The following is a 72089-nucleotide window of genomic DNA, read 5'->3' as shown; positions in this document are numbered from 1 at the left end:
TTAGTAGATCTTATTTAGCCATATTTGTGATAATATGTGAACACATATTGAGTTATAGTTATGATTACCACATACTTAAGATCTAGACTTACATACTATTACACGAGCACACACTGTATTTAGCTGTGATTCTTATGTATTATTGAGAGTGATGACTATAAGGAAGATTAAAGTTGCAACTAGGAGATTAGAGGATAACTATTAAAAAATCAGCTCATAAGTATGCGAAAGCTTCGGTAAATCCTTGGGAAATATGACCCCAAAACAGATCCAAGCTACACTGAACCTATGGAAAGAAAAAAATCATCTAGAGCCCGAAACCTGGCTCAGGAACCAGAAATAAGAAAACTCCAGAGAAACCCACGGTTCTGTCTTGGATCGAATCGAAAAGAATATGAAAAGGCCGACCGATGACGCCTAGGATGAAATTAGATGGGCCTCTCTTCGGGACTGGATCCGGAAGGAAGAAGAGGCTAAAGCCAAGGCAATTATTGAAAAGAGAATTTAGGAAGAATAAGATACATTGAAGAAAAAAGGCCACCGAATTCATGTCTCTACGGACTCCGAGCCTAAAAAGGAGTCGAAACAAGAATAGATGGCCCGGGCCCTTCGGAATTTTAAAAGAAAAGTTGAAGGTGACATGGAAGTAGGTGCAGCTGCCACCCCCTTCACCAGGAAGTTGGAGTCCACTCCCTAGGAATACGGGCTTAAACACTTTAAATTTGATTCTTTTGATGGGTTGGCCGACCCCGAGGAGCATCTAAACTACTTCGAATAAATTTCGAACATCTATGATTATGGTGACCTTACAAGGTGCCGCTTATTTGCATCAACATTGAAAGGGGGAGCTCAAAAGTGGTTCAGCCGGATCCCAACCCGGAGCATGGATTCTTGAAAAGACTTCCGGGAAATATTCTTGAAAAGATTTCGGGCCAAATGTATCAATGAATTACAAATGTGCCATTTGGAAATAATCCAACAACAGAGCAAAGAATCCCTCCCCGAATTCATCAAAAGATTCCAAGAGGCAATTAATCAACTCTCCAACCTGGAAGAGAAGTGTTGGGTTTCGAGCACATAAACGCAACGGAAACAGTAATTAAAAACGTGAAAAATCAGAATTTTCGAAACCCACCGGAGGATCCATGCGAAAAATAGATATTTAATTCATATATCAGATTGTTTACCTTAAGATGCTTTAAAAATTGGTTAACTAATGGAGATCCAAAACTTGTTCAATCACCACGCATCCCGCTCTCGTGATATACGCTCTATCGGTATCCACACGAATGCTTGAACGCAAGGATTGAATGTGTACTAGCAAAAACTCGTTTCTTCTTGCTCTCTCCATATTCGCCCTTGGTGGCTAAGGTTTTAATAAAAGTCTTGCATGCAAAATCAGCCACACAAGAGATATTATATAGAGAGTAGAAAAAGATGTATAACTCTTAGCTAATTAGGAGTTATTATTAATTCAAAATTTCTATTTGTATAATAATTAAGTCACACTTAATTATTTAATAATTGAATTTCATAATTAATATTAGTAAATTCGAATATCAATATCTATCTAATTAATTAAGGCATGAGATATTATATAGAGAGTACAAAAAGAATTATAACTCTTAACTAATTAGGAGTTATTATTAATTCAAAATTCCTATTTGTATAATAATTAAGTCACACTTAATTATTTAACAAATGAATTTAATAATTAATATTAGTAAATTCGAATATCAATATTTATCTAATTAATTAAGTCATATTTAATTAATATTATACATAATTGAATTACTTTAATATAATTTAAATCCAATTTAAATTAAATCCTTCAAGCATTCTTTGTGTGTGACGCTATAGGTTATTATTACGTTGGCAACAAATTTTAAATCTAATTTAAAATCGTAAATAATGAGCGGCATCTAGTAATACATCATTGCTACCCAAGTAATAATAATTGAATCGGTGATCGATTAAACCTTTCGTAAATAATGTATAATGTAATATAATCCCTTTAACCAAATATTATAGATTAAACTAGAGGCATGTAATGTATCATCCTCATCAATATTTAATCCAGTTTTCTTTTATCAATGAGTACACTATCATATCAAATCAATATTTGAGCATGGCCACTGTTAGGAATATGTTGTGAACTTGATGATAAATTAAACAAAACACCTTAGTAGATTTAACTTAGTGAATTTTATAGCACTCGACGAATGATCAAATATAGTCGCGGCGGATGATTTAATATAGTCTCGACAGATGATGATTTGACATCCATCGGGTGAGTAGCTTATGTAACAAATAATTATTGTAGCACATTTCTGCATACAACTTTGTGTGGAATCTGTAGGAGCATATGAGTCATGTTGACTACTAGTGGATATGCAGAATAGGTTGATTAATTGTAAATATGAGATGTCTTATAATTCTGTATAAATGAAATGGAGTCAAGTGACATATAGCTACCCGACAGATGATCAACAAAGCTACCCGACGGATGATCAACGAAGCTACCCGATGGATGACAAGCATGTACCCGAAGGATGATTAAATTCAAATATCTGTTGATAGTGACAACACAGTCACATGCGTTGGGTGTTAGCAAAAGGAATGTGGTTGCCTATTAAGCAGGAATTTGATAACAAAGAAGCATTACCATTTCCATGCTATTATGAAGATATTCACAAATGCTGGAATAGAGTAGTGAAGTAGCATGGAGTTAGACTAGACATGTTTTGTTTTACTATCTTGTCTTATTGTCATGTAAACTTGGTGATATATAAACCAAGTGTAGTTAGTAGAACAATAAACTAAGCACACACATTTTCAGAGAAACATTTTCAAGCTATATTCTGTAGCATTTCTCTGTAAGTTTAATTGTTCTACTTGTAAGCAGCTGTAAGCTATTCAAGCTTCACAGGGTTCTCATTCGATATATATATATATACATCTGGTGGATACTTTCAAATCCACCAGAAAGTTTTAAAAGCTTGTGTTTTTATTACTTTGTGTTTTGATTCATATAAATCATTCATTCCGCACTATGTAAATCAAACACTTATATATTATCAAGTAAGAACGGTTTTAAAATCTTGAAAAAGTAGCTAGAATTATATTCAACTCCCCTTTTGTAATTCTTGTTGTATTGTTAGGGAATAACAGCCACACATTTCATAGTCTAGCTCACACAAGTGGCCAATAATATCACTCCTAAAATAGGAGGGTTAAATTCCATCTAGATCATTCATATTTCTCATATAATTCATAATATACCCAATATCCACTTTTAGGTCTAAGCACCATTACATCATTATCATTGTGAGAATTACTTATGACACAACAAACATGTAGAATCTCACATCGGGTCTGTCCAGCACCAATGACATTTACATCTGCCTGTGTTTTTGACTTTAGTATCACTATACATATGATCAATGAGATGTGATCATCAGTCAACAAACACACCAGTCTCAATGCATTATTATTCTCCCTTAATAATAATAATACTCGACTAGGGACCTTTAGGAATATTGATACTATTCTTATAATCTCATTTCTAAGTCACATACTTAGAGATATATAATTCATATAATATTTCAAGGACATTTATTAATCTAACATTTATATCACAGTAAATTAAGAATTAATAAATTATAAAGGGAATAATCGATAGAACATAAACATTAATCATCCAAATATCTTAAACTAAAACATTCTAGTGTTGTCTCTAAGGCATAAACACTAACAATCTCCCACTTGTACTAGATCCAATCACCCATGTATCTAATACTCATGGAATTAGTATGACCATCGTGCTTCTATTGCGACAAAACCTTGGTCAGTGGGTCTGCAACACTATCATTACTATGTGCTTTACATTTATATCTTCTTGATCATTAATCTCATTAATAAGGTGATATCACTTAAGGATATGCCTAAACAGTCTCTTTGGCTATTTAAAAAACATCAATATATTCGGTTTGCATTATATAAAACACACAAACCAAACCTATACACATAATCATCATTGTATGTCCAAAAATTAGGTTTAGAAACTAGCATCTGTGTAACCCTTTACAACTAGTTCCCTATCTTCTCCATACACCAAAAATAAATCTTTAGTCCTTTTTAAGTACTTATGAATATTCTTGAAAACTATCCAGTGACGCTCACCTGGATTAGACTAGTATCTGATCGTCATGCTCAAAGCATACGTAACATCTGGATAAATACATATCATTGTACACATTATAGATCCAATTGCTGACGCAGCTGGAACTTTCTCAAACGGCCATTATCATCTAATGATTTAGGGGGCAATTATCTTTTGAGATCATTATCCCATGCGACATCGAAACATATCCTTTCTTTGACTCTTGCATCATAAAATTATGTAATACTTTATCAATGTATGTACTCCGACTAGGTCGATTGATCTCTTCAATCTATCTCTATAGATCTTGATCCCTAATATATAGGTAGCATCGCCTAAGTCTTTCATTGAGAAACTATTTCTCAACCAAGTCTTAACATTCTGTAGAGAAGGTATATCATTCCATATCTGTTATATGTCATCTACATATAATATTAGGAATGTCACATGGCTCTCACTAACCTTTTTGAAAACACATGGTTCATCTCCGTTTTGAATAAAGCCAAACTCTTTGACCGTTTCATCAAAATGAATATTCATTCTCCTTGCGGCTTGCTTCAATCAATAAATAGATAGAAGCAACTTACAAACTATCTTAGCAACCTTTGGATCGACAAAACCCTCAGGTTGTATCATATATACATCCTCTTCAAGGCTCCCATGTAAGAAAGCAGTTTTGACATCCATTTGCCAAATCTCATAGTCAAAGTAAGCAACTATTGCTAACAAAAACCTGATGGACTTGACCATAGCAACTGGTGAAAAAGTCTCATCATAGTATATACTATAAATTTGTTTAAAACCTTTTTCCACTAGTCACACCTTATAGGTCTGTACTTTACCATCCATGTCAGTTTTATTCTTGAAAACCCACTTGCACCCTATAGGTTTTACCCCTTCGAGTGGATCAACTAAAGTCAATACTTTATTTTGATACATGTATTCCATCTCGGATTTCATGGCATTCGGCCATCTCTCGGAATCTAGACGATTCATAGCATCTTGGTAGCTGAGAGGTTTTATCATTATCTGTAACGTCTGGGAAATTTATGTAATTATTTTTATCAATAAATAATTATTATGTGATTTTTATATGAATTTTGGTGAATTATTTGATGATGGATAATAATATTTGGATGTTTATTTCTGATAAAATTTAGATATTTTAATTTCTAATTATCCAAAATTAAATCTAGATAATTTTGGTATTTTTCTGGTAATTTTTGGATTATTATATGATTTTATGAGGATTTATAGGATTAATAATGATTACTTTTACATAAATATAAAATTACTTTATAGAATCTGAAATCATTTCACTTCAATCGTTTTTGCATTTTTACAACCCGAAACTCTTCCGAAAACTCTTTCCTAACCAAATGTGATAATTCTGAACACTTTTCATGTTTTGACTTTTTCGATCAGGGGTACGGTTTGACCTGTACGAGTCCCGGTGTGAAATTTTCGATACGCAAATTATTTTATATATCGATAAGAATCCATATTCTCAAAAGGTGAGACATTATCACCTTAATTTCGTATAAAGTATTTTATAGGAAGCTCTGTTTTGATAATTATCCAATTCTAGTATTAAAATTGTATCGTCTTTTTAGTTACTTAGCAGCTAGGTAACCTATTTTCGGAACCGATCTGTAAATGTAATTATCAAATTATTAACTAAATAAAATATGTGATGGGTCTGTCGGCTATGTGTTGTTGTGGTATTAATTGTTTGTGATTTTTTGATGTGGAGATTAATTTTGTAATTAATTGTCAAGCTGTATGCATTTAATTCATTTTAAAATGATTTTATTGTATATATGTTCTCATAAATGCTAAAATTTCTCCTAAAATTATTTTTGTTGCTCTATAATTTTATTTCTTATATTTAGGAGTTTATAAAATTTAGAAATCAATATTTTATTGATTATTTATCTCTATATGATTTTCTGATTGCATTTAATTGTAAAATCAGTATTTAATTCCAGAATGATTCAAAAATCATGAAAATTTTATTTTATTAAGTTTGGAATATTTTAGGAATTTTAAAATTATTCTGGAAATTTTCTGGCTGTTATGAACTCGCAAGTTCATTCGTTAAATCCGTAATTGCGGACATATTACGTATCCCAAAAATATTTTAAAAATTATGAAATTGATGTTTTATTTGATTCGAAATATTTGTAAAATTTAAAAACTGTTTTAAACGATAGTTTGAGTTATTTCTACTCGCAAATTATATCGTGATATCGTTATACATGGAATAAATTAGAAAAGAAAAATATACATAAAATACACCCTGCACCCCCCCCCCACCGCCTCTCTTCCCTCAATCTTCTCTCCTGATTTCTTTTTCTCTCTCGGGCAATCTCTCTACCCTCTGTCTCTCCAATCTCTCTCTATCTCTCTCTTCAATCCTCTCTCTCTCTCTCAACATCAATCTCTTCAACCCCTCTGTTCTTTCCCCGTTTTCTGGTTGAGCCGCCACGATTATTTCCAGTCGCCGCCTCTGTTTCCGACCGTCTGTTTCCGGTTGGTTTCGCCTGTGTGCTTTGCTTTGCTCCTGTTTATTCAATATATAAACGTATGTTTATATATGTGTGTGTATCATTTGTGAGATGTTATCTTGGGTCCAGTTCTTAATTTTCTGATTTGTTGCCGCCGGATTCGGTGGTTTTCCGGCCATGTTTCTTTTCCTGTTCTGCTTACGTTATGTGTTGTTGCAGCGCGTGAGGCGCGTGTGCTGCTTAATATTTTTGTTCGAATATTTATGTAGTTTACTGATTAAACTTATAATTTTGCAGAAAAATGTTGATTAATGTTTCGTGATATAATGAATTGTACAGGATTATAATAATTAATCGGTGAAATCCGTGTCGGACGCCCGTTAGAAACGGGAACCGACGAATTTTACCGCCGTCATCGATGAGCCTCGACGAGCCGACGGTGGGCGATGATGATTTTTATCTGAGTCCTACGTTTATAAATAAAATAAAATTAATTCGTGAAATTAAGTTCGAAACGAAAATTACGAATTAAAATATAGAATTGCGAATAACCAGGATAAATAATTGAGATTACATTGGTATTTGGGAATTATGAATTGTAGTTGCGGGTGATTGGTTGTTGTTGTGTGATTGAATTATTATTGTTATTGACGTCGAAATGATTCGACGGGTAGGCCGATAAATAGAGGAAACGTTGCCCGATTTTCGGGAAAATAAATTCCGAAAATACGGCAACGTAACCTGTAATTGTCGGTAACGTCGAACGAGGATATAATTGAACTTTATGAAACCTATTTACGTGACGTGACAAGATATTTTGTGAATAATCGATTACCCTATTTTTCAAAATGACAAATATACGTATTTTCCGAAATTAAATACCGAACCGATTTTTTTAGATGTGAACCATAATTGCTATGTGTATTTCGATAATACATATAAATATGAATTCGGTCATGAAATCGTATGGGTAGAATAGGATAGCGATTTGATGTTAAGCTTAAGCGGTTATCTGAATTAGGGTATTTCAACCCTGTAGGTTTTAGACGGAAGACCCGAGACGTGACATCGGACTAGGAACGATCTAGTGATTAGACGTCGAGATCAATGAAGTTCCAACTGAAGGGTCTGAATGTTGGGATCGTATCCAGAATAGGATAGTAGTTTGACGATAAAGCCACATGTTCAAGGAAATCCAAAAGTCAACCGATAATAGTGGTTAAAGCTTATTGAGGCAAATATTCCTGATTTTCTGCAATTATTTAATCGATCCTATTCTAAGTTCAGAATAGTTAAATGTTTGATATTTCGCTGTAATTACTCTGATTATGCATGTTCTTTTACTCTTGTTCCTGTAATTCGATTGCTCTCGTGAGGAAATACCCATTCTTTCGGGTTATTTGCAAACCCTGAATTGGGATGCTTTCAATTCAAAAGGATTTGACATCAAAATACTCCATGGGCTGGATAATGATGATGTTTTGGGGATTAAGTGCGTCTTAATCCTAAGGACCGGGATAGAACTGGTGCCTCGAAATGGGCCGTAGTGCCTAGGTACCTGAATGGACCTATACAGTTGGGTATAGATCCGCACTGTATCTTGACTGATCAGCAGGATATAGTGCATATGTTGGTTTTAGTGTCCAGTCTAATTTGTTATTGATCGCCATTAACGACATTCTCTCTTAAAAGGTTTTATGATTCCAAAACCGGAAAAAACCCTGATTCAGGAGATGAGTCGGGGAATCGCTCATCATTTTTGGATTTTAGTTAAAGGCTGGTGACAGCCAACGTGTATTTGCTCACCCAAATAAATAGAATTGCTTAAGATTGTTTTAATATTTTGTCCGAAAGTCTTTCTTTTGATATTAATGTTGAAACTCAAATTATATACTTGCTGGGCATTTTTGGCTCACTCTTGCTTTGTAAATTCTTAACTCTGCCAGAAACAGATAAGGATAAAAGTGAATAGCTTTGATAGACAGCCGAAGTTAGAGAAATCTCTGCTGCGAGAGGATGAAGAAGTTAGAAGAATATGACAAAAGTGTTAGGACAAAGGTATTCTCATTTGTATTTTAGTTATTGTAAATTGTAGAAGCTTAGATTCTTGTTTCATACCATAACCTGTAAACGATCCGGATTCAAGGGGTTAATTGAATATTCTTTTATTTTATGTAAAGATTATTTAGTGACACCAAATCTTGACTCCGGATTTGGGTTGTTACAAGTTGGCATCAGAGTTGCAGGTTATTGGTCACTGAAATAAGAATAGGTGAGAGTAAGATATGAATGATAGGTCGTACAGGATAGGAAATACCCTAGGCATACCCAGTTGAGTTGAGTATGAATTAGGGTTGGCAAATTCGATATAGAGTTGGTAAGATAGGATTACTGAGAAAGTATAAGGCGAATGTCGCAATGCTATAGGTATATTGAATTCTTAGACCCTACAATAATGAGGAATCGACGGATTGACGGAGACTGGGTATGTTACCCTACTTTACATGTGGCTTTGAAGAATATGCGATCGATTCTTGTGAGAATTTGTGTAAGAGAAGCTACAATTTAACTTAGAATTAGGTAGTAGGACGTGCTTCACACCGGAGGCAACCAGTTGATGGAAGCTGATGAAGAACCAATGTTGCACATTTCGAAGGCATCATCGTTGCAAGAAGATTCTTACCACATACCAGGCGCTGCGCGAGGAATGATATCTACCTTTCTAGATATAGGTAAGACTAGCAAGAAGATGCGACCCTATCTACAGACAGAACATCGAATCGCATGCGTGGTTGTAAGCATAACGTCAAGGACGACGACGAGAATATGAAGGACAATGGTAGGCATTAGCATTGGATTTGAGTTAGGAATAAAACGATATACGACGGTAAATGAAGTTTCGTCAATTAATAAGTGCGAGCAGAATCGAAGGAAAAGTGGAAGGGGTACCAAACTGGAGAGACCCTTATCTGGGCATTCTTTCAATTAGACAGTTCATGGGTAAATCATAAAAATAGCAAGTAACTTATATAGTAATGACGACCAAATATTTGATTTCTAAAACTTTAAAATGAGATGTCGGAAGAGATTTTCTTAATCAACTTTCAGAAGATTTTTGGCATGAAATGAGTTTTACAAATTAGTTGTCGAATTACTATTTATGTTCTTGTTATTACCAACAGAAAATGACCTAAAAAGATAATGGATTTAGACTCAGTGTTGTTAGTTCGGGGGACCAAGTAGACCCATTGGCAGGAAGAAAGGTTTAAAGTTTTCTGTGAAAAATAAAAGTAAACGTTGTTTAATAAAATCAATAATTGAATCAATATATTAAAATATTAATTACCCAATTTATAAAATTATTAAAATTTAACAAGACTCGTGATTCAAACGGACGGAGGATGATTGAAGGAAATGAAAGAATCTTCCAGATGATTAGAGAAGAAATATATTTCTATTGACGGAATTGAGGCGTTGCGTGATTGATGGATATTTTACGCGACATGGATGAAATCTGAAGCCGTGATTTTAAATTTTGGAACGACGCGATTAAGATCAAATTATTGAAGCATTTGGTGTGAAGGCATTTCCAGACATCATTTCGAAGCAATGATGTGACTTAAATCATAAACCTGTATCCGGACGATCCTGAAGGCAGATGTAGGCGAAGCATGGAAGGTGATCAATACTGACATCCTTTCTTCTAATACGATAGTGTACGTTTTTCTTGATTCTTGAATGCGACTGGAAGCAATGATTATAAATTTTGTAAGGATGCGATATGATCGAATTATTAAAGCTTTGAATATGGAGGCATTTCCAGAAGACATTACGAAGTTATAATGTAACCTAAACGGTGAATCTCTCATCCAAATAGTCCCTGGAGGCATACGTAAATGGAGCATGGACGGTGACCAATGGTGATCTACAATGTTATTCTTTTACAAATACGATAGCATATGTTCTTCTCGGGTTTTGAATACGTATGAGCTTCTTCTGTTGATTAATTATATGAGGCGAAAACGAAAGAAAATTTATTGTATTCTTTTTGAACTATTTCTCTTCTCAAATTATTGATTCTTGATTGAGACAACAGTGTTATGATATGACAGTTTGTCGAAATGACGAAGAGTCGGGTGGGACGCCACCTAATCGTGTGCTGTATGCCATATAGTATGAAAGTCTGGCCATCTTGAGTATGAATATGGTTGTCTCATTCTTCACTCATTTTTCTTCCTTCAATTTTCTGATTTACAAATTCTTCCAATCGGTTGTTGCATTGTTATTCCTTATTCCGTTTTTCAATCAAAATTATGTTCACAAACTCTCCTCTTGTGTAGAGTCTGTTCTATGATGATTTCAAAAGAAATGAAATAGTGTGATACGTGGAATCATACAACGAACATAAGTACGACTGCAAATCGATAAATGGTGGACATCTGCGAGCAAGGAATATTGGATGCACCGACAAATATGGACATGGCGGAGATATCAAGTCAGACAATTGTTCTTGCTACAGGGATCACATCAGAACGGTAGATTACGTTAACGCGATGCACTTCGAATTGAAAGATTTCGATGAGAAATGAATCGTTAGTAAACCGTAATAATTAGATCAATTACAAAAATAAGGAAATATAGTCGTGTGCGTCAGACGGAGTAAACGAGTGTCGGGAGGATGATCAAAGATCAAGGAAATTCTGAACAATGACTCAGACATGCAATTACTACGTGAAACATCCCTTTGTCACAAGAAGATATTTGTCGGGAAGATTCAAGATGGAAGAAATCTTAAATGTAATCAAACTTCGAACATGCTCTTCAAGAAATTGTGAAGTTCTCTAACTTGCGTAAATATGTGATGGTGAATTCAATGTTCATACATGGGTCAGTGATGTAAGTTTGATGAGGAACCATAAGTGGAGATGAAACAATGGTGACTCGACTGTGAAACCTTTTAAGAAATAACGATATAACGATTAAGTTTCCATCAGATTACGATGATAATAATAAAAACCATGCATGGTTATTAACGGATAAATAGATTAGTTAATGAAATTGAATGTGTATCGTAGATAATTGTTGTGACTGGTTGAAGGATTCGGCATAATTTTTAAAAGTAACTGTACACAATTGGTAATGACAAGAAATAAGTTAAAAGAATCGCGAAATAGAATCCTTGAAAAACAACGAGATAAATTCATTAATGACAATTCATAATATTCTAAAAGAATTGAGAAATGTATGATTATATTAATTATTGTGGGTTTTAGACCCAATCTCAATTAAAAAGATATAGGCTATGCCAGTCAGATGCTGATCAAAGGTGAATTATGGAAATTGATGATTTTGGATGATGGATGTGGGTGGATATAATTGTGGATGATTTGGTTGATTGATGGTGTCGGCTTGAGTCCGACTGGTAGTCAATGGTGTAGGGGAAGTGCTGCCCAAATTTTCAGAAATTTCCTACGTTCAATAATAAAGAAGTATATTATCATTTTCATCAGTACTCCAAATGATTGCGATCTCGGTTCTTGAGAAAGAATGTTATGATCAAACCAACTTTATGTAATTGATCTTTGATTCCAGTTAGCTAGTCTTCATTTGGTTTAATTGATCAATTAAAAAAGTTAATTGATTAACTTTGCCAACTAATGGTTAGTTAAATGGAGGTCGATTCCAATTAGATTAAATCAAGCTCTAACATGATTTTCAAATCCGAAATCAAAGTAATTAGCAATTTGGAGGAAGTAATGGCATCAGCAGAAGTAGAAATTTAGTAAAAGTAGTGTGATGTTGCTGCAAGCCTGTGCGAGATTTTATCTAGATGAATACGCCTTTTCAATAGACAAAAGGAACAGCAAGTTATTGGTTCATGCTAGTGAGAAGAATATTTTCAAGAACTGAAGGTACGAGATAAAATAAAGGAATATTACCTTTTATTATAATACTCCATGAAGAACGTAAATGTACATCTTTATCGAATTATGATTGAATAAAGGTTGCTGTGAAATACTGGAAAACTCCCAAATACAATTATCCGACGTAAGATAGAGACGAACGAAGTCTGCATGTGAACTTAGCGAAAAAAGATGTTGACCACTGAGGAAAAGTCAAATACGCGATTCGTGATGAGTAAGCAAGGCTAAGAGAATAGCTATCGATGAATTTCGATAATTCTGTCTATAAAGATTTAAGTATTATAAATAAAAAGCCTTCATTCCAGTATGAACCCCAGAAATTATCTATCCAATAATAAACAGATTAATATTACTAAGAAAAAGAAATTTGTTATGTTTAAAAGAAATAATGAATAATGAGAATGGAGAAATAATGAAGAAAATAAGTGGAATCAAAAGAATGATACATAAATTTTATAAAATAATTCAAGATATATGCAAGTTATGAATGTCGGTTGTGCCAGAACTGATAGGAGAATGAGGTGAAACGCCGATAATCGGAGATAGGAATTCGTTCTAAGAAGGTGTGTATACTGGAAAGATTAAACAAAGGTATTAGTGGCGCGTTACAATGAATCTCAAGATGGAATTCTTTAGAACTAAAGTGAAGTCCCAAAGGTTCGAACAAATGATTTACCAAGGTTACCTCAAAACATACGGTGAAATTCTCATTGGTTACTGCACAGAGTCGAGCTGGTGTCAAAAGCCCTGTATGGTATGATCCAGTAGGAATGAAGTAATAAATGAAGGAAATTTCAGGGGTGTGGAATGAAAGAATAATGAAATAAAGAGTGTTTTGTGCTATGCACAAAAGAGGTCATGTGAAAAAGAGAATGGAGGTATGAAGTTACGCATCGATTATCAGAAATTGTATGTCTGAAGATTAAATGAACATAATGTACCAGGAGTATTGAGATAGTGTAATTATATTTATTGATAACATCCTCGCCCATTCAAGGATGAAGGAAGACCAAGTGGAATGCCTGAAGATATGCATGTGAAGGGTTGAAAAGTAGCAAATGCATTCTCAGCCACAAAGGTATGGATTCTGGTTGTAATTGATTATAAGCTCCAGTTGTGTGGTTAACTACCAAACAGGAAAGGTCCATTTAAGGACAAATGTTTTGAGTAGAAAAGAAAGAGTGAATATCATTAGGATTACCGGGGAATGAGTAAAGGAATTTGAAAAGTTAGAAATTGAAGAACAAGTTTTGATCCGGCTTCTAGATTATGTTGATACTTACTTTGTTGTTAGATATCAAAGGTGGTATTAATATAGATGATTGATGTTGACTTAAGTATGGAATGTTGTGAGCATCAAAGTTTGTATTGATATCTAATTTGATATGACAACAAAATGAGTATTAGTACCAAGAAACCGGGTTTTGAATAAAGTTCTAATTCATTCCGTTCCAAATTGATATATTTCCTTTTAGATAGTAATAGATTCTCGCACAATGAATATACTTGATGGTGATTGAAAAGAAATTGAAGTATACCACAAAGTGGTAAGTTAAATGCAATTGTCGAGATTTTCCTTTACTTTTAGTTTTTTCAATAAATGTAGAATATTCCGAAGCATCGGGCGTCATGAACTCAAGATATCGGGCGCAGGCGAATAGAAAATTCAAGAGATCGATTAAAGATTCTCGAATACGATTGAAAACGATCATGGGTCAGGCTAATCGAAGAGAAAGAGGCCTGAAAAATAAAGTAGAACAGTCAGTGAAAATAGAAATTTTATGAACACAAACTATTAGAATTAGAAAGAAAAGAAGGTTAGTGTATATTAAGTTAGTCCTTTGAAATAGTGAGATAGATAGAACGATTGGGAATGAGTTGGTCTTGTTATCACAGGTATAACGAGTCCATAAGATATTCATGTGCGTATGACTGCGAAGAGTAATTTAGCTCCAAATGTATGAAGTAAAGATTAAGTTAGGGACTGCATGAGCAACTGATAGATTTTATGACGGTAAAAGGCCGTTGAATTGTGATTAAGGTGATGAGGACTAAGAAATTATAAGAAAGATACTTGGAAAATATCATGGTTTGTTCCTTAGCATGATTTTGAGGACATAATCCTTTTAAGGGGGGGAGGATGTAACATCTGGGAAATTTATGTAATTATTTTTTATCAATAAATAATTATTATGTGATTTTTATATGAATTTTGGTGAATTATTTGATGATGGATAATAATATTTGGATGTTTATTTCTAATAAAATTTAGATATTTTAATTTCCAATTATCCAGAATTAAATCTAGATAATTTAGGTATTTTTCTGGTAATTTTTGGATTATTATATGATTTTATGAGGATTTATAGGATTAATAATGATTATTTTTACATAAATATAAAATTACTTTATAGAATCAGAAATCATTCCATTTCAATCGTTTTTGCATTTTTACAACCCGAAACTCTTCCGAAAACTCATTCCTAACCTAATCTGATAATTCTGAACACTTTTCATGTTTTGACTTTTTCGATCCGGGGTACGGTTTGACCTGTACGAGTCCCGGTGTAAAATTTTCGATACGCAAATCATTTTATATATCGATAAGAATCCATATTCTCAAAAGGCGAGACATTATCACCTTAATTTCGTATAAAGTATTTTATAGGAAGCTCTGTTGTGATAATTATCCAATTCTGGTATTAAAATTGTATCGTCTTTTTAGTTACTTAGCGGCTAAGTAACCTATTTTCGGAACCGATCTGTAAATGTAGTTATCAACTTATTAACTAAATAAAATATGTGATGGGTATATCGGCTATGTGTTGTTGTGGTATTAATTGTTTGTGATTGTTTGATGTGGAGATTAATTTTGTAATTAATTGTCAAGCTGTATGCATTTAATTCATTTTAAAATGATTTTATTGAATATATGTTCTCATAAATGCTAAAATTTCTCCTAAAATTATTTTTGTTGCTCTATAATTTTATTTCTTATATTTAGGAGTTTATAAAATTTAGAAATCAATATTTTATTGATTATTTATCTCTATATGATTTTCTGATTGCATTTAATTGTAAAATCAGTATTTAATTCCAGAATGATTCAAAAATCATGAAAATTTTATTTTATCAAGTTTGGAATATTTCAAGAATTTTAAAATTATTCGGGAAATTTTCTAGCTGTTATGCACTCGCAAGTTCATTCGTTAAATCCGTAATTGCGGACATATTACGTATCCCAAAAATATTTTAAAAATTATGAAATTGATGTTTTATTTGATTCGGAATATTTGTAAAATTTAAAAACTATTTTAAACGATAGTTTGAGTTATTGCTACTCGCAAATTATATCGTGATATCGTTATATATGGAATAAATCAGAAAAGAAAAATATATATAAAATACACCCTGCACCCCCCCCCACCGCCTCTCTTCCCTCAATCTTCTCTCCTGATTTCTTTTTCTCTCTCGGGCAATCTCTCTACCCTCTGTCTCTCCAATCTCTCTCTATCTCTCTCTTCAATCCTCTCTCTCTCTCTCTAAACATCAATCCGTTCAACCCCTCCGTTCTTTCCCCATTTTTTGGTTGAGCCGCCGCGATTATTTCCAGTCGCCGCCTCTGTTTCCGGCCGTCTGTTTCCGGTTGGTTTCGCCTGTGTGCTTTGTTTTGCTCCTGTTTATTCAATATATAAACGTATGTTTATATATGTGTGTGTATCAATTGTGAGGTGTTATGTTGGGTCCAGTTCTTAATTTTCTGATTTGTTGCCGCCGGATTCGGTGGTTTTCCGGCCATGTTTCTTTTCCTGTTCTGCTTACGTGATGTGTTGTTGCAGCGCGTGAGGCGCGTGTGCTGCTTTATATTTTTGTTCGAATATTTATGTAGTTTACTGATTAAACTTATAATTTTACAGAAAAATGTTAATTAATGTTTCGTGATATAATGAATTGTACGGGATTATAATAATTAATCGGTGAAATCCGTGTCGGACGCCCGTTAGAAACGGGAACCCATAAATTTAACCGCCGTCGGCGATGAGCCTCGGCGAGCCAACGGTGGGCGATGATGATTTTTATCTGAGTCCTATGTTTATAAATAAAATAAAATTAATTCGTGAAATTAAATTTGAAATGAAAATTATGAATTAAAATATAGAAATGCGAATAACCAGGATAAATAATTGAGATTACATTGGTGTTTGGGAATTATGAATTGTAGTTGCGGGTGATTGGTTGTTGTTGTGTGATTGAATTGTTGTTGTGATTGACGTCGAAATGATTCGACGGGTAGGCCGATAAATAAAGGAAACGTTGCCCAATTTTCGGGAAAATAAATTCCGAAAATACGGCAACGTAACCTGTAATTGTCGGTAACGTCGAACGAGGATATAATTGAACTTTATGAAACCTATTTACGCGACGTGACAAGATATTTTGTGAATAATCAATTACCCTATTTTTCAAAACGACAAATATACGTATTTTCTGAAATTAAATACCGAACCGATTTTCGAAGATGTGAACCATAATTGCTATGTGTATTTCGATAATACATATAAATATAAATTCGGTTATGAAATCGTATGGGTAGAATATGATAGCGATTTGATGTTAAGCTTAAGCGGTTATCTGAATTAGGGTATTTCAACCCTGTAGGTTTTAGACGGAAGACCCGAGACGTGACATCGGACTAGGAACGATCTAGTGATTAGACGTCGAGATCAATGAAGTTCTAACTGAAGGGTCTGAATGTTGGGATCATATCCAGAATAGGATAGTAGTTTGACGATAAAGCCACATGTTCAAGGAAATCCAAAAGTCAACCGATAATAACGGTTAAAGCTTATTAAGGCAAGTATTCCTGATTTTCTGTAATTATTTAATCGATCCTATTCTAAGTTCAGAATAGTTAAATGTTTGACATTTCCCTGCAATTACTCTGATTATGCATGTTCTTTTATCCTTGTTCCTGTAATTCGATTGCTCTCATGAGCAAATACCCATTCTTTCCGGTTATTTGCGAACCCTGAATTGGGATGCTTTCAATTCAAAAGGATTTGACATCAAAATACTCCATGGGCTGGATAATGATGATGTTTTGGGGATTAAGTGTGTCCTAATCCTGAGGACCGGGATATGACTGGTGCCTCGAAATGGGCCATAATGCCTAGGTACCTGAATGGACCTATACAGTTGGGTATAGATCCGCACTGTATCTTGACTGATCAGCAGGATATAGCGCATATGTTAGTTTTAGTGTCCAGTCTAATTTGTTATTGATTGCCATTAACGGCATTCTCTCTTAAAAGGTTTTATGATTCCAAAACCGGACAAAACCCTGATTCAGGAGATGAGTCGGGGAATCACTCATCATTTTTGGATTTTAGTTAAAGGCCGGTGACAGCCAACGTGAATTTGCTCACCCAAATAAATAGAATTGCTTAAGATTGTTTTAAGATTTTGTCCAGAAATCTTTCTTTTGATATTAATGTTGAAACTCAAATTATATACTTGCCGGGCATTTTTGGCTCACTCTTGCTTTGTAAATTCTTAACTCTGCCAGAAACAGATAAGGATAAAAGTGAATAGCTTTGATAGACAGCAGAAGTTAGAGAAATCTCCGTTGCGAGAGGATGAAGAAGTTAGAACAATATGACAAGAGCGTTAGGACAAAGGTATTCTCATTTGTATTTTAGTTATTGTAAATTGTAGAAGCTTAAATTCTTGTTTCATACCATAACCTGTAAAAGATCCGGATTCAAGGGGTTAATTGAATATTCTTTTATTTTATGTAAAGATTGTTTAGTGACACCAAATCTTAACCCCCGATTTGGGTTGTTACATTATCCGTAAACATCACATCACCATTTTGAGTCAAAAGAAATCCATAATTTCTCCCGAACTTATGGTGAATCATACTACATCTACGAGTAACCTGTGTTTCCTTAACATAATTACTTTGAACATTTTGATGTACATCCTGATCTTATTCCAACTATGGTTCAATATTATCATGTGGTTCTCGATCTTCATCGAGATGTATTGTCCTCCCATTGATTTTCTTAGAAACTAGTTCTCCCTCAAGAAATACAGCGGCCCGAGAAAAAAACACTTTATTCTCGGAAGGATTATAAAAACTATACCCTAGTCTCACTTGGGTATCCCGCAAAATAGCATCTTTCTAATTTTGGTCCAAGCTTGTCAGAGGCTAAACGTTTTACAAATGTGGCGCCCTCCAAACCCGGGTCAGAAGGTTGGGGTCCACAACACATACACAATATATGAACATGTATAAGAAATATTATTTGCAATGACCCTGCTTTATATAACCACGGATCACAACAGGTTAAAGTATGAAAACAAGCCACATCCTTAACTTTTATTACAACGTACCAAATCCCAACTAATTTAACTTACAACTGATAATGAAATTATTCTTACAATCTTACTATCTCACTATCGTAATAAGCTCCTACTAGCTCGATCCAACTCAATCTGGAGTCCTAGCTCGTGCATTGAACTGGGAAATTTCGCTATCAACCGTATCCTTCTTAACTGTAGAATACAGAAAAAGATTCGCAAGAGTGAGCTAACTAGCTCAGCAAGTCACAATAACAATAACTGAGGTCAATCAATGATCAAACGGGATGATTCAGAGGAATCAAATTTCTTATTAAACAATTATTAGAATTGGATATTCATTTTAAGTTTTAAAACCAAGGTTAGGCTGCTGATCAGTCACGCACTAACCCCGAGAAAGGCACACAACTTTGCTCTATAAACTGGATCCAAGGCACACATTGGCCTAATTCGACCACGAATCTGGTTTGACCACGAATCTGGTCCACATAAAGAAAACTATCCAATTCTAAAGCAATTCAATATGATAAACAATTTAATTCAATAAAATAAGATCATAATCAATAGTGATGAAACATTTGTATAAAGGAATGCTGCATTTCATGAGTATCACAAGGGGGTAGCGAAGTATGTATAAGAAATGGTCTTCAGCCGGTAGGAGAATCGGGTATTAGATGAACAATGGTTTTACAAGGTTTAGTTCTTTGATGTCACAAGGTATGGTTGAGTATAAAAGTGTCTGGATGTACAAACAATTCTGTTTCAGTGTTTGGTGTTTGGTAGTTGTATATTTGGAGGGTAGTATCATATTTATGTGGTTTAGTATCTGGAAATCAACAAAGAATGGTTTACAAAGAATAAGGCCTAAGGCTCAAAGATCAAATGATGTGGCTCAGGTCCAAGGCTAAATGATTCAACGTACTTACAGTGTAAAACAAAGTTATTTTGAATATTTAACAGTATGTCACGAGAGAATTTAAAAATATTTGTATTATATTTCGAAAAAGGTTTGGAAGTACTTGCCTTACAGGGCTTTACAACTATTACTGATCAACTTTGAGCCGACTCTGTCGCTCAGGCTTTAACATCCAACCACTAGATCACATTAGATTCGACTTCGACACTCAGGTTTTTCTGTTGAAACTCTACTGAGCTCGTCGACTGACAACTAGGTCATTTTTAGTCCAACGTCCACTTTCGGTTTCCTGAGTAGAACCTACAGGGGCGAAATACTCTATGTTAGACACTCAGTTATGCTTGACATATCCTCGATACCAATCCTACCCACTGATAGCATATTCCGACTTGTAATCATTCATATTATAATAACATAAACAATAATTAGGGTTCACATTCTCGAAATCGGTTCAGTATTCGTTTTCAGAAAATACGTATACTCATCATTTTACGAAATTAGGGTTACTGAGTTTTGGACAGAACATTTACCACATCATACAATCAAATTCGTATAAAGTATAAGTATATATATGTATATATATATTCACTCGACGTCCCGATAATTACCGGATACGCTCCCGTATTTCCATAGTTGATTTCCCGGAAATCGGGCAGCGTCTCCTTTGTTTATCGGACTACCCGTCGAATCATCAATCGACGTCAAATTCCAAACACGACAATCGCAACAATTATCCAACCACGAATCCCAACCACCAGTTCAACCAACAATCAATCCAATCACAATTTATCGACTAAATTATATATTCGACTTTAATATAAAATCAAATTCTCATTTCAAAGATAATTTTTTGTGAATTAATTTATTTATTTTAAAATATTAGGACTCAGAATAAACATCACAGTCCACCGTCGGCTCGCCGAGGCTCATCGCCAACGGCAGTAAAATTCGCGGGTTTCCGTTTATATCGGACATCCAACGGAACTTCACCGATTAATATAAATTATTCTTATCCGAATAATTTATTTATATCACAAATATTCAGAAATTTTATATATTCATTTTCTGCAAAAATTAATAAAAAAGATTCATTCTAGCAATAAAATAAAATCACAGGGCATCATCACGCGCATACGCGCTGCTAAACACAGGACACAACCGGAACAAAAGGGCACGGCCGGAAAAGCACCGCACAGGCGGCGATAAACGAACACACAGATGACACACACTAACACATATATATACACAGATATATATATATATATATATATATATATATATATATATATATATATATATATATATATATATAAACAACGGAATTAACAATTGAAGCAAGCACTCGAACCAACCACCAAATGACCGGAAAAAGAGCAAGAAGGCAGGGAACCGCGGCGGAAACAGGAAGGAAAGCAGAGAGATTGTAATGAAATGGAGAAAAAGAATTGTGAGGATGAGGATTAATCGAAAGAGATGTTTCAAAAGAGGGATTAGGGATTTTTGGAAGATTATGATTAAGAATAAAAATAATTTGTTAATGTATAAATTTTGATTTTTTCTCAGCTTGCCAGGTGTCCAGATATTAAAATTATTGAGACACATCTTAATTTAAAGACCCAACTGCTCCACACGTGTCCTCCCCTGATCGAAAAATCTGATTTTTTTTCCCGAATTCTATATTTATCGAACCAAGTTGCGCATAAACAAATTTATAAAATTACGAAAACAGTCTTAAAATTTTCTAAAAACCCCGAAACTAATAGAATAAAATTTTCATAATTTTTAAAGCATGTTTGAAACGCAACTCGTACCCGGATTTCACAAATAACGAACCAAGCTACACTTAAAACAAATTCAAAAAATCACGAAAATAGTCTTAAAATGTTAGAAATATCCCGAAGTTTATAAAAACATGGATTTCAAAGTGTTTAAACAATTTCTAAAACACCATTTATACCCTCTTTTATCAATTAAAAGAAACAACGCGCGGGTGAAATTAATTCCGAAAATTTCCAAAATAATTTTAGAATTCTCATAATATTATAAACTTAGTAAAATATGAATTTTGTGATTTTTGAAGAATTCTATAATTAAATATGGATTTTACAGGTAAATATAATCAGAAAATTATTTAAAGATAAATAATTAGTAAAATATTGATTTCTAAATTTTATAAAATCCCAAAAATAATTTTTGTAATTATAAAACCTTGAAAACAATTTTAAAGACATTTCAAATATTTATAAACATAAATTTGCATTAAATCCACTTTTAAAAGTGAAAACAGTTCAATACAATTCCATAATAAATTACGCGAACAACCCGATGCACCATAAATCACACATAGATAATACTAAAACAACACCGAGCTGACAGAAGCTATATACATATTTTATTTATTTAATACTTTCACAATTACATATTTAAATAATTCAGAAATACACGAGTCGTTATATCCTTCCCCCCTTAAAAAGGATTATGTCCTCAGAATCTGATCTAACTAAATAGGTGAGGATATTTGTCAAGCATATCTGACTCTAATTACCATGTAGACTCTTCTACTCCAGGTGATAGGGATAAATATATCCAGGTTGTATAATTAAATATTGCAAGGTGTGGGCTGCTAGGCCCAATAAGAAGATGTATGATATTCAGACCAAGAAGGTCAACACATTGATCAGGCCTGATGGACCAGATCAGGCCTGATGGAACAAAGAAGGCCCAAAAGCCCTGATTATTTATTAATTTCGTAATTAATAAATAAAGGAGGAAAACATCTATTAAGATAAGTCCTAGTGGGGATATAAATCCTTGTCGATTGGCCTCAAGGGGACCTAAAAGGATAAGGAATCAGTTTCCTACTATCTAGGACTCCAAAGTCCATTCTAATTAAGAGACTTGCCCACCAAGTCTCCTATACCAAGTCCAATTCAAGGACTCTCAACATCTATATAAGGGGTCTCGCCCCACAGATCAGAACTACATTTTTTGGCTTGATTCTCTAATTCACAGAGATACGTAGGCATCTCGTAAAGGCAGAATTAAGCTATGAAACACGAGAGCAACCATTAAAGGCCTCGAGCTCCCGAATCTTAGTAATAAATACAGCAAATAATAACCTTAGTTTTTTATCCATAACATTTGGCGCCGTCTGTGGGAAGTGAACAACAACCATGGCGAGAACACGGAGAACAACTAGCGCTCTGGAGGAGGGAACACCATCAGGGACAACTCAGGTGATTTCGTCAACCGTGGAGATTCCTCCCTACTCAACTTATGCATCTACTCAAGTGGAAACCCGGATAGGGGCAACCCAACCTCAGCCACAAGGGATGACTCCCCCGACTATTCAAGGTACGAATCCTCAAGTTCAACAAGTACATATACCTGTGAATTCTCGACCCGTCGGGTATGAATATTCAATTGTTGTTACTACTAACCCCCCTTATGGGATGCCCCTTTACCCTGAGGTTGGAGGAAGTGGATATGCTGGGCGAAGTGAAGCACGAGGGCAATCGCCCCCTTATATACGAGGTTTGGCTCCTATCCCCGAGGATCGGGAATTTTCTGGTCCTTACACTGAGAGAGATTCCGAATCTTCGGATGATGAAGTGGCCCCAAGAAGGAGACGTCCAGGCAAGGAGCCGATGGCCGATGGAAGGCAACGCCCTCGAAGCACCCAAGGGGCGAATCCCCAAGAAGTGCAGGAAAGGATAAGGGCTCATGAGGCTGAGATCCAAAGGCTGAGGCGTGACTTGGAAGCTCACCAGGCCACCAGACCCCAGATACCTCCTAGGGGGAGAAATCCTCCTCCTGTCATAGACCTGGATGGTCCAGTACGAAGAAGGGCTGTCTTCCCAAGAACTGATCCAAGCAATCTCCTTCCCCTTGGAGATCCTGATGATCGAACTCCACCCTTCACAGAAGAAATAATGAATGCCCATATCTCAAGGAAATTCAAGATGCCCACTATCAAAGCCTATGATGGCACCGGAGACCCCGCTAACCATTTCAGGACATTCTTTAATGCACTGCTGCTGTAACCCGTGAATGACGCTATTAAGTGCCGGGCTTTCCCTCAAACCCTGTCGGGTATGGCTCAAAGATGGTACAGTCGCTTACCCCCAAACTATATTGGATCGTTCAGAGAGTTAAGTCAGGCTTTTATTAAGCAATTCATGAGTGGGAGAGTCCATGAGAAAAGTTCAGCATCTCTTATGAGTATTGTGCAGGGAGCTAAGGAATCCTTGAGAGATTACCTGAATCGTTTCATAAAAGAGGCTTTAAAAGTCCCGGACCTTGATGATAAGGTAGCCATGATAGCACTGCAACAAGGAACTAGGGACGAGTTTTTCAAGATGTCCTTGGCCAAACGTCCCCCTGAAAGCATGTTGCAGCTCCAAGAGAGGGCAGGGAAGTATATCAAGGTTGAAGAAAGTATAAGGAAGACCGTAATAAGTAATGAGCCCACTGGAGGCAAGAAGCGGAAAACTGATCTAGAATATATTGCAAAGGACAAATATCCTAGAACCGAACAAAACCCTTATTCAACCCCCAAGAAGGGAGGACCTGGGCAAAAGTTCACTGAATACGCTAAGCTGAATGCTCCTAGAAGTCAAATTTTGATGGAGATTGAGAAAGATAGAGATATTCGCTGGCCTAAGCCCTTGAAGGTTGATCCCGCCAAGCTAGATAAGAGCAAGTATTGCAGGTTTCACAAGGATGTTGGCCATGACACCGATGAGTGTAGGCAATTGAAAGATGAAATTGAGTTTTTGATTCGAAAAGGAAGATTGAACAAGTATACTGGAGATGGAGGGGACAGAAATAATAGTGGAAGGAAGAATTTTGAAGATCGTAGGAGGGACCAAGACGATCAGGGGCGGAATCCCCAACCTAGAGGACCGGTTATAAATGCAATTTTTGGAGGACCACGATGCCCTCGAGGACCTGTGATAAACATGATCTTTGGAGGTCCGACTGCTGCTGGATTGTCCAAAAATTCAAGAAAGGCATATACTAGAGAGGTTATGCATATTGTTGGAGAAGCCCCGAAGAGGGCCAGGATAGAAGTAATATTGGCTTTTGATGATTCTGACCTAGAGGGCATAAAGTTTCCTCATGACGACCCGTTGGTCATAACACCAATAATAGGAAATAGCCCGGTTAAGAGGGTTCTTGTGGATAATGGTGCTTCTGTTGATATATTGCTCCACGACGCCTTTCTAAGGATGGGGTATAACGATTCCCAGTTGACACCAACAGATATGCCGATATATGGATTTGTTGGAGTAGAATGTCCTGTGGAAGGAATAATCAAACTGCCAACCACCATAGGTACGGAACCAAGACAAGCAACGCAGATGTTGGATTTCGTGGTAGTAAAGGCTAGTTCAACTTATAATGCTATCATGGGGAGAACAGGGATATATGCCTTTAAGGCAGTCTCCTCTTCCTACCATTCATTTATGAAGTTTCCCACCCGAAACGGGATTGGAGAAGAGAAAGGAGATCAAAAAATGGCTAGAAGCTGTTATGTGGCCTCTTTGAGGGCAGATGGAGCTGGGGGGCAGGTTCTTCCTATTGAAGATATGGATGTCCGAGAAAATGACGAGAAGAGAGGAAAGCCAGCAGAAGACTTGGTTTCGGTTCCTTTAGACCCCGAGAATCCTGAGAGGATGACTTTCATTGGAGCCACACTAGAGGAGCCCCTTAGAGGGAAGTTGGTGAAATTTTTGCAAGAAAATAGTGATGTATTTGCATGGTCAGCAGCTGATATGCCAGGAATAGTCCCGGAGTTGATTACTCACAAGCTAAACGTGGATCCAAGCCGGAAGACAGTGAAACAAAAGAAAAGAAATTTTGCCCCGGAAAGACAAGAGGCTATAAAACAGGGAGGTAGAGAAGCTCCTAGAGGCTGGTTTCATTGAGGAGATTCAATTTCCGGAGTGGTTAGCAAACCCTGTAATGATGAAGAAGGCTAATGGAAAGTGGAGGATGTGTATAGACTTCACTGATCTGAATGATGCATGCCCTAAAGACTATTTTCCATTGTCAAGGATTGATACTTTGATTGATACCACTGCTGGGCATGAGATGCTGAGTTTCATGGATAGATTTAGCGGATATAATTAGATTAAGATGCACAAGGATGACATTCCAAAGGTGTCATTTATCACTGACTTTGGTGTTTATTGTTATCTTGTTATGGCGTTTGGTCTTAAGAATGCGGGAGCCACCTATCAAAGGTTGGTAAATAAAATTTTTAAGGATCTTATTGGTAAGACTATGGAAGTCTATGTTGATGACATGTTAGTCAAGAGTCTAGTAAAGACTGATCATATAACCCATTTGAGGGAAGCTTTTGAGATCTTGAGGTACCACAAGATGATGTTGAATCCTACGAAGTGTGCTTTCGGAGTAGGATCTGGAAAATTCTTGGGATTAGTGGTCTCAAAGAGAGGAATTGAGGCTAACCCCGATAAAATAAAGGCAATCCTGGACATGGAACCACCAAAAACTGTCAAGGATGTTCAGAAGCTCACAGGAAAGGTCGCTGCACTAGGACGATTCATCTCCAAGTCAGAAGACAAGTGCTTGTCATTCTTTAAGTCACTAAAGAATATCAAAGACTTTGTATGGAATGAGGAAAGCCAGAAGGCATTTGAAGAGTTAAAGAAGTATATGGCTCAGGCCCCGTTGTTGGCCAAACCATCTTTGAATGAAGTTTTATTCTTATACTTGGCCGTTTCAGAGAGCGCCTTGAGCGCGGTGTTGGTTAAGGAGGAGCTAAAAGTCCAGAAACCCGTATATTATGTCAGCAAAATTCTGTATGGTGCTGAATTGAGTTATTCAACTATTGAGAAATTTGCTCTAGCCTTGGTAATGGCTTCAAGAAAACTGCGTCCTTACTTTCAGGCTCATCAGATTGAGGTGCTAACGAATCAGTCACTGAGAAATATCATTCACAGTCCCAAGGAAAGTGGGAGATTGATTAAGTGGGCAATAGAGTTGGGAGAGTTCGATCTCAAGTATAAGCCACGTACGGCCATAAAAGCCCAGGCACTAGCTGACTTCGTGGTGGAATGTACCATACCCAACCCAGAAGTCGGGGGACAGGAAGATACCATACCTCAAGACAAGGGAGTCGATAATGGGGACAGAGAGAAGGATAATAAGGAGAAAGAATATTGGGTTCTCTATTTTGATGGAGCATCAAAAACAAATTCTAGTGGAGCAGGGTTAGTTTTGCAAAGCCCTGATGGATTCTTAATTGAGTATGCTATGAAGCTAGACTTCCCAACCACAAACAATGAGGCAGAGTATGAAGCCCTGATTACTGGCCTTGGTCTAACTGGGACACTTAGAGTCAAAAACTTAAAGGTCCGTGGAGACTCGAAGCTGATCATATCCCAGGTAAAGGGAGAATTTGAGGCAAGCCATGATACGATGGCTAAGTATGTCCGCCTAGTAAGGGCTGTGATGACCCAATTTAATGAATGCCATGTTGAACACATTCCAAGGGAAGAAAATGCTAAGGCAGATGCGCTATCAAAGTTTGCTTCATCTGAGATAGAAGAAAGTTCGGGAAGTGTGTACTTCTGTGTTTTGAAGACACGAAGCATAGATATTAAGCTTGTGGCTCCCATAGGCCTGGGGACGTCATGGATTGATCCTATCAAGGCTCACATTCAAACCGGTTGGTTGCCAAGTGATGCAACTGAAGCACGGAAGTTAACTGTTCGAGCACTAAGGTACTCTTTGATAGATGGGATTCTTTATAAAAGATCTTTCGTGGTTCCCTACTTGAGGTGTCTCAGGCCCGATGAGGCACGCTTGGCTCTTGAGGAAGTGCATGAAGGTATTTGTGGACAACACTTGGGGGGCAGGGCCTTGGCTCATAAGATAACTCGTCTAGGCTTTTATTGGCCGGAAATGATGGCTGATGCCAAAGAATATGTGAAGAAGTGCGACCGCTGTCAAAAGTATGCACCTGTTGTTAGACAACCTCCCGAGATACTGACATCTATCAACTCGCCTATTCCCTTTGCTATGTGGGGGATGGATATTCTAGGGCCTTTCCCTATGGCCATGACACAAAGGAAGTTCCTGATTGTAGGCATTGATTATTTCACTAAGTGGATTGAAGCCAAACCCTTGGCCAAAATCACAACTAAACAGGTTGCACAATTCCTGTGGGAAAACATTATGTGCCGATATGGAATTCCCCGTGTCTTAGTCACCGATAATGGAACACAGTTTAACAACGAGGAATTCAAGAAGTATTGTGAATAAAATGAAATTGAGTTACGGTTCACCTCCGTGGCTCACCCATAAGCCAATGGGCAAGCAGAAGTAGCAAATCGAATAATCCTGGATGGAATAAAGAAGAGGATCGAGAAGTCAAGAAATAATTGGGTCGATGAGATACTTCCCATATTGTGGGCCTACAGGACTACTTGTAGAGTCACGACAGGAGCAACTCCCTTTATGTTGGCGTATGGGGCAGAAGCAGTAGTTCCAGTGGAGATATCACATTCATCTCCAAGGATTCAGGCTTTCAATGCTGAGGAAAATGAGGAAGGACAAAGGTTGGCTCTAGACTTAATCGATGAAGTGCGAGATGAAGCACATGCAAAGATAGTAGAGTATCAGAAGAAGGCTTCATTCTACTACAACTTAAGGGTTAGATAAAGGTTCTTTAAACAAGGTGACCTAGTCTTGAGGAAGATAAAAGCTTCTAGGGTAGGACAGAAAGGGAAACTTGCCCCAAATTGGGAAGGGCCGTACAAAGTCAAGAGCGTTCAGGGTAGAGGAACCTACAAGCTGGAGACTATGGATGGTTTTGAAGTCCCGAGAACCTGGCACGCACAAAACCTGAAGGTTTACTACGTGTAAGATAGTCGAAGTACGATTCTCACTTGTCATTGTAACAAGTAGGTTTAAAAGCACCTTGAAGCTTTGTTTGCGTAGGATTTTTATTTTCTAGCTATTATTGATCAGGGTCGAAACCCATATTATGTAAGGTTTTGGAAAACCAGACTTGAAATTGAAGAGTTCGAAATTATTTCAACCTATGGATGTTTGAGTTGTGATAATACTTGTGTGGCCCATTAGGCCAAGTTTGAATATTAAAGTATCGGAAAAATAAAGGAGAGAGATGCGAATAAGGAAAGTAGCATATAAAATAACCTCGGAGGGTAATAAGTTTTAATACAAACAAAAGTCCAGACATAAGTTAAGGATAAAATTACAGAATAGAAAAACTACTCCTCCATGCGGGAGCCTTCATTCTCTTGCTCCTTATCAGTGCCTTCAACATCCTTCGCAGGAGAAGCGGGAGGAGAAGCAGTGTTAGGATCCAAGATGTGATCATCTGGCTGAGGGGAGTTGAAGAGGGCATCTATGCTGTCCTCCAACTCAGCCTGCTCGGGACTTATAAAGTCCTTAGGATCGACTAAGCCCGGGTGCTTATCAGAAACCACCTTTACGGCCGCATCCCATCCCTGAGTAAACTGTAGGGAATAAAGACCCTCATCATGAATCTCCATGATTTTCTTAAACTTGTCAGAATCCATGTAGTCATCAATGAGCTTATCCTTATCGCTCCTAAGTTTCACCAGCTCGGAATGAGCCTTGGCCAGCTCCTCTTTCTTCGTGTCCAGCTTCTTCTCCAGGACCTTGGCTCTCTCCTCCCATTTCTTCATCTCCTTCTCAAACCCATCTGAGTTACCCTTCCAGGACCTAGCCTGGTGGAGGGCCGCCTGGAAGTAGGTATTACTCTGTAAAGAAATATGTATGAGTTAGGACATGTTCATTAAAATACGAGAAAGTTGGGATTCAAAGAAAAAGAGAAAAAAGAAAGTTACCGCAGCTTGGGCTTGAGAACCCAGAAGCTCAATAGTGTCGATATCACTCCCCGTAACAATGTCAGTAAAGTCATGGGGAGTGATGGAATGGTACGACCAATCCTTAGCATGTTTGGTGGATCCAACCACCGTATCGCTCCTCCTGAAGCCCCAGTTAGGCCTGAAGGAATGTGCCTTAAGTGGAGGATCCACATCGTCCCCCAACTCGACCACCGGGATATGGGGCTTAAGAAAAGAAGGACCGTCAGGTTAGCTCCTGGGGTCCTTGTTTAGCTTGGCCCTCTTCTGGCGGCCTGACTCCCCTTTCTTGGGCCTGTTGACATTATTGATGGCCTCGCAAGCTGAAAAAGAAAGATAGAAAGAATATTAAATTAGAGGAGAGATAAAACGTTACAATTAAAGGGAAGGAAAAATGGTTATCCAGTTATAAATTTACCCTTATCACTGGCCTGAGAGAGACCGACTTTCTTCAAGGAAAACTCCTCTAAGAGGGTCCAGGTGTCTGTTTTCCCATCATCTGAAATTAAGGCTTGGTAGGCCACCTCCTCCTCATCAGATAATCTGATGCTACCTGGACTCCCATCTGACACTTTGCAAAAGGGCCTACAAAAGAGTGTGGCCTAATCACCCCCAGCCCAGGTCAGCCTCACAAACTCGTCCCTCCATTTGGGGTTGTTCTCAACTATGGAATTACTATCAAAGATATGAGGGATTCTGGGCCGTTAACGAATTAAAACCCAACCTGGTTGACTCATGGCGCTATTATAGAATTGGAAAACTTTCCTAAAGACAGCTACGGAAAGAGGGAAATTGTTTCTAAGACAAAGGACCATAAAACTGATAATGTTCCTCCAAGCGTTAGGAGGGAGTTGACAAGGGTTAATTTGTACATCGGAAAGCAAGCGAGGAATAAATTCATGGAACAAGAACCTAAGACCCACGGTCAGGGCTCCTCGATAGATAAACAAAGTATCCCCCTCCCAATTACAAGTCCTATCCCCAGGGGTGGCTGGAGTGATCCTAAGGTGGGGTGGAAGTCTGTACAGGGTGTTCATGAACTCTATCCTACCATCTAACTCATGAAAGGTGTTACCATGGTTATACGAATCTAACTCAGATAGAGAGGGATATTCATCACCTCTCGAGTTAATCATATCAAGTAGGGAAGTATATGGACATTGAATTTGAATGTTTGTACCTCTCTTAGAGACATTCATCTTCTGCAAACGATCCAAGTCACGATCCGCCATTGATATGCTTCGATTGAAGGCTTGAAACCCAGAAAAACCTGAGAAAGGTGGAGCTGCGGTGGCTGAGGACGCCGGAAATCGCCTTCTCAAAGGGAGAACTCTAGAGTGATTTGTGAGAGAAAATGAGAAATGTGAAGTGAAGTGAGGATTCTCACTTCACACTACACTTATATAGGAGAAATTCTCGGAATACGAGGCCTTTCTAAGCCCATTTAGCCAGGCCCAACCTAAAAGCCCATTTACCAGAAATATCAGGAATAATCTAGAAGCTACTGTGGAAAATGAAGGGTTGAGAATCGACCAGAATTTTAAAATGGTTCGATCAGAGTCCTAATCGACAAAGAAAAAAATCCTAATCGATACTTCAATCGATCAAGAGGGAAGAAACCTATTAAGTTCGATCAGAGTCCTGATCGACGCCAAACAGGATCCTGATCGATACTTTATTCGAACAGAAGGAAAGAAATCCCCTAAGTTCGATCAGAGTCCTGATCGACCCCAAAAAGGATCCTGATCGATATCTCATTCGAGAAAGAAGGAAGGAAAACACTAAGATCGATCAGAGTCCTGATCGACACAGAAGAGAATCCAGATCGATATTTCATTCAATCAGAATGGTAGAAAGCCACCTCGTTCGATCAGAATCCTGATCGAAATCGATCAGGAATTCTGGTCGATTAAGCCCATGTTTCAGTCGACTAGGGTGTCACTTTGAAGGCCAGTTCGATCAGAGTCCTGATCGAAATCGATCAGGAATCCTGATCGATTCCGCATAGATCCTGATCGAAGATCACGTCGACCAGAATGTTAGTTCCTGAGCTAGTTCGATCAGGATCCTGATCGAAATTGGTCAGGAATCCTGATCGATTTGTTATGTATACATCCTGATCGATTTTAAGGCAGAAAATTAAGGATAAATCCCAGAAATTAGGGAAAAATCCAGAAAATAAGGGAAAAGTCCAGAAAAGTAGGGAAAAATCGAGAAAATTAAGGATAAATCCCAGAAAATTAGGGAAAAACCCAGAAATTAAGGGAAAAATCCAGAAAATTAGGGAAAAATTCCTGGAAATTAAGATAATTCCTGAATTAAAGGAAAAGTCATTGTAAATGTGTAGGTCGCTCCACACTTTACGCAAAAACGAAACCCTGTAAGGGAATGAATAGACTTAACTTCTGCGAAACCTAATCAATGTTTCCCAAAAGTTGGGGGGCAAATGATACGGATAAATAAATCCAGGTTGTATAATTAAATATTGCAAGGTGTAGGCTGCTAGGCCCAATAAGAAGAATTATGACATTCAGACCAAGAAGGTCAACACATTGATCAGGCCTGATGGACCAGATCAGGCCTGATGGAACAAAGAAGGCCCAAAAGCCCTAATTATTTATTAATTTCGTAATTAATAAATAAAGGAGGAAACAACTATTAAGATAAGTCCTAGTGGGGATATAAATCCTTGTAGATTGGCCTCAAGGGGACCTAAAAGGATAAGGAATCAGTTTCCTACTATCTAGGACTCCAAAGTCCATTCTAATTAAGAGACTTGCCCACCAAGTCTCCTATACCAAGTCAAATTTAAGGACTCTCAACATCTATATAAGGGGTCTTGCCCCACAGATCAGAACTACATTTTTTGGCTTGATTCTCTAATTCACAGAGATACATAGGCATCTCGTAAAGGCAGAATTAAGCTACGAAACACGAGAGCAGCCATTAAAGGCCTTGAGCTCCCGAATCTTAGTAATAAATACAGCAAATAATAACCTTAGTTTTTTATCCATAACACCAGGATTTCAAATGTACTTACTATAGATATACACTCATTTCCAAGGACCCGCCTTTGACGATCAAGAATTTGGATCGATCACTATATGAAAAACAACTTGGACAAGAGCCTATTGGCTCCTAATCAATCACTTTATTCGAATTATATACTTATCGCTTTAGCATTGACAGGAAAAACACATTATATGTACATATTGTTGTGATGATAACATCAACTCATGAATAACTTTATTTATATTTATCAATACCTCGAATGGTTCACTAAATTTAGGACTCAACTTGTCCCCTCTACTCAGACCTATCCAACCTCTTTCAAGGTATAACTTTTACTAACACTACTAGTCCTATTTCTATACTCATACACTCTCTAGATACAAATCCTCCTTCTTGTTATGTCTATCCCAAACTGCTTCAATCAATATCACGACACCCTTGGTGTGCTGAATTAACGTAGAATTTGACAACTTCCTTTCTCCCACTTTATCTCAATAAAGTGAGGACCTACATTTGCGTCCATATAAGGATGGGTAAAATGGCATTCTAAAGCTAACATCAATGATAAATGATCATCCCAGTTTTCCTTAAAACTAAACTTCTCAACATATCTTATTTTTTCCTGAATCACTTCCTTACTTTGTCCCTTCGCATAAGGATGGTAGGCGGTACTTATTTTCAACTTGGTATCCAAACACTTAAACATCTCCTATTTGTTTCGATCAGTTAAGGCTGGAAGGTAATCTCATATATTCACTAATTATCACCTTTAGGTATTTGATCTTCATATTCCACTCTTTCCAATTCGTTTATTAACTCCTCAATAGTCTTAATTACATCCAATCCTTTCTTTCTGCACAAGGCATCTGTTACCCTACGGCTTTGTTTAGGTAGTTGTTAACGGATTAATCAGAATCTTTTATTAACCTCGGGTAAAATTTCATACTGGACAACTCAACGTATAGTTATTTTCCTTCTAATCCTTGGAGGAAAATTCTTGGACATCCCACACAGACTTTCTTATTCTTTGAATAGCTGAGGATGTTATCAATAAATACAGTTCGTGTATCTGAGTACTCCTTATACACCATATTCCTTAATTCCTTATAGTCAACTGATACACTTGTTATTTCACATAATATCACCAGAGCTTGCAATGCTCATAATTCATTTTAATCGTAATCTCTGATATGTTCTCAGGTCGGATCTTAAGTTAATTCCCGAGATATAACATACTTTTTGAATTAGGTCTCGTAAGTAATAAATTCTTTATAGGGGTCACTTATGCTTATTCGTTGTTTTGTTAAACTCCTGATAATCTGTACCCAATCTCATAATTTCATTTCTCTTCTCCAACAACATCATTGTTACACTTTATGATTCACTTCTGATAAAACCACTCCTTGGTCTGCCTTGTCCATTAGGCCTTTGATACTTCACCTTAATTCGTTGACATGTCCAACACTTCCTAATCCATCTTGAAATTTCCTTCTTATACCTAGTTATCACTATTTTTCTTTAAATTTCCGTATATCTTGGCATTTCTTTAATAAATTAAATACTTTATATTGTGAATTACCTATGGGATCTCATTTCCTTAATCCTTCTACTTGTAGCATCCAAGTGCTAGAAGAAAACCTGGAGATATCGTGATCGTTCTCCTGGCGCATAAATTTCCTCTTACTAACTGCTAACATCGTGATCCATTATCTTCTCTTGACATCTATTTATCTTTCCCTTAACAACTTCGACTGGAAGGTCATGCTATCCATCCTTGCTCCTTTTGGATTATAAACTCTGACTTTCCAATTCCAACTTTTAAAATTCCCTAGATGATTCTGCTGGTACAGTTTCTATGTTCGTTCTCCCTTTTTGCTTATCGCTTGCCTCTACATTTGCTTTTCCTTGTGAACATACTTCAAACTCTTATGGTCCGTATAGATTTTACACCTTTCTCCATTTCATATAAACTTCTTGCTTTCCAGGTTAGCTTCGTCAAAGGTATTGCAAATTTCAAGAAATCTTGAATAAATTTCCGATAATAACCGGTCAATAATAAAACTTCTTACTTTTGTTGGTGCTTTTGGCCTTTCCTTATTCATATTAACTTTAATATCTGTTGGATCCCCTTTTGTCTCCTCATCACTGACTATTTATACTAAGAATTATACTTCCTACCATCAAAACTTTCACCTTGTAAACTTTTCATACACCTTCTTTCTTCTTCAACTTCCCAGCTATCATTAAATACTTTGCATGGTCCTCCTTTAACTTTAAGTAGCACAACTACAGCTTATCCAGATATTCCTTAAAGATTATGTCCATCAAGTTCAAATATTGCTGGTATATTGGTATCCAAAGGACAATACTAAAATTTTATAACAACAGCTCCTAGTTCTGAAAATTATCTCGATATGTCCATAGGTTAAATCTTCCATTGATAATATCCAAATCTTAAATCAATCTTAGAAAATACTCTGCTTCTTTCATTTGATCAAACAAATTATTAGTTTGAGGTAACATATACTTTCTCTTGATAGTAAAGTTATTGAACATTCGCTAATCGACGCATAAGCTCATACTTCTATCTTTATTATTACAAACAATACTGGTACACCATATAGGGTACATTAGGTCTAATCGCTCCTTCTTCTAACATGTCTTGCACTTTCCTGGCTGCCTCCTTCATTTTAACCGGCGTTATTTTGTGCGGACTTTGGACACTGGCTTCATTTCAGGTGCTAAGTCAATTACGAACCTAATTTCTCTATCTAAAGGAAATATTGGTAACTCGCCTGGATACATAACTTGAAACTCATTAATTACTATAAAATCTTCAAATTTTGTTGGCTCCTGACCTTTATTCATAATCACCATAGTGCTCATATCTTGATTACCGTAACTTTTTAGCTTAAATCGTTGTTAATAATTCTTTACCTTCCTTCATCCTCTAAACTTCATCATATTCTCATTTGACGTTTTCAGGACTATCTTTTCATCACGACGGTTTGTCTGGGCATCACGCTTAAATAGTTACTCCATTCCTTAGAATAATGTCAAATCCTCTTATCTCAAATGATATCAATTCTTTACACTTATTGCCAGAAATCTCAATTCCGCCATTGGTACTTACTTATTTAACAATTCCACGTTCTTGACTTGCTAGTCCTTTAATCATAATCTTATCAATTTGACAGGGTAATTCATCCTATCAACAAAACCTTGAGAGATAAATAGTTAAGTTTCTCTCACATCTTTTAATACTTTAATCCGTAAGGTATCCACAATAATCATTCACATCACCGCATTCGTATTATGAATAACATATTTTACAGACAACTCGTAAACACTCATTCTTGGATACGTATTTCTTATTGGAGTAGATTCCCTTGACTCTTAGTGCATCCATGACTGGGGCTAGTGATTTGCAATCCTCGCCATATGCCCTTGTTTCCTTTCCATGCATGAGAGGTAGCTGGAACTTTGTCCGCTTGGTCCATACGAAACAACTAGAAGGATTCACAATTTAGCAAATTTATAGTTAAAAAGAAAGAAGAAGTAATGATTTGAATATGAATGAGACAACCACATTGGTACTTAAGATGGCCAGTCTTTCGTACCATATGGCATACAACACATGATTAGGTGGCGTCCCACCCGACTCTTCATCATCCCGACAAAGCGTCTCACCATAACACTTTTTATCCCACTCAGAGAGCAAAACTTGAGGGGAACAATTAAATTTGAAAGGAATGCAACATCCTCCTTTTTGATATCATCAGAAAGAATTTATTAAAAAAAAGTTCATACATTTTTAGGAATTAAAAAGGAATACACGCTGTAGTATGGAGGACAAGAATGATACCATTAGTCACCATCCACATTTCATTTGTATTCATCTCTCGAACTTGTCCAATCATATCCCAATTGTGTCATATAACAACTTTAGAATGTACGTTGAAATGCCTTCACAAATTAAGCATTATGGAAGATTCTTACTTGTCACGTCTTGCGTCTGTAACATCGCACCTACACGTATAATGTTTTAACAATTCGATCATAATGGCATTCTTACCAGATAACCTCGAGTTTCCTCTTTTTAATTTAGAATAACCACGAATCATTCAACATAACGATCCTTTTGTTAATAGTATTCTTCTTTTTGAAAAGTCTGGAAATCTTCCCAAACTTCTTCAGTCATGCCCAAGCTTCTGTTAAATCAATGAATTCTTTGAACTCTGATAGTCCTAGTAATTGGATGAGTAGTTGCTCCGTACGCTGATTCTGTTGTTAATCTTATCAAACAATGTTTGTTCCTTTCTGTTAGATATAATCAAATTATTCATGGTCGCGGATCACTTTATTCTCTGAATGAACAATACTAAGTCTAAAATAAGTATCCGTCCCGGTAATCCGGGTCTTTTAACAAACAAGAAACTTAAGTAGTAACTTGACAACCAATGTTTAAAACTTATTTTATTCAAAAAGGCTTTTAGAAATTTTTATAAGGGAAAATCTTTTTTTCGAAAACTTGTTTAAAATTTTTAAAATCACAAAATCTGGTTGTCCTTACTATATGAGTTGGTTGTTGTCCTTCCTACCTATAACAAGGTACCAAATTAAAGAAACAGTCACATAAAGACCCGTTCATTTCAATCTACCTTCTCTCCTTTATCGGGTCCATTTGCCCTCCTTAATCGACGAAAACTTCAGTTGTCATTGCATGCTATCTTATTCGTAGCTTTACATCAAGCTTCCATACTGGTAATACTCCCGTCATCAGCTATATAATCGTTAAGTAGAACAGACTATCCAATGGTTAACAAGTCAGCTGATGTCACATCACATTGTTACTATAAATATATCACATCATCGTAACATTATTATTTTACTTCAAGAAGCTCCAAATCCATAAACTTCTCTAACTCTCTTTAAAAACTTATCTAATCCATCCCACAAGCTAGTCATGGGTGGCCTAGTCACTAATGGCTTCTTTTAACCTGGTAACAACTATCCTCCGAAACACTTCAATCTTCTTCCTAAACTTCTTCTCACCTTTATTTATATCTCAGGTACTCACCATTTACTGGAGCTTTCGAATCCACCCTCGTAGGTACTGTTGCTTCATAGGACGAGTTTTAAACTGGGGTATAGAACAGGGTATAAAGTAAACTGAAAAGATACACTCACTGCTGAATGTTTAGTAAAACAAGGATAAACAGATGGAGGTTCTTAAATGGGTAGTCGCATATCAAGAGGTGGTAGACTAGCGTAGAATAACTTGAAGAGGTGCAACTATTGTAACAGAAGGTAGTACCATTAATACTGATGGAGGAACAAGGTAGGAATCAAATCTGAGAGAAGATGACGATACTCGAACGGAAAGCTCCAAACGATCAGATGATATAGGGAAATCAGGATCTGCCATTTCCGTTGTCTGGAAATCACCTCGCAGGCTAAGAATCTCGAATCACAACACGAATCGTACCGAAAACCTATTATACAGCCGCACTCAACCTTACGACGTCTTATTTTTCTATCTCCTATTCCTAATCCTAACCCTCTACCCAATCCCGACAATCTAGGCTTGTTTCAGTGACTTATAACCTGTAGCTCTGATACCAACCTGTGGCGCCCTCTAAACCCGGGTCAGAAGGTTGGGGTCCACAACACATACACAATATATAAACCTGTATAAGAAATATTATTTGCAATGACCTTGCTTTATATAACCACGGATCGCAACAGGTTATAGTATGAAAACAAGCCACATCCTTAAATTTTATTACAACGTACTAAATCCCAACTAATTTAACTTACAACTGATAATGGAATTATTCTTACATTCTTACTATCTCACTATCGCAATAAGCTCCTACTAGCTCGATCCAACTCAATCTGGAGTCCTAGCTCGTGCATTGAACTAGGAAACTTCGCTATTAACCGTATCCTTCTTAACTATAGAATACATAAAAAGATTCGCAAGAGTGAGCTAACTAGATCACCAAGTCACAATAACAATAACTGAGGTCAATAAATGATCAAACGGGATGATTCAGAGGAATCAAGTTTCTTATTAAACATTTATTATAATATTTTAAGTTTTAAAACCAAGGTTAGGCTGCTAATCAGTCACGCACTAACCCCGAGAAAGGCACACAACTCTGCTCTATAAACTGGATCCAAGGCACACATTGGCCTAATTCGACCACGAATCTGGTTTAACCACGAATCTGGTCCACATAAAGAAAATTATCCAATTCTAAAGCAATTCAATATGATAAATAATGTAATTCAATAAAATAAGATCATAATCAACAGTGATGAAACATTTGTATAAAGGCATGATGCATTTCATGAGTATCACAAGGGGGTAGCGAAGTCTGTATAAGAAATGGTATTCAGCCGGTAGGAGAATCGGGTATTAGATGAACAATGGTTTTACAAGGTTCAGTTCTTTGATGTCACAAGGTATGGTTGAGTATAAAAGTTTCTGGATGTTCAAACAATTCTGTTCCAGTGTTTGGTAGTTATATATTTGGAGGGTATTATCATATTTGTGTGGTTTAGTATCTGGAAATCAACAAAGAATGGTTTACAAAGAATAAGGCCTAAGGCTCAAAGATTAAATGATGTGGCTCAGGTCCAAGGCTAAATGATTCAAAGTACTTATAGTATAAAACAAAGTTATTTTGAATATTTAACAGTATGCCATGAGATAATTTAAAAATATTTGTATTATATTTCGAAAAAGGTTTAGAAGTACTTGCCTTACATGGCTTTACAACTATTACTGATCAACTTTGAGCCGACTCTGCCACTTAGGCTTTAACGTCCAACCACTAGATCACATTAGATTCGACTTCGACACTCAGGTTTTTCTGTTAAAACTCTACTGAGCTCGTCGACTGACTACTAGGTCATTTTTAGTCCAACGTCCACTTTCAGTTTCCCGACTAGAACCTACAGGGGCGAAATACTCTATGTTAGACACTCAGTTATGCTTGATATATCCTCGATACCAATCCTACCCATTGATAGCATATTTTGACTCGTAATCATTCATATTATAATAACACAACAACAATTAGGGTTCATGTTCTCGAAATTGGTTCAGTGTTCGTTTTCAGAAAATACGTAGACTCGTCATTTTACGAAATTAGGGTTACTGAGTTTTGGACAGAACATTTACCACAACATACAATCAAGTTCGTATAAAGTATAAGTATATATATATTCACTCGACGTCCTGATAATTACCGGATACGCTCCCGTATTTCCATAGTTGATTTCCCGAAAATCGGGCAGCGTCTCCTTTGTTTATCGGACTACCCGTCGAATCATCAATCGACGTCAAATTCCAAACACAACAATCGCAATAATTATGCAACCATGAATCCCAACAATCAATCCAATCACAATTCATCGACTAAATTACGTACTCGACTTTAATATAAAAATCAAATTCTCGTTTTAAAGATAATTTTTTTACGAATTAATTAATTTATTTTAAAATATTAGGATTCAGAATAAACATCACAGTCCACCGTCGGCTCGCCGAGGCTCATCGTCGAAGGAGGTAAAATTCACGGGTTTCCGTCTAAATCGGACATCCAACGGAACTTCATCGATTAATATAAATTATTCATAGCCGAATAATTTATTTATATCACAAATATTCAGAAATTTTATATATTCATTTTCTGCAAAAATTAATAAAAGAGATTCAGTCCAGCAATAAAATAAAATCCAGGGCATCATCACGCGCATACGCGCTGCTAAACACAGGACATAACCGGAACAAAAGGGCACGGCTGGAAAAGCACCACAGAGGCGGAGATAAACGCACACACAGATGACACAGCCTGACACAGATATATACACAGATATATATATATATGTATATATAACCAACAGAATTAACAATTGAAGCACGCACTCGAACCAACCACCAGATGACCGGAAAAAGAGCAAGAACGCCGGGAACCGCGGCGGAAACAGGAAGGAAAGCCGAGAGATTGTAATGAAATGGAGAAAAAGAATTGTGAGGATGAGGATTAATCGAAAGAGATGTTTCAAAAGAGGGATTAGGGATTTTTGGAAGATTATGGTTAAGAATAAAAATAATTTGTTTATGTATAAATTATGATTTTTTTTCTCAGCATGCCAGGTGACCAGATACTAAAATTATTGAGACACATCTTAATCTGAAGACCCAGCTGCTCCACACGTGTCTTCCCCTGATCAAAAAATCTGATTTTTGTCCCGCATTCTATATTTTATCGAACCAAGTTGCGCATAAACAAATTTATAAAATTACGAAAACAGTTTTAAAATTTTCTAAAAACCCCGAAACTAATAGAATAATTTTTTCATAATTTTTAAAGCATGTTTGAAACGCAACTCGTACCCGAATTTCACAATTAACGAACCGAGCTGCACTTAAAACAAATTCAGAAAATCACGAAAATAGTCTTAAAATGTTAGAAATATCCACTTTTAAAAGTGAAAATAATTCAATACAATTTCATAATTAATTACGCGAACAACCCGATGCACCATAAATCACACATATATAATACTAAAATAACACCGAGCTGATAGAAGCTATACACATATTTTATTTATTTAATACTTTCACAATTATATATTTAAATAATTCAGAAATACACGAGTCATTATAACAAACGCTTCACGTCCCCAAATTTTCATAAATGACATGCGATTACAGTTATCACTATATATCTCATACGGAGTATTTGGAACCACTTTAGTCGGAACTTGGTTAAGTGTATATGCAGCCGTTTCTAGAGCATAACCCCAGAAACTGAATGGAAGATCCGCTTGACTCATCATCGATCGCATTATGTCCAACAAGGTACGATTTCTCCTCTCAGAATCTCTATTCCATTGAGGTGTTCCAGAAGGAGTAAGTTATGATACACTATCACACTCCTTCAAGAAACTCTTGAAAATGAGGTTTAAGTATTCTCCTCCACGATCTGATCGTAAAACTTTTATACTTTTTCCCTTGTTTGCTTTTCTACTTTGGCCTTATATTCTTTGACATTTCAAAAGAATCGAATTTGTTCTTCATAAGAACCACATATCCATATCTACTAAAATCATCAGTAAATGTTATGAAGTAGTATAAGCCACCCCTTGCCATCATACGCATTCGACCACATACATCATTATGTATAAGTCATAATCGTTCGGTGGCTCTTTCACCTGATCAGGTAAAAGAAGCTTTAGTCATTTTGCCAATGAGACAAAGTTCGCATCTCCCTTATGATTCAAAATCAAACTTATCAAAGTAATCATCTATATGTAACTCAGAAATGCATTTCTCATTAATATGGCTTAACGACAATGGTAGAGGTAATGTTTGATTTGAGTCATCTTAGAACATATAAATTGTTAATTAATTGTGCAACATTATAGGCTTTATCATTAAAATAGAATAAACAACTATTGTTTATTTAATTAAAATGAAAACCTTTCATGTCCTGACAAGAAATTGATTTAATGTATCCCCTAAAGGCAGACACGTATTAACAATTTATCAAGTTCTCAATCTCGCCTATATGGGAAAAATTAGGTATCGAGTTCCTTCAACTAGAGCAACAACTTTTGCTCTAATTCTAACCCAATACCTGAAGCTTGACCATTGTTGGTCTTCTTCTTGAGATATTCCAAACAAGCTCGACAATTTGACTTCCAATCATCCAGTTATTTCCATAGAAATGACAATCATCCTTTTTTAGCAACACCACTATCAAGCTTCAAAAGCCCTTTGGGATTGGACTTTGGTTTAGCACCGAATAAGATGAAATCTTCACCTTCCCTGTCCACTTTCCATTCCCATTTGCATTCCATGTGTACATCATCAATATGGACATAATTCATGCCTTTACCGTGTTATTTTCAGCAGTTCTAAATATGCTTAACAACTCAGTGAGTGTTCTCTCTATCTCATTCCTTTCGTTCCTAACAAACTAATAATAGAAATTGTTCAAAGATTGTTTGATCAAATCAAGATGAGTTTCTAGACTATTCTTGAAACCCAAAATATCAAGGTACATATACCTATCATCTTTAGAACATGTTGTTCAATCGAATATCATTCTCCCATTAATGCAAAATTATGGTGCCTTATTATTGTCAAATCTTTCTGATGAGCCTATCCTTCAAACATCCTTTGAAGGTGCTCAATCATATTATAAGCATCATTATGCTCTTGATGCTTCTAAAGCTCAGCACTCATAATTACAAGCATGAGACATGAAACATCAGTTGCATAATCAATTTAATTCTGGTAAGAATTTTGTTCAACACATGTTTCATTCTCAGCTAGAAGAAATAAGGTAGGGGTTTGAGTGACATCCTTGAACCTGAGGACAATCCTCAAGTTCCCATGTCAATTGAGGAAATCATTTCATATCACCTTGTCCTTCTCAAAGACTATTACATAGAAAAGTTATTTGTGTTATTTGTCATTTGATATCTAGAATATTAAAGTGCATAAAATGACTTAGTCTACAGATGATCATTAAATTATGTTCAAGTGATTATTCATATATATACACAATATATATCTCCCACTATTTTTATCAAATCAATAGCCCTAACTATTAATTCGGAAAAAATATCTTCTATATTCTTTCTAGTGATCTAAGATCCATATTTTACCATGCGTTAGGTCAGCTTTGGCTATTCTCCTAAAACATGATTATTTAGGTAGACAACATTTATCAATTATATCAACTATATAACTCTTGGATAGCTTGGTGGAACAACATTTGTTCATATTTATCTAATAAATCTCTCCAAACTCTATGCCTCTAAGTTCACAATCCTATTGTGGTAACTTAGTTAATTCAAACCCAATAGTCAAAAGTATCAATATACTTCAACACATCTCCCACGATAGATGGGAGTACTTCGCTTTGGCGAACCCACTCCTTATCGATCTAGGGTTAATGCATTAGACTTATTAGAAGGCATCCTATCAACTTAATATTAACTTTAGGGTTTTGCTAATTTTAAAATGATCATGATCCCATCATAAAGAGATTCCCAATTTTTCCTTTAAAATACTTCAAATAAATATTCGTCAATGGTTTAATTTCCAGGTAGTGAGGGAGTCACAACGGTCTCACTTAAAACCCACAACCTTACAAGTTCAAAGAACTCGCTTTTGACAAAATCACCCCATGTCAAGAATAAAGAAAATTTGTATTTCATTTCGTGTTTCAGAAACACGAGAATCTCATAATTGTTTGTTTATTTTAAAATCTTGAGTCATTACAGATTTTATCTTATTTAGCAAGCATGGCATGAGTGTTGTATCTAATATATACATCCTTAATCTAATTAAGCATGCATCTTTATAAACTACTCTACACATACATTCATCATATGCGCATATATATGTAAAGTGCAATAAATAAATGTGGTTGGTTATGGCTTTATCCTATGTGATCTTCATCAAGCTAATGACAAAGATCTAGGTCAATCTAAGGTGAAAAATAAATACAAGCTAACTATGATATGTCTTCTTTCTTGTATTGCTTCCTTGGATGGCCTCCATGTGAGATTACCCTTGATCTTCAAATCTTTATGTCTTCATGTAAATTACAAGAATGAAATATAAAAACTAATCTAATGAACTTACAAGAAGAACTCGAGTTACATTCAAGATTTAATAATTACAAGATCGAACGACATGCAAGCCGTATTTAAAAACCAAAACCATTAACCTAAAGACATAAGCCATAACCATCCACCATGCTCAATTAACACATAATAACATGTTAAAACACATAATCTAATCTTAACATAGCATACCCATCATGATCTAATCATAAAAACCAAATATGGAAAAAATCAGAAAATTTGAAAGTAAATCTGATAACATTAAATCACAGATTTCAGGGTCTAACGATGTCAAAAGCCTTACAGATCCGTCGATGATAGCTTTCGCTATCTGTTTTGTTCAGACGCTCGATTGCATATGAAATAGCGTATTCGTTTGCCAAAATCGGACACAAGACCCAGATTTCAGCAAATCCGCTGCATCCGATTCAGAATCGTATCAATACGATTCTTATAATAAGAACAAGCACAAAACATGTATATATCAGTATTTATACAGATTATATAATCATCATATGATTATATAACTCTCATGAATATCCTATATTCAAAACATTTACATACATACGTATATAATAACATAACCACATGCAAAACATACAAAATCGCATACATAACAGTCATGTAATATTTTATACATGCTATCATCGTAAAACCAGTAAACACTTAAATGAATTAAACACTTTTCGCAAGTAGCTCTGATGCCATTGTTGGGTTTCGAGCACATAAAGGCAACAGAAACAGTAATTAAAAACGTGAAAAATCAGAATTTTTGAAATCTATCGTAGGATCCATGCGAAAAATCGATATTTAATTCGTAGATCAGATTGTTTACCTTAAGAAGCTTTACAAATTGGTTGACTAATGGAGATCCAAAGGTTGTTCAATCACCACCATCGCACTCACGCGATCTACGCTCTATCGGTATCCACACGAATGCTTGAACGCAAGGATTGAATGTGTACTATCACATACTCGTTTCTTCTTGCTCTCTCCATCTTCTCCCTTGGTGGCTAGGGTTTTAGTAAAAGTCTTGCATGTAAAACTAGCCACCAAGAGATATTATATAGAGAGTAGAAAAAGAATTATGACTCTTAACTAATTAGGAGTTATTATTAATTCGAAATTTCTATTTGTATAATAATTAAGTCACACTTAATTATTCAACAAATAAATTTCATAATGGTCATTATATTTCTATATGAGAATTAATATACATTGATTCCATTAAAAGTTATCCTTGACCAGGTAATGATAAAAGTGGATATTGGGTATATTATGAATTGTATGAGAAATATGAATGATCTAGATAGGATTTAACCCTCCTATTTTAGGAGTGATATTATTGGCCTCTTGTGTGAGCTAGACTATGAACTGCGTGGCCACTCTCAAATGTTAATTTGATATGATAATCTACTCATTGATCAAGAAAACCTGGATTAAACATTGATGAGGATGACACATTACTTTCCTCTAGTTTAATCTATAATATTTGGTTAAAGAGATTATATTACATTCTACATTAATCATGAAAGGTTTAATCGATCACCGATTCAATTATTATTACTTGGATAGCAATGATGTATTACTAGATGTCGCTCATTGTTTATGATTTTAAATTAGATTTAAAATTCGTTGCCAACGTAATAATAACCTATAGGGTCACACACAAAGAATACTTGAATGATTTAATTTAAATTGGATTTAAATTATATTAAAGTAATTCAAATTATTTATAATATTAATTAAGTATGACTTAATTAATTAGATAAATATTGATATTCTAATTTACTAATACTTCAGGTCTAAGGACCATTACATCATTATCACTGTGAGAATTACTTATGACATAACAGACATGTAGAATCTCACATCGGGTCTGTTCAGCACCATGTACATTTACATCTGCCTGTGTGTTTTACTTCAGTATCACTATACCTATGATCAATGAGATGTGATGATCAGTCAACAAACACACTAGTCTTAATGCATTATTGTTGTCCCTTAATAATAATACTCGACTAGGGACCTTTAGGAATATTGATACTATTCTCATAATCTCATTTTTAAGCACTACAAGGAAAATAGGGTGTAACAACGGTTTATGCCCATTGTCCGAGACCCTCAAATACCTTTGAGTATTAAGATGCCGTCTCTTGCGGGTATCAAACAACGGTACACAATCATTGTCTGTTTCCACTAAGACAACATCAGCCTCTTTAAAAGTGTTGTAAGAACATTGGATGCAACAACATTTTATTCACTAATGACTGTTGTAATTTATGTTAGTAGTCAAGTGTTTGTTGGGTGATTATTAATACATAATCTCATGCACCACAATAGTTTCAAACTACAGAAAATGTTGTGTGTCGTCCACTAAGACAACATGACTGTCTTTAAAAAGGGTTGTAAGAGGGTGAATACAACAACATGATAGAATTAGTGACCATTATGTAAAATCTAATTAGTCAAGTGTTTTTGAGGTAGTTATCAATACATAATCTCCCTTACCATAACATTTTAAAACTACGGACATTGTTGTGTGTCTTCCACTAAGACAACTTTAAGTTCTTTTACAATGGTTGTAAAAGGTTAGATCAAACAACACTCATGTACTGCTACCTATTGTTAAACATCTAGTTAGTCAACATCTTTTAAAACCATGTGTGTTGTCCTGATTACTCTATCACAATGGGTCTTTGAGGGGAATGCAATGTGTGAAGACAAGACATACAACAATTTCTATAATGGTTTGCAAAGTTTCGTTGTAGGACTAATCTGGGACAATGGTTATAAATGGTCAACTGTTGTGTGTATTTATTTGGCCAATGGTTTCATCTTTCTACCTATTGTGTGAAATGCATATTAGTATACGGTTTTGCTGTTAAAAGAGTTGTGTGAAGTTTGTTTTTACAATGGTTTGATGGTATAATAGCAATGAAACTGTTGTGTGATACAATGTATAACAACTAACAAAAGATCACACATCTTTTGATAAACTACTAAATTAAAAGTATACCATACAAGAATTATAAACCATGACCAAGATAAATACATCAAACGATAACCAACATCAACGTATTAAATGGCACAACGGTCCAGTTCATAAAAAATATTACCCATCAAACTATCCATCCATCAACCTCCAATAAAACCAAAATATTCATCCACCATACACCAACAAAAACTAAAGTCATCTAGATCATATTCCCCTGAACTGGTTCCCAAAACAGAACTTAAATAAATAATTTATCCCCCAAAATATACCACCATATTTTCCCACTGTTCAACTATTTTCACAAAAACACTAAATTTAAGCACCTAACAGGTATGGTGCTTCCGGAAGAACCTTGCCCAAGCACTCTTCAGTTCATTAACATTATCATCGCTGAAGATGTGGTTTCCCCTATGGAGCCACTGAAAAAGAATCAATTCAAGTGAACGTAAGATTTCACTGATAAAGAACAAAAGAAAAACAAGTGCGCCATAAAAGCAGTTATCAATATTACCTTCGAGCAAATTTCAAGTTCCTTATCTTCGCATATTTCCTACATAAAGAGCATCACATAAATTCCACAGTCCTTACTTCCATTCTGGACTGGAACTCCCTGAAGAATAGATTTAAATTATTATATTTACCCTCGTATAAATAATAAAAATGACAACATCGATGCTACGAAAATAAATACCACGAGATTCTCCCGAACTATTTTTTTCTTCAACATCTTCTTCCCCTTTTCCTTGTAAAGTTTAATGGCACTTCAACAATATAATAAATATAGACATTAGAAATCAGTTGTCAAATTGTAAAAGTTAATGCTGAATAAACAAAGTGATTATGCATCACTCACTTGTCAACCACTTCCATCCATTCGGCACTTGCAATTCGCCACTTTAAAGGGTCCCAATGGTACACTACTTGTGTTTCTGGATTGACAACAATCAAAACCCAATGGTTCCTAGTAAAATCATGAACACACCGTAAACATATAATCCATAGATGTATACAGTGCACATTGATACGTTACAAGTCAAAATAAATAAAAATAGAAAAACTCACGCATAGTTATATGGCAATAGACAAAATTGCCCTTTCTTAGAAGTTTTGAATCTAAAAGAAAGGGCACGTGACCTTTCAGCAGCGGAACCACAATTGACAGCGCCTATCATGCCAAGATCAACAAAAGCTATCATATCAGTCATCTTGTGCCTTTTTAAATTTTCTTGCAATATATTGCATAAACAACATATCGCTCGTTAACACATATCTTGTCACATTCAATCATCATTAATAAGGCAACTTAATTTTAAAAATTTGACACTTACTGAATGTAGATGCAAATAACTGAGGCTGATATTTCACCTCCTTTGCACAAAGAATAGATGTCTGATAGAAACAAACATTGTTTCTTCGTTGACCCAAAAGCGTCTTGGCATAAATTAAAAGGTGATGTATGGCCATTAGCTAGAGCATCCTTTGCCCAAAGCCATAAACGCTTTAAAGCAACAGGGTAATTTTCACAATCTTCAACCACATTCTCAATACAGTCTTTGACATTCTTCATCTTCTTTATTGCATTTTTCTTAACTCCCTGAAACCAAACAATTGTGAAGCAAATTAGAGGTGCAAATCCACAAAACTCGACTTCTTTTACAAAATTAAAAATTACACAGAATATAACCTTTCTAGGTGATTCCACTACAGCAACCGATGATTTTTTTACTTCAAGTATAAGATCTCTTGGCCAGGCTATGTTGGTTCCAATAGCTTCTTGCACAGTTCTGATTTCATCATTGATTGGGAAAGGAATTTGAACAGATCCTTGGACTGCACGAGTGATTGACACTCGTGTATTTTCTTTCACCTATGTAACTCCATGGAGAACCTGCTCTCCATTGGACACGTCAGTTTCCTTGGTTGCATAAGCAACAACATTGCTCGTGGTCCCAACCGCCAGCTGCCACTCCAAACAACTCCTATGAGCCTTGACACCCTCTTGGAACATAATGTCAACTGCATTATCCCCACCTCCAATTGGTACAACAACCTCAAATTTATTATTATTTTCTACCTCATTTTTATCTTCGACAAGATCCAATTTCTGCTTTGCACATCCAGACCCATCTAACTCCTTGAAATTTCCTTCTCCACCCTTAGAGCAGCTCCCTTGTTGCGAATCAATCAGTGGACTACCCTCAGTCCTTGAAATCTTTCCAGCAAAACTTGCTTTCAACTTCTCTACTTCAGCCATCCAGAACGCATCTCTCTGCTTCACAATCTTTTCTGTTTCCTCTGCCACAAACTTCTGAACATTCTCTTGTATTCTCTCATCCATAGTCCTTTTCTTTTTCGGTCTTGGAATACTAAAATAAGTTGATTGTTTCACATGAACTCCTTGCCCACGTACTCGTCCTCGGTGCTCAGGGTTACCAAGCACCTTTGTCAACACATCATCAACTCCATAAATTGTAACTTCTCCTTCATGAACCAACCTTTTCATCTTCGCCTACAAAATGAACAAAACACGTTAGACATAGTTAAATAATATATAACTTAGACAGTGCCTAGGTGCCTATGTTTTATTCAAAGAAAAATTTAATAACTTACAATATCCTCAGCAATTTGTTTAACTTCATCATTCTGAAAATTTCCATCTTCGTCTCGTCGCGCTCGGATCTAAGTATCCGACCGATCTATCTCCATGCTAGGATCAGACTCAATCTGCATTACAAAGCATCTTGACAAGAGTAACATTACATACAATGTCCTAAAAAGAAAAATAAGAAAGTAGTGTGAGTTTCGTGATCACTAACCATTTCCTGTTCTAGATTGGCATAACCTTTGCGAGACATACGGTGATTGTATTTATTCAATTCTCTTCTTTTTGACTGTGTGTCATGAAGTTCCTACACAAAAAATAGTAAAATGTAAGCAAGAAAAATATTAAAGAATTGCACAAATAACAAGACAAGAAAGGATATTAAAAAAAATTCCGCAGTTGTCCTCTTTGCAACAAACATCTCACAATGAGCCCTTTCAATAAATGAGTAATCTACTGGAGGATGCTTTAGCATCTCAGGTTCATGAGCATAAGGAATACTATATTTAGTTGTTAAATTGCACTTGAACTCGCGCCACTTCTGGCATGCAGAACTCAACACCAACATCTGTGCTGATGGGGGAACTTCATACGCCATCTACAACAGTAAGAATTTAAAAAAAGTGTGAGTAAGTGGTCTTTGTGCATACATTGAATTTGTGTATAATTACTCAATGAAAACAAATTTGTACCTTCACACAATCCCATATCTTGTTTTTCTTTTCTTGCGAAACTAACTTCCAGGAGGCATAAAAAATTGGGGCCTTGGTTCTTGCCAAAACCCAATATAGGATTGCATCTCTGTAGCTGCATCCCCGTATGGCTCACCTTTGGCATTGAATAACATCTCACTCTTGATCCCCAAAATCTTTTGTCTAACAATTCTATGCATTGACACTGGCCCGCGTCTCAATAGATACAGTCCTTCTTTCTTCTTCGGTGGCGGCTTCTCAGTCACTTGCTTTCTCTTCTTAGTCAATTCTTTTTGTAGGTTACTCGAAATAGGTTGCATTTTAACCAAAATTGTGGAAGAATTGCTTCTTCTAGGTTGGAACATCTCCACCGACTGAATCGTTTTTAGAGCCTTGATTAGTAACTTGGCCGCCCCTGAATTAGGAGCAGATTTTGTCCTTGTTGCTTGCTTAGAAGGAGCCATAATAAGTCTGCAATGCAAATTTAAACTAAAAATTAATCTAACAAATATTAAGACTAAGCATCATTAACAAATTAATCATATCATAACGAGATAGCCAATTCATCACAATAAACTGATTCAACAACTCAAATAATTTAGATATGAAATTGAGCATAAGGCAAACGTTTCTAGAACGTGAATAAAAGGTACTTAGTCAAAACACTTGAAGAGATTATTATATTTCAGGACCAGTAATAGATAAAGCAACCTTCATCAAGACGGGAAAATCTATTAAAAATATAAAACAATCACATCCAAAAATTCAGTAACTACAGAATACTACAACACTAACAAGAAGACACGTCATAGTTAGAATGACACTAATAAATCTAATCATGCATCATATTAAATCTAAGCATGCATCATATTAAAAACACCCAAATCAAAAACCCATTGCAAATCACCCAAATCAAGTCATCAGCTCATTAAAATTACCATATAAAAAACACCCAAATTTTCAACTCATTAAAATGAAATTAAAATCCATATCAAGTCATCAGCTTGCACATCATAATAAAACAGCAATCAAATAAAATAATCATAGCATCACTTCAATTATCATAATTAAAACCTGTACCAAAAAAATACACAATAAACCCCTATCAGTTAAGACACTTGCATGCATCATATTAGAAGAGACTAAGATGAATAATTAGAGTATAGAGACCATATTTTAATTGTGCACTAATTAAAAATCATATAATTGCGAGATAAGAGAGAGAGAGAGAGAGAGAGAGAGAGAGAGAGAGAGAGAGATGGGGGAAGGGGCGATTACCTTCAAATGAGAGAGAAAAGAGTCCGAGAGATGAGAGATACAGAGATACAGAGTCCCAGAGACGAGAGAGTTTAACGTTTGAGAGTTTGGAGATGAGAGAGTTTGTGAGAGAAAGGGTTTGTGAAAAGAGGAAAAGGGGAAAAGGGGCTTGACTTTCAAAATTATTTACACAAAAGGGGAAAATGGGGGGAGCTGGGGTGGGTTTCTAAAATAATTGGGGGAAACGAAAATTATAATGGGGGGAAACGAAATGTATAATGGGAAAATATAAAGGGGTGGATTTTTATTTAAAAAGTTTGATCAAAAATATATAATATTTAAATTAATATAATTATCTAAAAATATTTTGATATAAATAATTTATTCAATTGAAGGTTGAAAAATAATACTTTAATTCGATTATATTATTACGGTGATACGAATTAATAATTTGAATCGGTTAATCAAAATAAGTGATATATAATATATTTTGAGAAAAAAGTTAAAAATGTTAAATGCAAAAAATAACATATGCGGGATTAAATCGAATAAACGTGTATTATTATTTAAAAAATTGAATGCATATATCAATCAGTTCGAATAATCAAACAATGACTACCATATAAGTGTTTTGAACTTATATGGTACCTCTTGATTAATAACGTTTTCAATAAACAAACTTTTATAAAATTATAGAAAAATATTTAACGAACCAATATTACGATATTAAATAATGCTACCGGAACCGTTAATTTCAAATACGTTAATTTTAAAAAAGTTTGTATATAAAAACGTTGTGAAGAAGTAATACGATATTAACAAATTTTAGGGAACCACAATTTTGGAGTAAACGAATTTTAACAAATTTTGAAATAGATAAAACAAAAAAATGATTTAGGAATTAGAATAAACGTGTAGTATTATTTAAAAAATCAAATACATGTATCAGTCAGTTTGAATAATCAAACAATGACTACAAAGTGCTTTCAGCATATATGGTACCTCTTTATAAGTAACGTTTTTCCTACTCACAAACATCTAAATACATCAAGTAAATAAAAATATATAATAAAATGACAATCTAAAGATACTAAATGAGTTTTTGAAATAAATGAAACTTGACTTAATTTTAAATAGATGAAACAAGAAAATCGGTTGAGTAAACCGTTGTCGAATAATGCTTGAGACAATGGTTTTAGCACCTAAACCGTTATCCAATAATAACTCAGACAATAGTCTTTAAGCCAAAATCCATTGTCCGAACGCCGACAACGGTATTTGACAATCCCCCGTTGTAGGAGTAACTAACAAACAACATATTGTAGTTCTATTTGTAATAAACCGTTGTACGAATGAATATACCACAATGGTCTTTTATCACTCCTAATAACCTTTAATTTAGTGAACTTTTATGCAACAAACAAACTTTTATAAAATTATAAAAAAATATTTAACAAACCAATATTATGATATTAAATAATACTACCGGAACCGTTAATTTCGAATAAATTAATTTTAAAAAGTTTGTATATAAAAACATTGTGAAGAAGTAATACGATATTAACAAATTTTAGGGAACCACATATTTGGAGTAAACGAATTTTAACAAATTTTGAAATAGATGAAACAAAAAAATGATTTAGGAATTAGAATAAACGTGTAGTATTATTTAAAAAATCAAATACATGTATCAATCAGTTTGAATAATCAAACAATGACTACAAAGTGTTTTCAGCTTAAATGTGTAGTATTATTTGAAGTAATGAACATCATAGAAGTAACATGTTCGAAATAGATCTTCATCGTCATCTTTGTCATCACCGTAATCACCGTCATCAATGAGATATGTAGAAACCCACATTAGAGAGGCTTGTTTTTGAGGGAATTGGTGAGATGAGTTTGGATGAATCAAGGGTTTGAAACAGTAGATCGCCACAACTTACAAACCAATTTACAATCCTGAAGAAGTGATAGTACTGCACTAATAGAAGTACCTTGAAAATGATTTCTTCAGGAAGATAAGAACAACCCCTCGATGCTATTCAGACACAGCTTTCGTTATTATGTCCTAAATGGTTGTGAATTGTATGGTTGTGACTTGTGAGACTCTTGCAATCGTGCCTTTATATAAAAACGATGCTCAATTGGGAATGTGAAGGGACTGAAGTGAATCGATGGAGTATATTTGAATATTTGATTGAGTATATTTATTTAAGATATTTAAATACTGAAAATTGAAATAAATTGACCTGGATTTTTTAAATTTTATAAAATTTACTGATATTAACAAATTTTAGGGAACAACAATTTTGGAGTAAACGAATTTTAACAAATTTTTATGTAGAATTTTAACGAATGAAAAATATATTATTTAACGAACCAATATTACGATATTAACGAATTTACGAATCAGAATTAAGATAGACACGAAGTTACTACCGAATGTTTGTCTGAAACAAGTTGCTCCATTTCTTCTTTCTTTACTTTTTCCTTTCTTGCGCGGCCAGCTGAGCTCCATCTCCTCTTCATCCCCATTTCCATTTTCATTTCCATCTCCATAAGGAACCCATCTACTTTTTCTCTCACTGTTGTCATTTCCACCCATCTCCCCAAAATTCCCCCAAATTTTGAAATTAGGTATTTTTATTTCTCTCATCTTTGACATTTGGTCCGTTTGTGTAAGGTCTCTTCTTTAATTCAAGTTAAATATGTTGTCACGTTCACTCACACATTCACTTGAATATGTGTTCTCTATTTTTATATGTACTTGTTTGAATATGTGTTTTGTTTGAGTTAGTTATGTGATTTGTTTCTATATTTTGTTTTGTGTAAAAATGACATATAAGTTTTCTAAGGTTTTGTTGAATTCTCCCTGGAACACATATTATTCAGCACAAAAATTTTATGTATGCACTTCTTAACAAGAGTTCATCAAAACTTACGTACACTGATATATGCAGACTCTATTAGAATGCCAATTAAAAAAGGACTCCTGAAGTATTAGATGCAGACTGTATTTGGGCCTCCAACATATGGAATTGTAAGAATTATTAATAGCAAGTCCGCAGCAGCACCAAAATTAAACTAACAGGAACATATTACTAGTTAACATATTACTAGTACCAAATTGGGATGTGACTATTTTTAATGTGACAACAGATCAAAGGAACTTAGTTTCCAAATCAATATATCAGTGTATGTAAGATTTTGAAAAGGTGTCATTTTACACAATTTTTATACATTCATTTGATTTGTCTCTATTTATTTGTCAGGTATTGTTGATTGTTTTCAACTATGGATAGATCATGGTTGAGGGCTGATAGGAGAACACAGGAGTTTAGGATAGTTTTGAATGAATTGTTGAAGTTTGCGGTAGAGAATGGGTGTAATGCAAAGAAACTTATTTGTCCATGTATAAAATGTGCACATAGTAAATCCTGGAAAACTCAAATAGGGAAAGACCATTTTTTCCAAAATGGCATCGACGAGACCTGCACGTGTTGGATTTGGCATGGTGAACATGAAATAGAACAAAGTCCAATTGCCCGTGAACACACTGATAGTTCACAATCTGTGGAACAAATCCCCATGCAAACAGATGGAGACGGTGATGTTTTCTTGGATTCCTCAAAAATGTTCAACCAGTTGAATTCTGAAAATGAACCCCTATATCCTGGATGTGAAGGGTTTACTAAAATAATGGCTTTAGTGAATTTATATAACATCAAAGCAAAATTCGAAATGTCCGATTCCTGTTTCTCTGAACTCCTACTTCTACTTGGGACAATGCTTCCAGAAGGTAACTGTCTTCCTTCTTTCGGTGAAGCTAAGAAAACATTGTGTTCTTTAGGAATGGAATACGAAAAAATACATGTTTGTCCGAATGACTGTCTTTTATATCGCGGTGAGATGGATAAAGATGAAACTAGCTGTCGTATTTGTCAGGCCTCGAGATGGAAGAAGAACGAAAAGGGAGACGACATTGAAGGCATTCCAGTCAAGGTTCTTTGGTATTTTCTACTATTACCTCGATTGAGAAATTTATTCAATTCTCCTCAAACAGTAAAATACTTGACCTGGCACCACACAGAGAGAGTGAAGGATGATAAAATACGTCATCCTGTAGACTCAAAAACATGGAAGGAAGTCGACGAGAAGTGGCCTTAATTTGCTTCTGAACACAGAAACCTACGGCTGGCTTTGTCATCTGATGGGTTTAATCATTTCCACGGAAAAGGCATTGATCACTCTTGTTGGCCTATTCTGCTATCAATTTATAATCTCCCACCATGGCTTTGTATGAAAAGGAAGTATATAATGTTATCTTTATTGATATCCGGACCGACTCAGCTTGGAAATGACATTAATGTGTTTCTTCAACCACTGATAGAAGATCTGCAAAAATTATGGCATGGAAAGCAAGTGTATGATGCATATAAAACGGAGTCCTTCAACCTGAGGGGCATATTATTGTGGACAACCAGCAACTATCCCGCCTTTGGTAGCTTATCGGGCAACATTGTCAAAGGCTATAACGGTTGTGTGGTATGTGCTGATCAAACAAAAGCTATTAGGCTTTCTAATTACCGGAAGACAGTGGTTATGCGGCATCGAAGGTGGCTACAACGTGACCACCCATATCGAAAATAGAAATTGGCTTTTGATAATACTGTTGAGAAAGTATCTGTACCTGTTCCTTTAACAGGGGAGAAAGTGTTCGAAAGGGTACAACATTTGCAATGCCATGTCTATGGTAAGACACAACGGAAACCTGGATGAAAGAAAGATGATCCTCGACCAGTTTGGAAGAAGTTGTCCATATTCTTTCAACTCGAGTATTGGAAGTTCTTGCCGGTTAGGCATATTCTCGATGTCATGCACATTGAGAAAATAATATGTGAAGCTTTACTTGGTACATTACTAAATATACCAAAAAAGACAAAAGAAAAGGAATTTTTTCTCCTTGACATGGCTGCAATGGGAATAAGATTGAATCTGAGACCGGAAATGGCCGGGAAGAAGGAGAAATTACCATTGGCATCTTGGAATTTGACCCATTCTGAAAAAAAACTGTGTGCTCATCGTTTCTGGGAATGAAATTGCCTAATGGATTTTGTTCTAATATTAGGAGTCTAGTATCAATGGAAACTCTCCGACTCACTAGGATGAAATCTCATGACTTCCATATAATTTTATATCACTTACTCCCAATTATAATTCGATCGTCACTACATAAAAAGGTCAGGAACACTGTCATTAGGTTTTGTCTCTTTTTAAGGCTATTTGTAGTAAAGTCATTGAAGTCGATAAATTGGAGAAAATGTAGTCTCAATTGGTTGTAACTTTATGCCAACTTGAAAAGTTTTTCCCCGCTTTCTTGTTTGACATAATGATTCACCTTTCGATTCATCTTGTGCGAGAGGTTGAGCTATGCTGGCCAATTTTCGTTAGGTGGATGTATCCATTCGAAAGATACATGAAAACATTTAAAGGATATGTAAGGAACAGGGCTCGCGCAGAGGGTTGTATTGCTGAGGCATATATTGCGGAGGAGGCAGTTGAGTGTTTGGTTAACTTTAAGGAAGCTCCTGTCGGAATTCCAGAAAATGGCAGGCGTACAAAGAATGCAATAAGTAGACCACTATCTGGTGCAACAATGCTCACCCCGAGCACAAAATATTTGTACCTTGCGCATTTGTGTGTCCTACAAAATAGCACAGATGTTGTGCCATATTTTTAGTAAGTTATTTTTAATAAACATTGTATGAAGTTAAATTTTAACCACACATATATCCTAATTCTTTGTCATTGTTTTAATTGTAGCGAACACATATTATTTTTGATGGACCACTTTCCAGATCATGGAAATGATGCAATATGGCTAAAGAACAAGCAAAATGAAACTTTCGCAAAAAGGTTTAAAGAAAAGGTTTTATGTTTGCTTACTATTTGGTTTATATTCATCCATTTACCTTTTTTAGTTACACAATTCCATCCTTAGTATGGCTGCTATTTTACTAGATGCTAATGCATTAAGATCCATGACTGATGCTTTTTGTTAGATATATTTGTGATGTCATGTCTAATAATGATTTGTGTTTAGTTTTCAGATCTTGACTAACAGGACAAATCAGCACTTAATTGGAAATCGGTACTTATAGTGAAGTCAGAACTTAAGATATCAGAACTTAAGTTATCAGAACTTAAGATATCAAAAGATATATATCGGGAGATAATATCTGGACTTAAGAAGACTTTCAGATAAGAAAGACGACTGATTGAAGGAAAGAAGATTAAGACAAACACAAGAAGAGATATGCATGGAGAAGAATTCTATGAAGAATAGAAGACTTGGAGGAAATGATAACTAATTGATATATTTTAGGATGCAGACTTATATTCGATATCAATTAGAAGATTATCTTATAACTGTGTGTCTATATAAATACATCATAGGGTTTACACTAGATGTGTTATTATAATTGAGAATATTATTCATTGTAACCCTAGAAGCTCTCGTGATATTTGTTCATCACTGAGAGAGAACGGTTTCATTGTAATATTGTTTTATTAATAAGATTATTTTATGTTTCATATGTTGTGTATATGTTGTGTACTTGATGATTTCATGAACAAAACACCTTAGTAGATTTTACTTAGTGAAATAATGTAGCACTCGACGGATAAGATTTATAGTCCCGACGGATGACTCATTATAGTCCCAACGGATGATGACTTATTATCCATCGAGTGAGTAGCTTATGGAACAATAAGTCTGTAGCATATTTCTGCATTCACCATTGTATAGATTCTGTAAGTAGTATTCAAGTCATGTTGAGTTTAACTAAATATGCAGAATTGGTTGATTAATTGTACATAGATGATGTCTTGTAATTCTGCATAAATGAAATGAAGTCAAGTGCAAGTTTGCTACCCGACTGATAACCTACAATAAAGTCGACGGATGATCAAATAGACAACCCGACAGATGATCAATAACTCGACAGATGATCATGAACCCGACGGATAAAGAATTCAAATATCTGTTGACAGTGACAACACAGTCACATGCGTCGAGTGGATGTAAATGGAATGTGGTAGCCTATTCAACTGGGATTTCGAGAACAAAGAAGCATTGCCATTTCCATGCTATTATGAAGATATTTAAAGATGCTGGAATAGAGTAATGAAGTAGCATTGTAATAGACTAGATAGTTTTTGTTTTATTATCTTGTCTTATTACTTTGTAATCTTGGTGATATATAAACCAAGTAGTAGCAACTAAGACACTACCGATCTAAGCAAGAAAGCAGAGAAACATTTGTAAGCAGGATTCTTAGCATTTCTCTGTAGTCTTAGAAGTTCAATTGTTGTAGGCAACTGTGAGCATTTCTGCACAAAGGGTTCTCTCAATATATAATATATATCTCTGGTGGAATCATTCAAGTCCACCAGAAAGTTTTTAAATACTCTTATGTTTAATTACTTGTGTTTTGATTCACTCAAGTTTTTATTCCGCATTGTGCTAATCAATACACTTATATTTATATTTGAGTTAGAACATTTTATTTCAAGAAAAAGTTTCAAGAATTCCATTCAACCCCCCTTCTGTAATTCTTGTCATATTGTTAAGGGACTAACAATTGGTATCAGAGCAAGCTCTTAACTTACAAAGAGTTTAAAGATCAAAACAATACAGCAAGATGAACAAGAAGGATGTTGGAGTCAAGATCCCTTTTCTGGATAAAGATAATTACCATCATTGGAAGGTAAAGATGCATCTTCATTTGCTTTCTCAAGATGAGGCCTATGTTGAGTGCATAGAAAGAGGCCCTCATGTTCTAATGAGAGCAGCAACAGGAAACGAGCCATCAGTCCCCAAGCCAAGGCATGAATGTTCTGATCCTGACATTGAACAAGTCAGGAAGGATAAAAAGGCCATGAACATCCTATTTAATGGAGTTGATGGAGATATGTTTGACAACATTATCAACTGCAAAACTGCCAAGGATGTTTGGGATACAATACAGATAATTTGTGATGGCATTGAGCAAGTTAGAGAAAACAAGATGCAGCTCTTGATTCAGCAATATGAGCATTTTCATAATGAAGAAAGTGAGTCTCTCACTGACATTTTTAGTAGGTTTTAGAAACTACTAAATGCTCTAAAGTTGCATGGAAGGGTCTATCAGACAAAAGACTCCAATATGAAATTCCTTAGATCTCTTCCAAAGGAATGGAAACCAATGACAGTCTCATTAAGAAACTCACAATATTATAAGGAGTTTACTTTGGAGAGACTGTATGGCATCCTGAAAACCTATGAGCTTGAAATAGAGTAGGATGAAAGGATGGAGAGAGGAAAGAAGAAAGGAGGATCCATTGCACTAGTTGCTGAGTTGGAAAAAGAGAAGGAAGTGAAGATGGAAGCTGTTGAATCAACTTCAAGGGTTTGTGAGAACAAGGGCAAGGGGCTTGCAGTAGAAAGTGAAGATTTTTTGAGCCAAGATGACATGGAAGACATTGATGAACACCTAGCATTTCTTTCCAGGAGATTTTCCAAGCTCAAGTTCAAGAAGAACTTTGGAGCAGCCAAGCCAAATAGAAACATGGTGGATAAATCAAAATTCAAATGTTTCAAATGTGGATTGGCAGAGCATTTTGCCAGTGAGTGTAGGAAGTCAGATTCCAGTAAGAAAAAGTTTGAGCCAGTGGATTATAAGCAAAAATACTTTGAGCTGCTCAAACAAAAGGAAAGGGCTTTCATAACACAAGAAAATGACTGGGCAGCAGATGGTCTAGATGAAGATGAAGATGTCAGCTATGTCAATCTAGCCCTAATGGCCAAGTCTGATGAGACAGAAACAAGTTCTTCAAGTAATCAGGTAATTACTACAAACCTTGCACATTTATCTAAAACGGAGTGTAATGATGCCATAAATGACATGTCTACAGAGTTATATCATTTGTGTGTTACACTTAAGTCTCTTACTAAAGAAAATGCTAAAATCAAGGAAAACAATTTGTTTTTGAGTGAGAGAAATAATGTGCTTGAGTCTCAGTTTATTGATTTTGAAAAATTAAGAATTGAGTGTAAAATTGCCAAGGAGGAATTAACTGAGTCCTTGAAGAAAGAGGAAATTTTAAAGAAGCGGCTCGAGCGTGAACAAGATGTGATTAAAGCATGGAAAACATCCAGGGATGTCCATGCTCAAATCACCAAAGTTCAAGGAATTGAGTCTTTCTGTGATGCATCCTGGAAAAAGAACAAAGAGAAACTAGAACCAAATTTGGTAGATGGAGTGCTTACAGATGTAGACTCGATGGATGATGAGGATCATCCGTCGGATAATAAAAAGGGTTATCCGTCGAATGTTGAAAATCCTCATCCGTCGGCTGTGAGCAAGCCTATCAGTAAAGCCAAACTTGTTAAGCTGAATGAGAAGTATGGGTCTGTTTCCAAGAACTTTATTTCAGGAGAATCGAGTCAAGTTAAGAAAGGGAAAAAGGCTAATATTGGTCACATGACTGTCAAACAGTTAAGTGACAGACTTGAAAAGATTGAGGTAAAAATAGAGACCAAAAAGAAAAACAATAGAAATGGTAAAGTAGGGATTAACAAACACAATAACTGCACACTTGATAAATATGCTCCTAGAAAAATCTGTTTCAAGTGTGGTAGTGTAAATCATTTGTCTGTTAATTGCAAATCTGCCATGCCTACTTCCATGTCTGTGCCACCTCAATTTGCTAACATGAATGCCATGCCTCCCATGCCTGTTAATGCTATGTCTACACAGAACATGAATGCACAGTTTGATAATATGCCATTTACACCTAATCCTTATTATGCTGCATACAGTATGCCACAAATGCCATTTAGCATGCCTTACTCGAATAACATGTTTACACATAGCATGCCATTTCCTGTTAGTCATAATATGCATGATAATTCTATTGCAATGAATGGTTTCAAAGGCCCAACTCAAATAACTAAGGATGAATCTGAAATTCCTAAGTCAAATGAGATAAAGCCTAAGAAACAGAAAAAGAAAGCTAACAAGGCAGGACCCACGGAAACTTGGGTACCAAAATTAACTTGATTTGATTTTGATGTGTACAGGGAAACAGAAAGAGTCTTTGGTACCTGGATAGTGGTTGTTCAAGACACATGACTGGTGATTCTACCCTGCTCACAGAGTTTAAGGAGAGAGTTGGCCCAAGTATTACTTTTGGAGATGACAGCAAGGGTTATACTGTGGGATATGGCTTGATTTCAAAGGACAATGTCATCATTGAGGAGGTTGCCTTAGTGGATGGTCTCAAACACAACTTGTTGAGTATCAGCCAGTTTTGTGATAAAGGCAACTCAGTAACCTTCAATTCAGAAGCCTGTGTTGTGACTAATAAAAGAAGCAACAAAGTGGTTCTCACTAGTGTGAGAAAAGGAAATGTGTACCTAGCTGATTTCAACTCATCTAATGCTGAATCTGTAACTTGTCTTCTCAGTAAAGCAAGTCAGGATGAAAGTTGGCTATGGCACAAGATGTTATCCCATTTAAACTTCAAGACCATGAATGAGCTAGTAAAGAAAGAACTAGTTAGAGGCATTCCCCTATTGGAGTTTTCCAAGGATGGACTGTGTGATGTCTGCAAAAAAGGGAAGCAGTTTAAAGCATCATTCAGGAAAAAACTTGATTCAACAATTGAAGAGCCTTTGCAACTGCTTCACATGGATTTTTTTGGACCAGTCAATGTGTTGTCCATCTCAAGGAAAATATTTTGCCTAGTAATTGTAGATGATTTATCAAAATTCTCTTGGACATATTTCCTAAAGTCTAAAGATGAGGCTAGTGAAATCATCATCAATCACATAAGGGAAGTCAATAATCATCCTGATTTCAAGGTTAGAAGAATCAGGAGTGATAATGGAACTGAGTTCAAGAATTCTGTCATGAGAGCATTTTGTGAGGAAAATGGGATTCTGCATGAGTTTTCAGCAGCAAGGACTCCACAACAGAATGGAGTAGTGGAAAGGAAGAACATGTCATTTATTAAAGTTGCAAGGACAATGCTTGAAGAATCTAAACTTCCAACATATTTCTGGGCTGAAGCTCTAAATACTGCATGCCACACTCAGAATATTTCTCTGGTTAATCAAGCTAGATGCATGACTCCCTATCAATTGTTCAAGAACAAGAAGCCAACTCTAAATTTTCTTCATGTCTTTGGCTGCAAGTGCTATATTCTGAGAAATCAAACAGATCAAAACGGAAAGTTTGATGCTAAAGCAGATGGAGGAATTTTTGTTGGGTATGCTATTGGTAAAGCATATAGAGTCTACAATCTAAGAACCAACATTGTTGTGGAATCAATACATGTTGTGTTTGATGATAAAAAGATTCAAGGACTGAAAGATGGAGATTACCATGAGAGCCTCAAATTCGAAAATGTGGAGATGGTTAGTGATGACAGTGATGATGAAAGTGATCAAGGAACAATGTCTAAGGATAATGCAGATAAATCTACTACCAATGAAGCACAAAACTCAACATCTGTCGAGTTGCATAATGCTTCATCCGTCGGGAGGTAATCTGCGTTATCCGTTAGGAGACAACCAGCTTCATCCGTCGGTACTCAAAATTCACCATCCGTCGGGTTATCAAAAGGAGCAGGAAGTCAAGATAGATCACCTATAGAAAGTTCCCCTTTCTCAAATCAAAGATCCACAAACTCAGGGGGAGTTTCTAACAATCAAAATTCAATCACACATCAAGACAACAATGAGGTTTCTTCATCTAGAGCTAATCTACCTCAACAAAGGAAATGGACAAAAGATCAACCCTTTGAGCTTATCATTGGTGATGTTTCTTCTAGAGTTCAAACAAGAAGAGCAACTCAGGAAGAATGTCTATACAGCAGCTTTCTTTCCAAGGAAGAACCAAAGAAGGTAGAAGAAGCTTTGTTGGATCCTGATTGGATTTTAGATATGCAGGAGAAGCTAAACCAATTTGAAAGGAATAATGTATGGAAGCTGGTGCCAGTCCTAAAGGAAAGAATCCAACAGATACCAAATGGGTATTCAGAAACAAGATGGATGAAAATGGCATAGTAGTCAGGAACAAAGTTAGATTGGTTTGCTAAGGGCTATTGTCAACAAGAAGGAATAGATTTTGATGAAACATTTGCTCATGTTGCAAGACTTGAAGCCATTAGAATCTTCTTAGCCTATGCAGCCCATGCCAATTTTAAGGTCTATCAAATGGATGTCAAATGTGCCTTTCTGAATGGAGATTTGGAAGAATAAGTCTATGTCAGTCAAACTCCTGGCTTTGAAGATCCAAATTTTCCAGAACATGTCTATTATCTTTTGAAAGCACTTTATGGACTGAAGCAAGCACCTAGAGCCTGGTATAACACTTTATCAAAGTTCCTTTTGGAAAATCACTTCATAAGAGGTACTGTAGATAAAACTTTATTTTTCAGAAATGTTAATGGTTCTAGTATACTTGTTCAAATTTATGTAGATGATATTATTTTTGGCTCTACAGATGAGAAACTTTGCAAAAAGTTTGCCAAATTGATGCAAAGTAAGTATGAAATGAGTATGATGGGAGACCTAACTTACTTTCTTGGTTTACAAGTTAAGCAAGTTAGTGATGGAATATTCATTAGTCAAACTAAATATATTTTTGATCTTTTAAAGAAGTTTGATCTAATGGATTGCATATCTGCAAAAACTCCCATGGCCACTACAACTATGCTCGAATTAAACACTACTGAAAAGTCTGTGGATATTTCAAGTTATAGAGGCATGGTTGGCTCACTTCTGTACTTAACAGCTAGTAGGCTAGATATAATGTTTGCTACATATTTATGTGCTAGATTTCAGGCTGATCCTAGAGAATCTCACTTAATAGCTATTAAGAGAATTTTCAGATATCATAAGGGAACACCAAATTTTGGCATTTGGTACCCTAGAGATTCTGGTTTTGATCTAACTAGTTATTCAGATGCAGATTATGCAGGTTGTAGAATTGATAGAAAAAGTACAACAGGAACCTGTCAATTTCTAGGAAACAAGCTTGTGTCCTGGTTCAGTAAAAAGAAAAATTTAGTTTCTACTTCTACAGCTGAAGCTGAATATATTGCTACTGGTAGTTGATGTGCACAGATATTATGGATGAAAAATCAATTGCTAGACTATGGTTTGCAAGTTGAAAGGATTCCTATTTTCTGTGATAACACAAGTGCAATTGCCATCACTGAAAATCCAGTACAACATTCAAGGACAAAGCATATAGATATCAAGTACCATTTTATAAGGGAACATGTAATGAATGGTACTGTGGAACTACATTTTGTTCTAAGTGAGAAGCAGCTTGCAGATATCTTTACCAAGCCACTGGATGAATCCACCTTCTCAAGGTTGGTAAGTGAGTTAGGTATGCTTAATTACTCTTAAATCTATCTGAGTTAATTTGCAAGTTGAAATGCAGCCAGAAACTTAATTAATTTTTCAGTCTTGGATGAAATTTTGGCTAAGTCAAAATTTACATCTCGACGGATGATCTTTATCCATCAAGTTTGATCATCCGTCGATATATTATTTGCTAACAATAATCAATTATGTTTCTAGAATATTTTATGTCTCGGCGGATAACAGTTTATCCTCATCCGTCGAATTGTCTTAATTTCCGCCGTTAATTTCCTGTACATTATCCATCGAGTATACTTACAGTTTGTAAGCATAACACGACGGATAATGGGTGGAATTTTTACAGTTTATTTTTAAACGGCTATTTTAGCAATTTCTATTGGTTACTTTATTTTACTTTATTATTTTTATCAGTTATTTTTGAGATAGTATAAAAGCTTATTTCATTGCAATTGCTTTTCTTTTATTCTCAATTCAACTGCTCAAATTTAATTCTCTCTCAAAGCACTTACTCTCTTTCTCTTCAAGCTCTTATTCTCTAACAATGGCACCTGTTGTAAAGATTATGTCTCAAACTGGGTTCATTTATGAGAAGAACAATTTTACCGCACTAGTGAACAAGGGTATTCAGCAATCTGGAGACTATCACAAGATGATGGATTTTATGAAGAGTTGCCAGCTCAATTATGCCATGCTGGAATCACCCACAATCTTCTGTGAAGTTGTTGAAGAGATGTGGACCACTGCTACCTACAACTCTACAGATAAGACCATAACTCTAACCATTAAAAGTAAAGAATTCTGTATCAATAGTGATGTGATAAAAGCATGTTTCAAAATTCCTGATAACAATGTGACTTCACCACACACTGACACTGATATAATCAATATGCTTAATTCCATGCACTATGCACTTCCTACTTCTAAACTGAGTGATATTAGGAGAATGGGTCTTAGGAAAGAGTGGAGTTTCTTGTGTGATGTAGTTACAAAGGTTTTCTCAGGCAAGATCAGTAATTTTGATTCAGTGAATATTTCCATGCTTAACATGCTCTACATGCTAGTTACAGATAAATTCTACAATTTCAGTGACCTTGTCTTGTTTGAATTAGGTTTTAAATTAGGAGAGTTAAATAAAAGAGGTAAGAATGTGTATTATGCTAGATTTCTTATGTTATTAACTAACCACCTCTGTGAAGAGATTGTGCTTGAGAACCCTAACAACAAACTAGATTGTTGGGTTCAAGAGAGAAGGCTCATTGCAGATTTGAACAGGGCCAATCATCACAAGGATGTGCCAATGTTCTATTTTCCAGTAATGCAAGCACCTCAGGTAAGTGAGGTAAGTTCACCTATCCCTACAACTATTCCAACCTCCACAATTTCTTTGAGTTCAAGTGTGGCTATGGAAACTTTGTCAATGACCAAACAGTTGCCTACCAAACCTGCCAAACCTACAATTATTTCAAAATCCAAATCAAAGAAAGCCCTCTCTGGTATCTCCTAAAAGATGCCAGTTGAAAAATCCACTAAAGCCAAAGAGGGGAGTGTGAAGGAGGGTAAGTTAGGTGAGGGAAGGGGTGAACATAGAAGAAACCCCAAGAATAAGGTTAGAGAGTTGAGTGAATCCCAGCCTAGCCACACTGCAGTTTCCCAACAAACTGCAGTGCTTAAAAAGGACAAACGTTCATTTCTAGCTGCATCCTCCCAAAAGGATGTAGCTATTGAACAAAGCTCTCAACCAAGAGCACAGGCCAAGAGGGTTAGGGACAGAAGCTCACCCCAAACTTATGCCAGAAACAAGAAATCTAAAACCTTTGGGGATACACAGGATACACACACTATGCAAACTGGTGCTAAAGACCCAGTCACTGCATCTTCACAAATTCAGTTTGATGTGGCTCCAATAAATGTGGAGTCACAGCCAAAATCTCTATTTATAGAAGCACCTCAAACACCAAACTCACCAACAAATTCTCTGGATGTGGATATGATAAACACATCAATTCCTGATTCCCCTTCTTTAACTCTGTTGGGGAAGCCAAAATCTAGTATAAGTGAGCATCATCTTTTAGATGATTTGTTGGCTCACTTGCCAATTCTTTCAGGAACTGTTGTGTCATCTGTGCCTAAAATATCTTCAATCAGCACAGAGTCAACAATAGTTTCTATTCCCAGCTCATTCATTTCTACTCTCTCGACGGATATTGCTCATCTGTCGAGTAGTGATTGTATCCTGACGGATAAGCCTAACAGCAATTATCCGTCGGATAGCAAAACCACTCACTCGATGGATATCACTCATCAGTCAAGTATCTCTGCACAGCTTCAAACTTCAATTATTTCAAGTGCAGAAGATTTAGTGGTTGTACAGTCACTCTTAGGATTGAGAGAGAAGAGTGTTTTGAGTGAGAGTCTGGGTTGCTCCCAGGAAAAAGGAGAGGAAATGAGTGAAAAATCTGCAATCCATTTCTTCAGGATTGGCAAAAGAGAGTGAAAGGAGTCCCACCTTAGTAAGTGAAGGTGAGGGTGTGAGGGTGGGGAGCCAGGGTGAGACCCTGATGCAACAAAAGAGAGAAAATGAGAGAAATGCAGGTACTGGAGCAATAAGGATGGATGTCATTGCTAATGAGTCAATGAATGTCCAGGATGCAGACAGGGAAGGACTATCTCAGCATCCTAAAGCTGTTATAGATTCCACTTCCCTTGATGCTGAGGCATTTACTCATCCCGTTCCAGCTTATCAACTTCTAGCGGAAAGGGCAATAACAATGCAGAAAGGATGCTGAATTTGGTGCATACCACACAGTTTATAATGAGAGCTAAGGATGCCATCACAGCTTTTCCTACTACAGCTGGTGATGTGGACTATGAGACTGGTAGTTTAGCTGATTTCTTTGGAGATAGGAGTGGGGATAGTGAAGATGAAGCAATGGACATAGGGGGAGAAGTAGGCTCAAGTTCAAGGTCAGGTATGCCATCATGGGCATTCTCAAAGCACGGTGATGAGCATTACTTCAAGACAGCCCAGATCCAATTAATCAATCAGACAAATACTGCTCTTCAAACCACTACCAATGCCAGCACTAATAAGCTCCTTCAGGCACATCTAGCCTCCCTACAACTTCAACAAATCCAGGGCTTCCAGCATGCTAGAGATTTGACTACTATGAAGAATGATATTGAGGAGATGAAAAAGGTTATTTCAGACAGGATAGATTCTGAACTTCCAGAAGCTACAATGTTTGGCATCAAGAGGCAATTAAGGAAAAATTTTAATCTATCAACCAAGATAGATGCCTTGGACACAAGAATGTCATCCATGGAAGCATCTTTAACTGCCATTCATCTCCATCAAGCCCAACAGACTAATCTACTTCAAAAATTGGTGGCTGCTCAAACCCCCTCCTCTACTCAAATTGATGATAACAAAAAGGGGGAGAAAGGATCAAGTGAGGGGGAGAGGCTTCAAATTCAAATCAGTAAAGTAATTGTACCTTCAATTACTATCTCAAAGCCATCAGTTACAGATAGTATAGATCTGATCAATGCAGCAGCAGCCAACTTAAGAGCAGCTGATAAGGAAAAGTTGAGTTTAGTCAACTGGGAGAAGATTGATGAGGAAATACAGAAGAAGTTTGAACTTGTCAAGGAGCCAGTTAAGTCAGCCATCCATCACTCTCAAGTCAAGCAAATTAGTGTGAATGAGATGAGCATGAACTATCTGGAAAGAGGACAATCTTCCTGTATCAAATCTCCAAAGTCTGAAATAATTCTTAAACCAATGGTAAACTACTCAAAATCATCATTGAAGAACCCTTTGGACACTGTGTATGAGACACCTAAGCCTGATGAGAAGAAGCTTCTGTCAAGGTCAATTGCTTTATACAAAGATCCAGCTGATTCAGCTTCCAAAAGAAGAATTACCAAGATTTTCAAAAATGGGAAAGAAATTTGTGTGGTAGCTGGACATCCTCAATTTGCTCAAGCAAAGAGAGAAGAAAAGGCTAGATTGAAGCAGGAAAAGAAGCAAGCTGCTCTGGATGCTAAAAAGACTAAACAAAAGAAAGAGTAGATTGTTATCTTGGCCAAGCTACATGCTGTAAATTCATCACAACAAATTCCTTCTCAACCATCTGAAGCTATTGAATCAAAGAAGCAAGTTGAACAACAGAAGAGATCTCCAAGAAAGAAGGAATTGGCTAAAAGAACTAAAAGGAAACTAGATATTGTTGACAAGGAATTGGAAGATCAATTTCCTAAGGAATCCACACCATCTACAACTCAAGCATCAAAGCCCTCTGTGGTATTTAAAGATATAAGGGTGGTGGATCCCTACAGGAATATTCATGGTGAACCTATTGTGCCCAAGGCTGGGCCAATAGAATGGAAGAACATACCAATTCCTGACTTCAATCTACCAATCCTTAGCAAGCCAAAAAAAACAAAGTCAAGAGCAGTCAAGAAAGTGAAGTTGTCACCTCTCAAATCCAAATCTCAAGTCAAAACTCAATCTAAAGTCAGTAAGGGAGACTATCTGTACTTGTGTGACATCAAAGAATTTTCTGATCTAAACCTCTATCTGGATGAACTAGATGAAGTGAGAGGAATTGATACATACAGAAACCTACCTGAAAGGTTAGTGTTCAAGTACAAAGGAGGAAAGCAGATTCAGTGGCCTCTTCACAGGATCCTTCAAGAAAGCCAAGCTGTACTGATTAAAGTTTATTCATCCTTCAAGAAGAACTTTGGGTTCAATATTACTGCAAGAAGATTGGTATTGAAGAAGATTGAAGAACTAAGGAGTGTTAGAGCTAAAGATGCACTCCCAAAGACTCTAATCATCCCTTACACAGGGATAAGAGTGCATCTAAGGCCCTACTGGGTGATGGAGTTCATAGATGACAAAGGTGTGATAAGATTCTTCATATTAGAAGACCAATTGAGCATCTCTAGCAATGAGACTCTTTTGGAAATGCAAGGAAAGCTAAATCTCTCAGAATTTGATGAACTGGAATTCCACAGGCAGCTCCAAAATCAGATTGAGGAAAACAACAGAAAGCTTGGAAAGAGATCCAGACCTTCAATAAACTAGAAAAATCTGCTCAGGCTAGATGAGCATCTTGAAAAATAACTGTGAGAAAAACTTTGTACATTTTTGTTAATTGAAGCACTTTTCAGTAACATCTACTTTCTCTTAAAGTTATATTTTTAGGGTGTTTTGTTATCATCAAGTATCTCTTAATTTATGGCTACAATTCCATTAGACATAAATTGGGGGAGATTGTTGTGTATATGTTGTGTACTTGATGATTTTATGAACAAAACACCTTAATAGATTTTACTTAGTGAAATAATGTAGCACTCGACGGATAAGATTTATAGTCCCGACGGATGACTCATTACAGTCCCGACGGATGATGACTTATTATCCATCAAGTGAGTAGCTTATGTAACAATAATTCTGTAGCACATTCCTGCATTCACCATTGTGTAGATTCTGTAAGTAGTATTCAAGTCATGTTGACTTTAACTAGATATGCAGAATAGGTTGATTAATTGTACATAGATGATGTCTTGTAATTCTGCATAAATGAAATGAAGTCAAGTGCCAGTTTGCTACTCGGCGGATAACCTACAATGAAGTCGACGGATGATCAAATAGACAACCCGACGGATGATCAATAACTCGATGGATGATCATGAACCCGACGGATAAAGAATTCAAATATCTGTTGACAATGACAGCACAGTCACATGCATCGAGTGGATGCAAATGGAATGTGGTAGCCTATTCAACTGGGTTTTCGAGAACAAAGAAGCATTGCCATTTCCATGCTATTATGAAGATATTCAAAGATGCTGGAATAGAGTAATGAAGTAGCATTGTAATAGACTAGATAGTTTTTGTTTTATTATCTTGTCTTATTACTTTATAATCTTGGTGATATATAAACCAAGTAGTAGCAACTAAGATACTATCGATCTAAGCAAGAAAACAGAGAAACATTTATAAGCAGGACTCTTAGCATTTCTCTGTAGTGTTAGAAGTTCAATTATTGTAAGCTGATGTGAGCATTTCTGCACACAGGGTTCTCTCGATATATAATATATATCTCTGGTGGAATCATTCAACATATATAATATATATCTCTGGTGGAATCATTTAAATCCACCAGAAAGTTTTTAAAGACTCTTGTTTTTAATTACTTATGTTTTGATTCACTTAAGTTTTTATTCCGCATTGTGCTAATCAATACACTTATATTTATATTTGAGTTAGAACATTTTATTTCAAGAAAAAGTTTCAAGAATTCCATTTAACCCCCCTTCTGTAATTCTTGTCATATTGTTAAGGGACTAACATCATACTTGTGTTCTTAATTCGATTTAATTGTAGTATACACTGTATTCAACCCCCTTCTACAGTGTGTGTGACCTAGCAAGTGGTATCAGAGCCTATCTGTTAACACATATACAGTAAAGATCCAAAACAATCATGTCTGAAAAAGAACAAACTCCAACCAAGCCCACCAAAACTGAAGAAACTCCAAAGACTCAAATCCATAGTCGATATGAGACTATTAGGGTTCCCATACTGAAACCTTCTGAATATCCCATATGGAAAGTGAGGATGACTATGTTTCTAGAAGCTACAGATCCAGAATACCTT

The 72089-nt window shown here is 35.9% G+C and overlaps 2 protein-coding genes and 1 long non-coding RNA gene across 3 annotated transcripts; 1 reads left to right on the top strand and 2 right to left on the bottom strand.

Annotated features, from left to right (window-relative positions):
• Positions 1 to 47947: 47947 nt before the first annotated feature.
• Positions 47948 to 48371, bottom strand: LOC141659649 (uncharacterized). The gene is made up of 3 exons (XR_012549847.1): positions 48281 to 48371; positions 48119 to 48188; positions 47948 to 48037 (listed from the first exon to the last, which is right to left on the bottom strand). It is a non-coding gene; the product is annotated as an uncharacterized LOC141659649 (long non-coding RNA).
• Positions 48372 to 49294: 923 nt separating this feature from the next.
• On the bottom strand, positions 49295 to 50152 carry LOC141660967 (uncharacterized). The gene is made up of 2 exons (XM_074467944.1): positions 50038 to 50152; positions 49295 to 49936 (listed from the first exon to the last, which is right to left on the bottom strand). Exon 2 carries the CDS (start codon positions 49928 to 49930, stop codon positions 49295 to 49297), a length of 636 nt encoding a protein of 211 aa, XP_074324045.1. The 5' UTR covers positions 49931 to 49936; positions 50038 to 50152.
• Positions 50153 to 55272: 5120 nt separating this feature from the next.
• LOC141660966 (uncharacterized) lies at positions 55273 to 56145 on the top strand. Its single transcript, XM_074467943.1, has one exon. The coding sequence runs from the start codon at positions 55273 to 55275 to the stop codon at positions 56143 to 56145; it is 873 nt and encodes a 290-aa protein (XP_074324044.1).
• Positions 56146 to 72089: the final 15944 nt, after the last annotated feature.

The sequence above is a fragment of the Apium graveolens genome, chromosome 5 (assembly GCF_009905375.1).
Source record: "Apium graveolens cultivar Ventura chromosome 5, ASM990537v1, whole genome shotgun sequence".
NCBI lineage: Eukaryota > Viridiplantae > Streptophyta > Magnoliopsida > Apiales > Apiaceae > Apium > Apium graveolens.
The sequence above is the reverse complement of the archived record's forward strand: the minus strand, read 5'-3'. Positions and strand labels throughout refer to the sequence as shown.

What these genes read in the sequence shown, in the direction of transcription:
- LOC141660967 (XM_074467944.1), bottom strand. Translation starts at nt 49,930, where the DNA reads ATGAAAAGGTTGGTTCATGAAGGAGAAGTTACAATTTATGGAGTTGAT.
- LOC141660966 (XM_074467943.1), top strand. Translation starts at nt 55,273, where the DNA reads ATGGATAGATCATGGTTGAGGGCTGATAGGAGAACACAGGAGTTTAGG.